Source organism: Lepidochelys kempii, chromosome 6, assembly GCF_965140265.1.
Source record: "Lepidochelys kempii isolate rLepKem1 chromosome 6, rLepKem1.hap2, whole genome shotgun sequence".
Lineage (NCBI taxonomy): Eukaryota > Metazoa > Chordata > Testudines > Cheloniidae > Lepidochelys > Lepidochelys kempii.
Genome location: NC_133261.1, coordinates 113,576,565 through 113,635,343, shown reverse-complemented (window position 1 = coordinate 113,635,343; position 58,779 = coordinate 113,576,565). Strand labels below are relative to the sequence as shown.

The 58,779-nt window shown below is 44.1% G+C and overlaps 1 protein-coding gene across 5 annotated transcripts; it reads left to right on the top strand.

Moving 5' to 3' along the window:
* The first annotated feature begins 8,493 nt into the window (after nt 1–8,493).
* Nucleotides 8,494–47,266, top strand: LOC140913399 (exocyst complex component 3-like). Of its 5 annotated transcripts, XM_073349728.1 has the most exons (12): nt 8,494–8,934; nt 11,356–11,947; nt 16,990–17,101; nt 20,863–20,937; nt 28,163–28,263; nt 30,694–30,786; nt 31,915–32,047; nt 36,889–36,999; nt 38,213–38,368; nt 41,263–41,384; nt 42,576–42,764; nt 43,620–45,674. In XM_073349728.1, exons 1-11 carry the CDS (start codon nt 8,694–8,696, stop codon nt 42,757–42,759), a joined length of 1,920 nt encoding a protein of 639 aa, XP_073205829.1. In that variant the 5' UTR covers nt 8,494–8,693; the 3' UTR covers nt 42,760–42,764; nt 43,620–45,674. The 5 variants fall into 5 exon arrangements, with proteins under 5 accessions (XP_073205829.1, XP_073205830.1, XP_073205832.1 ...); XM_073349729.1 differs by lacking the exons at nt 42,576–42,764; nt 43,620–45,674 and adding an exon at nt 46,727–47,266; XM_073349731.1 differs by lacking the exon at nt 38,213–38,368.
* Nucleotides 47,267–58,779: the final 11,513 nt, after the last annotated feature.

Below are 58,779 nucleotides of genomic sequence, written 5' to 3'. Positions count from 1 at the left end.
GCCTGCCCCATTAACACCATGATCTCCAAATTGTGGGGGAACGCTGTTTTAGAGGAAAGTGTGTTCATGTCCTCATCACCGCGCTGCCGTTGCCTCCTCGCCTGGTTTTTCAGGTGCTGGTTCTGCATACACTGCACGATAACTGCTGTGGTGAGCTGAACGGGTTCCATGCTTGCTGTGCTATGGCGTCTGCTCCTGCTTGGGCAATCCAGGAAAAAGGGCGCGAAATGACTGTTTGGCGTTGCTCTGGCGGAGGGAGGGGCGACTGACAACATGGCTTACATGGTTGGCTTACAGGGAATTAAAATCAACAAAGGGGGTGGCTTTGCGAGAAACAGAATGGCCCTCTCAAGGATAGAACTGAAAACTGGGTTTAGCAGGCCGTTGATTTCACAGAGGGAGGGAGGAGAAAATGAATACAAAACAAATCTGGTCTATTTCTTGTTTTGATCCACTTCATCTATCTTTATACATCTTGTGGCAGCAGACTGTGCAGTACGACCGCTAGCCATCGTCATCTTCTGGGTGCTCGGCAGAAGACGGTGCAGTATGACTGCTGGCCATCATCTTCTGCTGGCTGCAGACTGTCGGTAGGACTGAATCGCCATGAGACGAAACTTAAAAGGGAAATGGCCTGGCTGAGTCACTCCCATGTTTGCCTAGGCGCCCCGACCTCATCGAGGTCAGTTAAAAGAGCACCCTGGACTACGTCGACGACGGCTACCAGTCATACTGCACTGTCTGCTGCCAAAAGGCAATAAACTGCCGCTGTGTAGCAATGTAGTATCGCGTCTGCCAGCACCCAGGAGACAGACGGTGATGGTTAGCTGAGCGGGCTCCATGCTTGCCGTGGTAACTCAAGAAAAAAGACACAAAATGATTGTCTGTCCTTGCTTTCACAGAGGGAGGGAGGGAAGGGGGGCCTGACGATATGTACCCAGAACCACCTGCGACAATGTTTTAGCCCATCAGGCACTGGGATTTCTACCCAGAATTCAAATGGGCGGCAGAGACTGCGGGAACTGTGGGATAGCTACCCACAGTGCAATGCTCCGGAAATCGACGATTGCCTCGGTACTGTGGACACGCTCCGCCGACTACATGCACTTAGAGCATTTGTGTGGGGACACACACAATCAACTGTATAAAAACACTTTCTACAAAACTGACTTCTATAAATTCGACCTAATTTTGTAGTGTAGACAAGGCCTAAGAATCCAGTGTCCATCAGCCGAAGAAGGCGTCAAGTGGAAACAACCAGAGGACCCCCGGAGGGCAGATTGGAATCCACCCAACAGCTTCAAGGACGGGAGAACTGAAGAACAACACGGAGCCATCAGGAATGTGCCCTCTGCTGATTGATTCAGCAACAGCATGATGAAGCAATTCCCATAGACTGGCATAGGAATAAATTCCTATAAAAATGGACTCTAGAAACTGAGAACTTGGGGTCGGATTCTGCAAACCAACTTCTAGGAGCATCAGATGTGCATCTGACAAGGCCCTGCTCCCTCCTCATGTCCAGGCCACCTGGTCAGTGGCTTGGCATGAGGAACTCTAAGCCTGGTAACAATGATAATAAACTTGCAGAACCTCTGTGTGTATGTATGAATAAATGTGTGAATAAATATGAAATTGAATGGAATGTTATAGCTATAACTAACTGCTTACTATGATTCTTTCTGTATTCACAATAAATGTGGCATTTTGCCTTTTCCCCTTTAATAAGTTCCTGCTGGTTTTTATTTTATTGGTATAACAACGTAACTGTTATCTGATAGTTTGCACTGTAGGAAAGAGCCAGGAAACTTGAGGCACCAGGATAAAAATAGAAAATATAGACAAAAAGCAGGATAAAATATACATGGTTTCAAAATAGAAACTAGTAGGATTTCCCTGGCATAGAAATGTAGGGATACCCTGGGGTAAATTCTGGATGCCATACCCGGAGATTTAAATGCATGTATCCCATTCATTCTAAATGCTGCATGGAAAATTTACCCCTTAAGTTCTGATACCTACTGAAACCATTCCTTAATGATATATGGTTTGTAACAACTATGGCTTTAATATTTAATGGGACCAGATACTCAGTAGCTGGAAATTGGTGTAGCTCCTTGACTCCCTTGTTAACAGTAATGAGAAAAAAAGAAAACAAATTGCAATTATTTAAACAAAACAGAGCAAGTTAAGAGTGGAATTTCAGCTTAGCTCTGAGTGTATTATCATAACAACATAAGAACAGCCATACTGGGTCAGACCAATGATCCATCTAGCCCAGTATCCTGTCTTCCGACAGTGGCCAATGCCTGATGCTTCAGAGGGAATGAACAGAACAGGTAGTCATCAAGTGATCCATCTCCTGTCATTGACTTCCAGCTTCTGGGAGTTAGAGGCGAGGGACACCCAGAGCATCGGGTTGCATCCCTGACCATGTTGGTTAATACCCATTGATGGACCTATCCTCCATGAACTTATCTAACTCATTTTTGAAGCCAGTTATACTTTTGGCCTTCACAACATCTGTTGACAAGTTGCACAGGTTGACTATGCGCAGTATGAAGAAGTACTTTCTTTTGTTTGTTTAAACCTGCTGCCTATTTATTTCTTTGGGTGACCCCTGGTTCTTACATTATGTGAAGGAGTAAATAACACTTCCTTATTCACTATCCCCACACAATCATGATTTTATAGACCTCTATCATATCCCCCCTTAGTTGTCTTTTTTCCAAGCTGAAAAGTATCAGTCTTTTTAATCTTTCCTCACACAGAATAATTTTTATTGCCCTTCTCTATATCTTTTCCAATTCTAATATATATTTTTTGAGATGGGGTGACCAGAAATGCATGCAGTATTCAAGGTGCGGGCATACTGTGGATTTATATAGTGGCATTATGATATTTTCTGTTTTATTATCTATCCCTTTCCTAATGGATCCTAACATCCTGTTGGTTTTTTTGACTGCCACTGCACACTGAGCAGATGTTTCCAGAGAACTATCCACGATTACTTCAAGATCTATTTCTTGAGATCTTGGTAACAGCTAATTTAAATCCCACCATTTTGTATGCACAGTTGGGATTATGTTTTCCAATGTGCATTACTTTGTATTTATCAACATTGAATTTCATCTGCCATTTCATTGACTAGTCACCCAGTTTTGTGAGATCCCCTTGTACAGAGGTGAAAGTAAGCCGGTCCGGTCCGGTACAGCATACTGGCAAGACCCAGTATGCCGTGCCAGACTGGACTGGTTTCCCCAGGTTGGCGCTTTAAAAGGCCCCGGGCTCCCTGCAGCGGCTGGAGCCCCGGGCCTTTTAAAGTGCGGCTGGAGCCCTGTTGCCGTTACCCCGGGGCTCCGGCAGCAGGGCTCCAGCTGCGCTTTAAATGGCCCGGGGCTCCGGCTGCTGCGAGGAGCCCCAGGCCCTTTAAAGCCCCCCCCTCCGCCCCGAGCCCCGCTGCCGGAGCCCCAGGATAGTGGCAGCAGGGCTCTGCCTGTGCTTTAAAGGGCCCGGGGCTCCGGCCACTGTCGGAAGACAGGATACTGGGCTAGATGGATCATTGGGGGCTCCCCGCAGCGGCCGCAACCCCAGGCCCTTTAAAGCGCCCCCCGAGCCCCACTGCTGGAGCCCCAGGGTAGTGGTGGCAGGGCTCCAGCGGTGATTTAAAGGGCCGGGGCTCTGGCTGCTGCGGGGAGCCCCGGGCCCTTTAAAGTGCCCCCCGAGCCCTGCTACCGCAGCCTCAGGGTAGCAGCGGCTGGGCTCCAGTGCCGATTTAAAGGGCCAGGGGCTCCGGCCGCTGTGGGGAGCCCCAGGCCCCTTAAAGCACCCCTGGGGCTCCTGAGGTGGCCAGAGCCCCCGGGGCTCCCCGCAGCAGCCAGAGTCCCCGGGCCATTTAAAGTGCCCCCCGAGCCCTGCTGCCAGAGCCCTGGGGTAGCAGCGGCAGGGCTCCGGAGCTGATTTAAAGGGCCAGGGACTCCGGCCGCTGTGGGGAGCCCTGGACCCTTTAAAGCACCCCCCCCACGAACCCCTGGGGCTCCCCGCAGCAGCCGGAGCCCCTGGGCCCTTTAAAGTGCCCCCCGAGCCCCGCTGTTGGAGCCCCGGGGTAGCGGCAGCAGGGCTCCAGTGATGATTTAAAGGCCCGGAGCTCCGCTGCGGTAGCGGCGGCCAGAGCCTGGGGCCCTTTAAATCGCCCCAGGGCTCCCAACTGCCTCTGCAGCTGGTAGCTCCAGGGGTGATTTAAAGGCCCCAGGGCTCCCAGCCACAAATGGAGCCCTGGGGCCTTTAAATCTTGATTTAAAGGGCCTGGGTATTTAAAGGCCTGCCTCTTCCAGTTGAGGCCATGCCTCCCTGCTCAGGACTCCGGAGTACCAGTAAGTCCTTTATGTTACTTTCATCCCTGCCTTTGTAACTTTTCACAGTCTGCTTTGGACTTAGCTATCCTGAGTAATTTTGTGTCATTTGCAAAGTTTGCCACCTCACTGTTTACCCCTTTTTACAGATCATTTATGAATGTGTTGAACAGCACTGAACCCAGTACAGATTCCTGGAGGACACCACTATTTCTTGCTCTCCATTCTGAAAACTGACCATTTATTCCTACCTTTTGTTTCCTGTTTTACAACCCATTACTGATCAATGAAAGGTCCTTCCCTCTTACCCAAGACTGCCTACTTTTCTTGAGAGCCTTTGGTGAGGGACCTTTGCAAAGGCTTTCTGAAAGTCCAAGTAAACAATATGCACTGGATCACCCTTGTCCACATTTGTTGACCCCCTCAAAGAATTCTAATAGATTGGGAAGGCATGCTTTCCTTTACAAATGCTGTGTTGACTCTTCCCCAACAAATCAAGTTCATCTATGTATCTGATAATTCTGTTTTTTTACTATAGTTTCCACCATTTTGTCTGGTACTGAAATTAGGCTTACTGACCTTTAATTGCCAGCATTGCCTCTTGAAAAATAAGCATTACATTAGCTATCCTCCAATCATTACTCCTGGGGAATTCTGTGCCAAAAATTTAAAAATTCTGCTCCAAAACATTAAAAATTCTGCACACAATATTTTAAAATTCTGCATATTTTATTTGTCAAACTAACACAATATAATCATCCTGGTTTCAATTATGTTGGTAATTTGTTTAAACTACAATATAATGGTTGGAGAATGGAGTGGGCAGCATTAGAGGAAATCCCCAAACCTCCTTTCTCTAATAGTAGTGTAGATAAGTTTGACCCTTTATTTCTAGTTATTAGTCAACAAATATATGCAGCCACATGCTCAGTGTTACATCATAGGCAACTGAAGAGCAGATGAGAGTTGGTGAATCAAACTCACAATTTATATTGGCTACTGACCATCTCCAGAAAGCTCAGTAGCAAACAGTTCATGCAGCATATTTTATTAGGAAATGTTTTCAGTCCAAACTTTTAGATCAGTTCTAATCACTAAAGCAACATAAGCATTTATAAGCCATACTGTTCTTACAATAAGACTCCTTTACACCACTCTGGCAATGTAAAGGAACCTTAAAATGTTTACACCTGTTTTATACTCCTGGGTAATTCACAAAGACAATGGGAACAATTCACTAAAAACAATTCACTAAGCAGGCAGGCTGCTACATTCTTCTCTGCCTGAGGGGACAGAGCCTTCCCCACGCCTACCTGCTCAGAAATACCCCAAAGCCCTGCCCCTCCATGCTAAGCGTGTCGCAAAAGCATGTGAGAGGGACAGAATGACTTTCTCTCTCAGATGCATGATGGCCCAGTACCCCACTTCCCCCCGGCGGTGATTTACGTCTTTACTGGCTACTCCAGGTACCCAAACCGACCTGCCTGAGGTGCTGAGGAGGGGCATGTGACCAGTCTTGAGGCTTTCTTTTGCTTCCCCGTCAGAAGTCATTTTTCTGTGGAGAAGCAAAGAAATCTGCAGGGCACATGAATTCTGTGCATTCACAGTGATGCAGAATTCCCCCAGGAGTAAGTCATTTGGCACTGAGGCTGATTTAAGCAATAGGTTACATACCACAGTTAGTAGTTCTGCAATTTCATATTTGAGTTCCTTCAGAACTCTTGGGTGAATGCCATCTGGTCCTGGGAACTTATTACTGTTTAATTTATCAATTTATTCCCAAAATTCCTCTACTGACACTTCAATCTGGGGCAGTTCCTCAGAATTTCACCTAAAAAGAATGGCTCAGGTGTGGAAACCTTCTTCACACCCTCTGCAGTGAGACTGATGCAAAGGATTCATTTAGCTTCTCCTCAATGGCCTTGTCTTCCTTGAGTGCTCCTTTAACACCTCAACTGTCTTTCTCTTATTAGTTTAGAGAGAGACTTTTAAAACATGAATATACTTTTTTGCAATTTGATGCATTAAATTAGATTTACTGTGTATGAATTCAGTCTGGTAAACATGAGCCAGAACCTCTTCCTAGATCTGGGCCCAAGAAAATGTCCGTAGGTGTTGAGGGGACAGAATTTTCCTCTGCCCCCAGTGTGGAGTTTGACTAGCAGATATACATAGTTGCGTACGCATCACTTCTGCTCCTCATCTTACCTACGTTAGCCTCCCACTGGATCTTTTGTTAGCTGGTAAAGCACACGTTATGAAGCACAGCCCTGTGGCTCACCATATTGAGGACCCTTTTCTGGGCTTCCTGCATTTTACCACCACCCACAGTGCATTAGAACTTCACTGTTTCTGTTAAAAGAAAAGGAGGACTTGTGGCATCTTAGAGACTAACAAATTTATCTGAGCATAAGCTTTCGTGAGCGACAGCTCACTTCATCGGATGCATTCAGTGGAAAATACAGTGGGGAGATTTATAGACACAGAGAACATGAAACAATGGGTGTTACCATACACACTGTAAGGAGAGTGATCAGATAAGGTGAGCTATTACCAGCAGGAGAGCGGGGGCGGGGGGGGGGGGACTTTTCTAGTGATAATCAAGGTGGGCCATTTCCAGCAGTTGACAAGAACGTCTGAGGAACAGCGGCGGGGGTGGGGGGGGAATAAATATGGGGAAATAGTTTTACTTTGTGTAATGACCCATCCACTCTCAGTCTTTATTCAAGCCTAAGTTAATTGTATCCAGTTTGCAAATTAATTCCAATTCAGCAGTCTCTCGCTGGAGTCTGTTTTTGAAGTTTTTTTGTTGAAGAATTGCCACTTTTAGGTCTGTAATCGAGTGACCAAAGAGATTGAAGTGTTCGCTGACTGGTTTTTGAATGTTATAATTCTTGACGTCTGATTTGTGTCCATTTATTCTTTTACGTAGAGACTGTCCAGTTTGGCCAATGTACATGGCAGAGGGGCATTGCTGGCATATATCACATTGGTAGATGTGCAGGTGAACGAGCCTCTGATGGCGTGGCTAATGTGATTAGGTCCTATGATGGTGTCACTTGAATAAATATGTGGACAGAGTTGGCATCAGGCTTTGTTGCAAGGATAGGTTCCTGGGTTAGTGGTTCTGTTGTGTGGTGTGTGGTGCTGGTGAGTATTTGCTTCAAGTTGAGGGGCTGTCTGTAAGCAAGGACTGGCCTGTCTCCCAAGATCTGTGAGAGTGATGGGTCGTCCTTCAGGATAGGTTGTAGATCCTTGATGATGCATTGGAGAGGTTTTAGTTGGTTTTAGTTGGGGGCTGAAGGTGATAGCTAGTGGCGTTCTGTTATTTTCTTTGTTGGGCCTGTCCTGTAGTAGGTGACTTTGGGGTACTCTTCTGGCTCTGTCCATATGTTTCTTCACTTCAGCAGGTGGGTATTGTAGTTGTAAGAACGCTTGATAGAGATCTCTTTCCACACTTACAGCCATCCCCATGAATGACAATGGGAGTTACTGTACTTGAATATATGAAAAGAAAGGCCCTAATTATGTAGGATACCATAGAGAGGGATGAGAGAGGCTGGCTGGTTCTCTTGTTGGTAGATAACCAAGGGGCTAGTTGCCCCTATAACTTTAAACTTTTCATTTTCTTCATTTAAAAATGCTGGGTTGTGTATAACTGCTAGAGGGCAGTCCCAGGCAGCCGCTGGGTACCCCAGGAGTTCAGATCCAGTCTCATCACATAAGAACCTCATAGCTCAACAATGAAAACCAATGCCAGTCCTTTTGGGGTTTGCACACCCAAGGGCGGAATACTCGATTTTCTTGAAGATGGAGGCAAATTTGGGTCTAAAATAAGGGATGACCTTGGTGCTGAGAAATAACACAGAGTCAGTAGAAAGGCAAGTGCATCAGTGTAGAGCTGCTGTGTGTATTCATGGACACTGTCAACAACAAAATCTCTTGGACTGAGAGGACTCTGAATCTAAATTAGTTGGCAGCATCCAGGGGAATTTTAGTCATTTAGAAACTGCTGAAAATTCCACTGGCTTTCCTCCAGCACCTGTGGTTAGGTTATGTATTAAACGTTTGCTGATGTAACGCTACAGGGGATCATTTACATAATAGAGCTGGTAGGTTATAAAAACTACTGGACTAAACTGTGATATGAAGTTGGCTGAGTTGTCTGGAAGTCAGTTAAAGCAGGCAGGAGCACTGACACTGAATCTGGGGACAGACATCGTCTCACGGAGAGGAACTCTTAAGGCTGAGACTGTAAAATCACATTGAGTTACCGTGGTGCCAACGTTTTCCAGTTAGCCTTCTCAACCTGATAGCAAACACTTGGCTCTTGCTGGGAGTATGAAGAAAATGAAGCATTCCCAATTCACTGGAGGGAGAAAGCTGCAGGGACCATCTTCTGGTGAAAATGCATCAATGCTTCCCAAAGAGGCTCAAAAGGAGAGAGAGAAGCAGAAATCAAATAGGAGACAGAGAGTGAAAGATATGGCAGTCAAATTGCTGAAGAATTTGTCCTCTCTGAAGAAGGAAACTGAAGAGAAGCCTGTGGACAAAGAGTCTGGTGGGAGGCAGTATCTCTCAGGTACTCTCTGCTAGTCTGTCCTCCCCACTGGCCGCCTCCTGTTTCTTCTCACCGTGGAAACTGTTTTCATCAGCTCCTGCCATTTGGAATAGGCTTCCTATCTCTCTCCTCCTCCTGGATTCACCTCTCATTTCAAATCTTTTCTGAAACGTATATTTCTCCTTGCCGATGTTTTTAAATTTTACTCCCCTTTCTGTTGCTCATTTGTATTTCACTTTGCAACTGTATTATCCATCCCTGCAAAGCGCCTTGGTTTAGTTTGTAAGAAAGATGTGATACAAACAGAGTTTGGTTGTAAGCGTGTTCATATGGTGGTCTGTTCTTCCAGTAATGTGCAGGGGGGCATGTGTAGGTAACCTATGCCAACTTAGCTCCCTCTCCATGCTACATCTATTGGCAGGTGCTGGGCCCTTATATGTCGATACCAAAGAAATCTGTTGCCACAGGCAATTGATATTTAGTGATTGTTGTGAGAACCAGAGAGTTAAAAGCACACTTTTTAACTAGACGCAATAAAGCATTTTGTAGGAAGCTGGATTCTGGGAAATATTTTCCTATGTGAATCATCATTTTATATCCCTTAAAGGGCAATGCCCTCCTAGATCCTGACTCTAATGACAAACAGTGAAGATATAGACACAGTTACAGGACGAGCTGGGCTTTAGACCCCTTTTAAGGTGTGTTTACCATGCTCTCAAGCTCAGGTTTGTGGGACCCGTGCTTGGGGAGTCGGTGTTTCCAAACCCATGCTTGCACATCTAAAAACTGCATTGTAAACCTGGGTTTACAATTGCTGGGCCTGGGTTTCACAGCCTTGCTAACACATCCATACTGCACTATGCAGACCTTTTGTCACAGGTCTGCGGCTTAACCTGCGTCCATGCTGCAAAATTACAGGTCCTAGGTGTTTGCTGACCTGAGTCAGACTGATTTGTGCGTGGATGGAAGGGAGTCTTGGGCTCAAACCTGAGTCAAAGCCCGGGCTTAGTGTGCAGTGTAGACAAACACTTAATCCCTCTCGAGTGCGCCCCTCAGGTGACAGACCTTTCTGCCTAAACCACTCCCAAGGTTGGAACCATGTGACTTTACCACCCTTACACTAAATCTCAGGATGCAGCCCTCTGGCTAACCTGACAGACCCAGCTGGGTTTGGCATCTTCAGGTCCTTTTTCTCTGGGAGCCTGTTACAGAATGGATTTGCAGGGACACAGAAATAGCTTCTTCAAAACAAAGCATTGGCTATTCACCCAAAGGTACAAAGCATGCAGAGCAAAGGTACCAAGCAAAAATGCCTGTGTACATATTCCCCCTAGCCTACACCTTAATCTTTCCTTGCAAGCTCAACAGAGTTAATCCCATCTCTGGTCAGAAGAGTGACACTGAGTTCTGCAGCATGCTCTGTGACCCCCTCTCCCAATGTGCGTGTCTGTCCCCATCATGACAACCCACTCAAGTCCCTTCTTTCCTAGGCCAACGTCTTTAAAGTTTTAGCATCTCCTTTGATCCTGATTTAAGTCTGGGAAGAGTGGACCTTGCCATAGGAGCTGGAGCCAGGCATTGAGTATTCTCCAATCAGTGGCTTCTTGCTTGTCTCCTTAGAGACGCTTTGTATTCTATGGACTGTACCGTATCTTTGCTTCATTTGTTTAATTTCCTATTGGTTTCCCACTTACAGCCTCTTTTCACTCTATGTAATCAGGCACAAGTATACTGAGGTGCACATGATATGTATAAAAAATAATACACAACTCCCTCATTCTCCACAGATGTATCTGAAATTGTTTCCAGGGTGTGACCAATCACCAATCACACCAGCCTGTTAAGCATAGGCTCCCATGAGATCTGGGTTCCCTTCCTGGCTCTGCTATAGCTAGGCTTGGAAGAGTTAGTTTTTTATTGCTGCTTGAGAACTTATTAGAGTTTGATTTAAGGCTATTCACTTTGTATATTTTGACTTGTGATGTTGACAATTGTGTTTTAAGTGTTATAAAGCTTTAACTTTTTGAATTGCAGCTTCTACTGTCATTAAATAATTATTGTCTGACTCATCCCCTTTCCTGGAACTGTGAAAGTTTAAATCAATCAAAAATTTAAAAAAGATTAAATCCCATAATTGTGTGCAACTGTGAAAATGTAAATGGTTAAAAATGTTGAAAAGTGTTGAAAAACAAACATCAATAGTATTTGTCAAACTTATATATAAGTTCTGCCAAGCCTAACTATAGATGACTGTGGGAAAATCACTTAACTGCACCGGGCCTCAGTCTACCCACCTGTAAAATGGGAATGATACCCTACCTCACAAGGCTGTTATGAGAATACATTCTTATTATCTGTGAGTTGCTCAGTAATTACTATGATTGCCACAGAAAAGTCTATAGCTAAGTCAATAACCTTCTGGTTGTATTTTTACTGTTTCAGATCAAGCCATTTGTGAATTGATAGATCAAGCAAAATTTCTTGAAGCTTGTAATCACATTTATGATCTGGAGCAATCTGAACATAAGAGTGAAATAAAGATTGACTTACTTTACAAAAAAGTAGCAGAAAGAATGTGGTCAGTTGTGCAAGAAGCAATCAGTGGAAGCGATAGTACATTACTGGAGCCACTGAAATCAGTAGGTGAATCACTGAAGTGGGAAAAAGAGAAAGAAAAAGAATGGTTTGACAGTGTCAAAGACATGGAATCTGTTTCAACCTGGAGCCCAAAATACTGGAATAAAGATCTCGAGAAACTGCTAATGGAGTGCATGGCAACACAGATTCCCTCCTTCGTGTCTGCTAGCAACACAGATGAGTCTGCATTAAAAGATCATCTGAGTCAGTTGGAAACCACAATTTTTCCCAACCTGAGATGCAAAAGAGATGTCTTCAAAGAAGCAGGATTGCTTACTACCTTTACAAAATGTTGTAATGCCTGTTTGTCTTCTTACCTTTCCACACTTACAGGCGGTGATATGAGCTTCAGCAAATGTCTTCTCATTTATGAATTGGGCTTTAATATGTACAGAAGGTATGTTCCAAGTAATTCCTCTTTTTCTTTATACCTTTCAGTTTCCCTTTTAGTTCTGAGCATGGTCCTTCTTGAGCTTCAAGGCAGTGATACTGAAGGAACATAAAGGGAAAGGTTAGCCAATATTCAGGCCCTTGTGGGTTAGGAGGAGAAATTGATTATAGGTATTTCTTTGGTGCAATCCTGTTTATTTACAAGGAATGGACACAAAGTCCTGTTTCCCTAAGCACAGTAGGCATCAAACAACAGGAGGCATTTTCTTTGCTCACAGTTTTTCCAGTCAGCGCACTGCCCCAAAAGCTCTCTCTTTAGGCTTTCTCTCATGGTCTCACTGCTAGTGCTTCTCTTACTGTCTCCTTGGATTTCTTGCTGCTTTCTGTCTGCGTCTGACTTCTTCTGGCTCACAGACATGCTCAGCTCCATCAAACAATGCCCTGCCTCCCTGCGGTTGTATTCAGGCCCCAGGAAAAATTCCTTAGACCACATGGCTCAACTCCTACTCCAGCCTTGCCATGCTGGTCTGTTATTTTGGGTGGTAGCTTCTATTGTTTCAGCTATTACTCATGAAAGGGGCATTTAACACCTCCCTCATTTAGCCTAATCTAATGGAAGGCAGCTATCATGCCTACCAGCACTGCCCATAGGCCAAAGACACACTTCATGGGAGCCACCCAACCTCCCCCATAACGGTGTCTTTTCTATGAGTTTGATTTTGCTTGTTCTTAGTGAATGGATTTCCTTTCCAGACCGAGGCCATGTCTGCACTACAGACCTATATTGGAATAACTACGTTGTTCAAGGGTGTGGAAAAAATCCACGTGTAGACAGTGCTATGTCGGCGTAGGAACGTCTTCACTAAAGCGCTACAGCAGCACAGCTGTATGTGAAGACAAGCCCCTAGATACCTACCAATTTATAAATGGTATCATGGTAGCTGAATCCCTGACCATCTAGGGCCCGGTAGAGCACAACCTTGAACTTCACCCAGAACTGACGAGAGAGACAGTCTAAAGAATAGGCATTATGGAGCAGATTGACTTCCCTATTCTGCTCACTTTGTGCTACACAGATTGGAAATCACCTGCATCTCACCTAGGGATTCCGCTGTTGAGGAGTTCCCAGTGGTGTTAGGGATAGCACGGTGGGCTCCTGCATTACCCCTGCTGCAGCCCTGGCTCAGAGGTGTGGCTGGATTGTATTCTGCTCCATCTGTTTTTAACTGGCAGATGGTACTCTAACCTGTGTTAGGGAAGAGCTGAACAAAGAATTGGGGAGCTGTAACCAGCCCTCTGACAGTCCCCCAGCTCTGCTGCACTGAGTGGAACTCATCTGTAGCACATAATCTGTCCCTCTACCCACAGATGGCTCACCCCACTCCCAAGGTCAGCCCCAGCACTCTGGCCCCTGCACTCTTCAAGTGCTTTTCAAGGATGGCTCAAGCACAAGACAACTGATTGCAGCCATTTAGCCTTGAGCTTAACAAATGAAGGGCTCACCGTGGTGTGAGCTGCGTTAGAACAGAGCAAGCATAGTGGGGTGCACCGCTCGTCTCTGAACTCCCTGCAGGTTGTTTCTCCTGGTAATGTGGTGCCCATTACTGATCACAGTATCCTAGGGGTACTTTGTTTAGCAGGGGCAGCACTTCTTCTTGTTTAATGGGGAATAGAATCCAGCCTTCCCACAGGGAGATGTTAACAATTCTCACCAATAACGGCGCATCTGTGCCTGTCTCCAGAATACTGGCCATGGAAGCAGTTCCCTCAGCATACACCCAACCTCTTTCTGGCTATGGTACTTACATGGCTTCTATCACTGTTGTATCTGAACTCACTACTGTATCTTTAAAGTATTTATAGGGGAGCACTATTATCCTCATTTTACAGATGAGGCACAGAGAGCCTTGGGGATTTGCTAAGCTTCACACAGGATGTTTGTGGCAAAGCAGGAATTGAACCTGTGTTTTCCACAGCACAAGCTAGTGATTTGAGCACTGAACATCCTTCACTGTGTACTTAAGAACTTGTAGATGGGGCTTAGAAAGTGTTAGTGGGGATAATGATTGTTACGGAAAAGTTAGCACATGTGACTCCATTTTGGTTTGGGGCCCACCATTGTCTAAAAGCAAGCACATCATACACCAGGAGGAGTGATCCTTAGATACTGAATCCCTGTGAAAATCCTCCTCCTTGTCTCCAGCCTGCCTTGACTCCCAGTATCTGTTTTTTGTCAGTCTCTAACTCCCTATCTCTTGGCCTTTGATGTGAGGCCTCCCATCCTGATAATAAAAGTTACTGATGCATGGCTTTAGGACCATGCTGTGTGATTAACATACTGGTTTAGCACGAGGAATGCACCAAGCAGGGATAGGTAGTAGATAAAACAAGGGTTTGTTTATTGGCTAAGGTTTCTGATGCACGAGGGCAACATGCTTTGCTAAAAAGTATATAACCTTTGTATAATCTGTATTCAGGGTCCCCTCCTGGCTAGCAGGGGGGCACCACGCTCGAGCGTAATAAACTTAGTGTCTTTTGGGAACTCTGCAGTTGTGGACTTTGTTTATGTGCCTCAGCCTAGATTCGAACTGTGCGTGACCTATCAGATATAATTCGCAGCATTTGTGTGCGTGTCCTACCAGGTGTAATTCGCAGCAGTTGTGTGCGTGTCCTACCAGGTGTAATTCGTAGCATTTGTGTGCGTGTTCTATCAGGTATAATTTGCAGCACTTGTGTGCGTGTCCTACCAGGTGTAATTCATAGCACTTGTGTGCGTGTCCTACCAGGTGTAATTCGCAGCAGTTGTGTGCGTGTCCTCTCAGGTGTAATTCGTAACGTGTACGACCATACCAGTTGCATTAAAGTCTGGATACATTGATAATTTTTATTGCTATGGTGATGTGGCTTTTTCTATTCTGTGTAGCTTCTCATCTGACATTTTAAACTTTGCACCCTGAAATGTAATGATTGTTGTCCTTATCCTAACAGCATAAATTCATAGTGAAGATCAGTTCTGACCAAGCAGTGCTCCATCTCTGTGCTGTTCTGGAAGCCAGTGACCCTAAGAACTGACTGTACAACTTGGGAAATGTCTTGGTTGCCCCAATTCAGCAAAGAACGTGATGACTTCAAGCAAGTGAATAGTCCATTGACTTCAGTGTGATTACTCGCATGCTTAACGTTAGGCATGTGCTTAAGTACTTTGCTGAACTGGGGCTGTATGTTTGCAGCCAAATATTATTTACTTTCCCAGCCCTTTAAGAGCGATTATGATGGGCTGGTTCTGATTCTTTAAGGTCAGGAGAGGTTGTGTGAGAGGCCAATTACCCAATGTCTGTTCTGGTTACCTGGAAGGAGATGAGAGGCAGGTGATCCCATGGAATAGTTAGTTTCTGGGAGGATGAAGTGACAGGAAAAACCCAGGCTAGTGTTCCTTTATGGGCCCAGGACCAGGAGCCTAGCAGAGTGGGTGAGACATGGCTCTCATCTCTCTCAGCTGGTCCAGGCAGGTGTTTTGGTTGCTAGACCCCCTGGGAAGGATTAAGGGAGTAGTCAGGTAACTGGGTAGATGAATCAAAATGGAGGTTCCAAGCCTAGTCAGGGGAAGCTGCTGAGGGGAAGAACTCAGCTAGCGTAAAGCCCCAAGAAGGAGGGCTATGCAACCTCTGTACCTCAGGGGAAAGTCCACTAGCCTGACTGGGTAAACACAGGCAGGCCCCACCAAGGAGGACTGTGGATACTCTGAGCTTGAGGGGAGATTTTACAAGTTGTGGGGGCTGGGGCTAGACGCACACAGACCAAGAGGGAGGGCTGTGAAACCCTGAATCTAAAAGGAGCGTTCTTTTGGGGGAGCTGATTAATCTGAATAAAGGAGACCCTGAGTGGCGGGAATATTGTTTTTAAAGACTCTGGGTGTAAGTGGATTATTCTGAGAAGTCAGAGGGAAACTGAGGCAAGGTGTGTGCAGTGCCATCCCAGGCCATTGGGGGTGCCCTGGGATGGCACCTATCCACACAGAATATCATGTATATTCTGTAAAATATGAATGTTTGCTTTAATGATTGACTCTTGCACATGAATCAGCGTAGCTTGTGTGGAAATAGCAGGAGAGCTCTATTATTTCCCAACAGAGACTCTTGAGTACCCAGAACTAATAGAACTTTTGGGAGGGCTGATGGTGCTAAGGTCTTTGCATTTAACTATCCCGAATATCTCTTTCACGACAAATATAATAGGTGTTCTCAGCTGTAAGCATATTTATCTGAACTTGTACACTGCACCTCTCTTAACGCTAGGCTTATTACACAAATGTTACCTAAAGCACATTTTGAAGATCAACAACAGGCTGCCCAAACCCAGTGACACCAGCAGACCCTATTTCAGATGTAAAGAATTTTTGCCTCCTCTTCCCATTGTCAAACTACATTACTCTGCCCAGCCTTCTGACGCCTCAGTCATCCCATCCATCAATCACATACACGCTCCCTTCAAGAAAAGCCTGGGGAAATGTGTAATTGTGTGTCGTACGGCATGTTCTGAAGGTCACCAAATCTATGATCTGTTGGAGCAAGTGGGGAGGAGAGTTCCAAAGCCTTTCGACTTATACTGGTACTGTATAGTTATTCCCCTTCCCATATAGGAATATCACCTTTGAACCTATATAGCTGTATCCACACTGGGAGTCTGAAGGGTCTACACTAACAGTACAACTTTCTAGTGCAGACAAGGCCAAGAGAGAGCTGCAGGAAGGAGTGAGACAGAGGAGAGGGGAGGATGTAATTGGAGAATGGGGCCACAAAAAGGGCCAAAAAGAGAAGAATAAAAAAAGGATGGGGCTGGGGAGGATCAAAAAAATATTTTACCTAGTTGCAATTGTTCCTTAGATGAGAGCTGAATGCTGCTTTGTGCATGCAATTAGCCAGGTGAGCTACACGTCACAAATATGGCCATAGCCAAGCACAGGTTCTCAGTACTGGGATTGGAAGAGCCACAAAGCTACTGGAAAACTGCCGCTCTTACTGCAATTTTGTTTTCTGTGTGCAATGACAGTGAGAAGCTCCTCATGCCCTGCTGGACTCCACAGCAGATGCTCTTAGCTGATGCATATGTTCTCAAGTGGAATTTTTCAAATGTGGAGGAAAAGCTGCTCACAGTCATCCAGGTAAGAACATGGAGTTCTAGCAAACCTGGTTGTCACCCCAAATCATTCTCTTTTTAATAATACATTTCCTTGTTATTTTGGCTCATGTACAGAAAAGGTCAAATACTCCTGTCCAGCTGGCTACCCCATGGCTCTACTCCTCAATCTGTTTATTTAGTAGGAGAATGAAAACATACCACACAGAGAATGGTATTAAATTAGGTGATGGTCTCAGGGTGGTTCCTAGCAGACAGGTGCCTACATCACAAACGGCCCCCATCTCAATGTGTTGGTAGTTTCAGTAAAGAAGCCAAGAACTGAAGGTCCACAAACAGCAGTCTGCCTTCCTCGCCGATAGGCGGTGCCCTATTTGAGCACTTTGGCAAGAGGCTACTGGGAACTTTGAACTGCCTCTTTTCATGCTATTACTATACCTGCACTATGGGGGGGATTCACTCCACACACACAAAATCAGAATATTTAGGTTCTATCCAGGTGGAGTACAGGAGACCATGGAGGTGAAATCCACCCCCCAACTAACCCAGGGCTGTTTCACGGGACTACATACCCCTTTCCCTATGGATGTTAATCAGCCTATAGTTTGGACTAAGGGTCACAGACCCTTTGCACCAGTCATGCAGGATACTGGGGCCTCTGGATCTGAGTAATATGGATCTATGGTCACCCCTAGCCTGCCCCAAAGTGGCCTTCCATGCTAACCTTTGTGGGGCTGGCATAGATACAGTTTCCTTGGCAAAGCACACAGACACCTCACAGAGCCTCTAAGGGCATGTCTACACTGCAACATAAGTCTGTGCTTGAGCATGGGCTCAGGCCTAATCCCCCTTGCGTCTATTCTGTAATTGCGCTAGCCCAGGGCTCAGGCCCAGGGTCCCAGGACCCTGCAGGGCCCAAGTTCAAGTTAAGCCAGGACCCAGGGTCCAAGCCCTATTGCTTTGCAGTATAGATGCAGCCCTGCTTGACTTGGTTCCCGGGTGTCAGCTGGAAGTATCCCACAATTCCACGGGACAACTTCCTTAGTCTTCTCGGTCCCAACAATCTGCAATCCACTTTATTGAAAATGGAAGCTCTTTTCAAATGGCTTTGCAAATGGCAGCAGCTCAGGTCAGTGTTAACCCATTCTCTTCTGATCTGCAAACCCATTGTCAGAGAGCCCTCCTGGGTTTGCTGTGGAGAGCAAAGCGATCAAGCCTTTTGCGAAGTGAGCTGCTTCCTGGAAACGTGCAGGGCAGGCAGTAAAGTTTTCCTACAGTGCACCATGGCCCTAGGGCAGTAAAGTGGCCACATTTCAGAGGTGGGGGGCAGCTAGGGACTCTGGGATATGGTTACTTTGACTTGGGTCTGTGCACTGCAGTGTGGACCCCAGAGCCCTAGGGTTGAGCATGGGTTAGAAAAGTCTTAACATAGGGTTAAAATACAATGTAGATGCTCAAGCCCAGCTGGCACCAGGGCCACTAACCCCGGGCTTACGTTCAGTGTAGACATACCCTTAGTGGGGCTTGAGTGGGGAAGGGGGCCTTACAGTCAAACCATGACTCCAACTCCCAACGCTTCCAGGACAGTATTTATTTTTTAATTTAAAAACCCCTTAGAAGGATGCTTTGTAGGAATGTGGTGTGGGCTCCAAAGGAAAGAGATGAGCTTCTGATGGTATACATTGCAATGTCAGGGGTAGCCAAATGAAGAAGGTGCGTTTTAATGTAACTAGAACCCAAGCATGGCAGGGCCCACTTCCCCTAGCACTGGCTGCAGTAAGCTGGCATCAGGCCCTTGTAACATTATCTCTTTCGTTTTCCCAGCCTCTCTCAAACAACATCCACCTGCAACCCAGCTAGTGAAGGAGGGGAAAACCACTACAATTGGCTGAATCAGTTCAGGAAATACTATGGAGCATTACGCTTTCCACAGCAGCGCCCCAGGAATGATTTCTGAAGGAAAAGGCATATTTAGTCATGTACATACTCATATAGGCACCCGTTGAGGAAAGCATCTAAGCATGTGATTAAGTCTGATTGATTTTTTTATGCTTAAAGCTAAGCACATGCTTAAGTGCTTTCCTGAATCAGGACTATAGGGAAGACCTCATGCTCTTAATGTCTCTCTTCAGCATGTGTTTCAGATGAGGATGTGACTATAATCATGGTAAGCACTGTAAGACCAGCTCCAAGAATGCATCTGCATCATTGGCAGAGCTGATGCAATTATCCATCCTGAATAATTTTGATGGTGAATCTCACCCTTTTTATTCCTTTTGGGAAATAACTATATGATAATCAAGACATATGAAAAAATGTCAGCCTATGGGTTATTCATGAGTTGGTGTCTTTGAATAGATTACATTCCTGGTGTCTGACTGATCATGTAAGTCACATGGTATTATTTTTGCTCCTTGCATGGGTGTCTGAAACTTTTAAGAAGAAAAAGAATGAATGACTTGTCTAATTCTTTTAATTGACATCCTGATTTGTTTTCTGATTGGAGTATTGCCCAAATATTTGCACATACAAAAGGCTGTTTTCACAGACATTCACAAATAGAAAATAGCAAGGGATACAATCAAATCAAATGGACATTCAGACTTTGAATACATGGCTTCACCCAAACCCTGTCTTGCCCTATTCAGCCTACTTTGGTCTTCAGCCTACCAGTGCTGAGAGCTCTTATAACTAGTATGATGATGTTTTCTGCCCCTGTGGGTTAGCTGTCTTGGAGGGCAGATTTATCAAATTATCAGCATTTCTTTGGTGCAGATGTCAGGGATTCATCCTGAAGCGCTGACATACAATGGTGGGGAATTTGATCCCCACTTGGGGCCAGTTTTCAAAGCTTTTCTTCCCATAGCATTGTGGATTGTCATTTAATGGCTGATCCGTCATCTCATACAGGACACAGCAGGGTATGCACAGCTGGATGTAAACTTGGCAGGATGCCGAAGTTCAAAGTGACCCACAAAGGGGAAAAAATGGAGCATGCATCTTTCCCCCTCTATTTTTTATGCTGAAAAAAGAAGGTCTGAAAGTTGAGGAGTGGAGGGGGAGGTTTGGTTCCTGCTTGCTTTTTACATGGGAAGTTCAGATCCTCTCTAGATTGGAAGACTCTGTGGTGACTGGAGAACTAGCGACATCACAAGAGCTAAACATGAAAGTTCAGCTACTAAGAGAGAGAGAAGGATTTTTCATCAGACTGTTTATTTGGTTTTGATTAAAATGTTTGAATGACGGTGTAATAATTAATTAATACTTTGTTAAAGATTCAGCACTCTCATCCCTTCCATAAAGTTAAGTGCCCAACATAAATTCCCTTAAACTTCCCACAGGTCTGCCCACAAAAAACAGGGATGGCCAGATATTGCATTCTTGATATTTCTAAGCCAAACAAACAAAAAGACTGCCCACAATCTAAAAAAATAAAAAATGCTAAACAATGTCAGGTCTTCTCTGTTCATCATAAGAAGCAAAAAAGGGCACAAGCCCAATTTATAAAAAAATCCTTTGCTGTTCACATTGAAGCAATGAAACTTCTCTTTACAGTGTCAGGTTTGTTTTCAGATTTTGTGTTTATGGTGCATCCAATAGTCCTTGGCCAGCTTCCCATAGGGCAGCTGCATGATGTCCGCTTGGGTTAAACAGGACTGGACAGTGAGCATAACACAAAGGCAGAAGATTTTCAAATGCACAGGTGCGGGGTGAGATAGAGAAACCTAACAGATTACAAATTGGTTCATATTGTAAATATTTGTATTTTAACTTTGTTATATTCAGAAGGAAGTAAGAGAAGCGCTCAGACAAGTAATTACCGCGAGGGGAAAACCCTATACAGACACTACAATCATTCAGGTAAACCACAGCTGATGTTCTTTGTAGCATGCAAGTCATTACATGCAAGATCCTCAGCATTTGCTAATATACTCTAATTTTACAGATCTAGGCTCAAGTCTGCATTGTGTTGCTGCAATCCTACGGAATTCAGCTGTAGCTGTGTCACAGAGAGCAGAGTTTTTCCTCTTTTGTATAAAAGAAAAATAATGAACTTTCCTATGTTTCTCTGTGTCCTCAGTAATACCCTGCTCCTGCTTCCACTGAAGTCAGTGGGAGTTTTGCCATTAACTTCTTTGTGGGCAGGCTCATGCTTGAAGTGCTGCATGCATGTTTGCAAGAAACTTTAATATGTGGTGTAGAGGCAGTGGTCCAGATTTTCCTAACCTGACCAAGCACAGGATAGGCCCATTACTCAATGTAGGGCTGGGGGGGAAGAGATAATAACAGAAAACATGGAAATGTCAGAAGTGCTAAATGCCTCTTTTGTTTCCATTTTCACCAAAAAGGTTAGTAGTGATCAGACGTCTAACGTAGTGAATGCCAGTGAAAATGAGGTAGGATCTGAGGCTAAAATAGGGAAAGAACAAATGCAAAATTACATAGACAAGTTAGATGTCTTCAAATCAGCTGGGCCTGATGAAATACATCCTAGAACATTCAAGGAGCTGACTGAGGAGATACTGAGTGAGCCATTAGTGATTATCTTTGAAAACTCATGGAAGATGGGAGAGATTGCAGAAGACTGGAAAAGAGCAAAGGTAATGCCAATCTATAAAAAGGGGAATTAGGAATATCTGGAGAAATACAGTCCAGTCAGCTTAACTTCAGTACCTGGAAAGACACTGGAGCAAATAATCAAGCAATCAATTTGCAAATGCCTAGAAGATAATAAGGTGCTAAGTAACAGTCAACATGGATTTGTCAGGAAAAAATCATGTCAGACCAACCTAGGAATGTGCAGGTGATACTTTGCAAAAATAGCTACTACAGGAAATTTGCATGGGCACATATACAGGCCAAGCTGAGGATCCTTTGAAATTTGGCCCGCCAAGGTTTCCTGTGTGGCCTGCCAATTAAACTCTGTCTGAGCAGCTGGAGAGTGGGACGTGATCGTTCCCCTCTATTCGACATTGGTGAGGCCTCATCTGGAGTACTGTGTCCAGTTTTGGGCCCCACACTTCAAGAAGGATGTGGATAAATTGGAGAGAGTCCAGCGAAGGGCAACAAAAATGATTAGGGGACTGGAACACGTGAGTTATGAGGAGAGGCTGAGGGAGCTGGGATTGTTTAGCCTGCAGAAGAGAAGAATGAGGGGGGATTTGATAGCTGCTTTCAACTACCTGAAAGGGGGTTCCAAAGAGGATGACTCTAGACTGTTCTCAATGGTAGCAGATGACAGAACGAGGAGTAATGGTCTCAAGTTGCAGTGGGGGAGGTTTAGATTGGATATTAGGAAAAACTTTTTCACTAAGAGGGTGGTGAAACACTGGAATGCGTTACCTAGGGAGGTGGTAGAATCTCCTTCCTTAGAGGTTTTTAAGGTCAGGCTTGACAAAGCCCTGGCTGGGATGATTTAACTGGGAATTGGTCCTGCTTCGAGCAGGGGGTTGGACTAGATGACCTTCTGGGGTCCCTTCCAACCCTGATATTCTATGATTCTATGACTGCTGGCCGGGTGCTAAGCTCTAAAGGCAGCACTGCTGTCAGCAGCAGCGCAGAAATAAAGGTGGCAATATACCACACCATGCCACCCTCACTTCTCCACTGCTGCTGGTGGGGGCTTTGCCTTCAGAGCTGGGCGCCCGGCCAGCAGCTGCTGCTATTCGGCTGCCCAGCCAGTGCTTAATTTGTGCTGGGGCTGAGCCCTGGCATCTCTTTCATTACAAAGTAAGCACTGCAGGTAATAATGTTGATTTATAAACTCTGTTAAAAGATAGAAACACTAATACTTATGTTCCAATCAAGGTCTGTATTTATTGGCAGCTGAGGTTTTTTTCCTTTTATTTTGTCATTCTTCTGCACAAATGGCCTGCCGCTTGTCATAAAATACTCAAATCGGCCAGCAGGCAGATCTAATTGAGTATAACAGCATTGGAGTTTGGATTTGGTGGTACTGAAATGACAAGTTATTGGGCTCAGTGCAGGGGTAACTGGGTGAAATGTAGTGGCCTGAGAGCTACAGACAGTCAGATTAGATGACCCAATGGTCCCTTCTGGCCTTAAACTCTATGAATCTATGAAATCTCTCAAGGTGTTCTCATGAGATTTCCACCAGCAGGGGCTACATCCAGAACCAATCCCATAGGGGCAGTGAGACAGGGTGAAACATCCAAGAAAGGATTAAGGGCTGCCTGCCTGTCGCATGACTGAGCAAGGGATTTAAGGAGAGGCAGGGAAAAAACCTGGGCTGAGAGCTTGGTTGGGGTTATGGGGAGGGGAGGTTGGCTGAGAGCTCAGCCCTGGCTGTAGTCGAGCTCTCAACCCCAGCTGGGACCACAGCAGAGCTCTTGGCCCTTGCCGGAGCTCCAAGCCTGGAGCCTGTCCCCTGTTCTGCTCTTTTCGTCCACAGCCCCGTCCATGGCCCCACCCCATTCCGCCCCTTCCTCCACAGCCCCGCATGTTCTTTCCCCACTCGGCCTTTTCCCCCGAGGCCCTGCCCTCTGCTTGCTTGCTCCTTTCACACACACCCCGCTATGGCCCTGAGACCGGAAAAGCTCTGCAGCTGGGAGTGAGACCTCCTCCAGCTCTGTGGCCCTGGTGGGGGGAGATTTTTCCAGGGGCCCCTGGGCATGGGTCCTGTGGGTCCATGTGATAATCCGTGCCCCCCTCCCCAGAAGTGAGAGGTTTGGGGAGGCTTAGCCTCTCCTAATCTCCATTATGCGCTGCCCATGGCCCTGATGCAGGGCCTGAAACAGACTCTGGCATGGCCCTGGTTCTTTCCTGGGCCAGTAAGAAAGCCACCTGCTTACAGGAAGGTTCAGACCCAATTATTCAAATCAACCTTGTCTCCCAAATCTGATTATGAATTCAGACTTGAGGTTCCATTTCAGGCCCATCTCTACATGCGATAAATATTTAGGCACAAATCTTCAGACAGTGGCCTCAGTTTCTCTTCAGGCACAAATTATGTCTGAAATTTGATCAGATGTCTAAGCACCTGCTTTGTGGCTCCATCAGGTATTTAGGAATCGAAGCCAGTGTGGCCACAAATGACTACACAGGCCTGGTTAAGGCAAGGTGGAAAATGATGTCTTTAACATGGCACATAGGCATGTTTCTTGACTTTAGCAAAGCTTTTGACACGGTCTCCCACAGTATTCTTGTCAGCAAGTTAAGGAAGTATGGGCTGGATGAATGCACTACAAGGTGGGTAGAAAGCTGGCTAGATTGTCGGGCTCAACGGGTAGTGATCAATGGCTCCATATCTAGTTGGCAGCCGGTATCAAGTGGAGTGCCCCAGGGGTCGGTCCTGGGGCCGGTTTTGTTCAATATCTTCATAAATGATCTGGAGGATGGTGTGGATTGCACTCTCAGCAAATTTGCGGATGATACTAAACTGGGAGGAGTGGTAGATACGCTGGAGGGGAGGGATAGGATACAGAAAGACCTAGACAAATTGGAGGATTGGGCCAAAAGAAATCTGATGAGGTTCAATAAGGATAAGTGCAGGGTCCTGCACTTAGGACGGAAGAACCCAATGCACAGCTACAGACTAGGGACCGAATGGCTAGGCAGCAGTTCTGCGGAAAAGGACCTAGGGGTGACAGTGGACGAGAAGCTGGATATGAGTCAGCAGTGTGCCCTTGTTGCCAAGAAGGCCAATGGCATTTTGGGATGTATAAGTAGGGGCATAGCGAGCAGATCAAGGGACGTGATCGTTCCCCTCTATTCGACATTGGTGAGGCCTCATCTGGAGTACTGTGTCCAGTTTTGGGCCCCACACTTCAAGAAGGATGTGGATAAATTGGAGAGAGTCCAGCGAAGGGCAACAAAAATGATTAGGGGACTGGAACACATGAGTTATGAGGAGAGGCTGAGGGAGCTGGGATTGTTTAGCCTGCAGAAGAGAAGAATGAGGGGGGATTTGATAGCTGCTTTCAACTACCTGAAAGGGGGTTCCAAAGAGGATGGCTCTAGACTGTTCTCAATGGTAGCAGATGACAGAATGAGGAGTAATGGTCTCAAGTTGCAGTGGGGGAGGTTTAGATTGGATATTAGGAAAAACTTTTTCACTAAGAGGGTGGTGAAACACTGGAATGCGTTACCTAGGGAGGTGGTAGAATCTCCTTCCTTAGAGGTTTTTAAGGTCAGGCTTGACAAAGCCCTGGCTGGGATGATTTAACTGGGAATTGGTCCTGCTTTGAGCAGGGGGTTGGACTAGATGACTTTCTGGGGTCCCTTCCAACCCTGATATTCTATGATTCTATGATTAGATTAGCTATCTATATCTGGACTATAAGGTGGATAGAAAGCTGGCTAGATTGTCGGGCTCAACGGGTAGTGATCAATGGCTCCATGTCTAGTTGGCAGCCGGTATCAAGTGGAGTGCCCCAAGGGTCAGTCCTGGGGCCGGTTTTGTTCAATATCTTCATAAATGATCTGGAGGATGGTGTGGATTGCACCCTCAGCAAGTTTGCAGATGACACTAAACTGGGAGGAGAGGTAGATACGCTGGAGGGTAGGGATAGGATACAGAGGGACCTAGACAAATTGGAGGATTGGGCCAAAAGAATCTGATGAGGTTCAACAAGGACAAGTGCAGAGTCCTGCACTTAGGATGGAAGAACCCAATGCACCGCTACAGACTAGGGACCGAATGGCTCGGCAGCAGTTCTGCAGAAAAGGACCTAGGGGTTACAGTGGATGAGAAGCTGGATATGAGTCAACAGTGTGCCCTTGTTGCCAAGAAGGCCAATGGCATTTTGGGCTGTATAAGTAGGGGCATTGCCAGCAGATCGAGGGACGTGATCGTTCCCCTCTATTCGACACTGGTGAGGCCTCATCTGGAGTACTGTGTCCAGTTTTGGGCCCCACACTACAAGAAGGATGTGGAAAAATTGGAAAGAGTCCAGCGGAGGGCAACAAAAATGATTAGGGGACTGGAACACATGAGTTATGAGGAGAGGCTGAGGGAACTGGGGATGTTTAGTCTACGGAAGAGAAGAATGAGGGGGGATTTGATAGCTGCTTTCAACTACCTGAAAGGGGGTTCCAAAGAGGATGGCTCTAGACTGTTCTCAGTGGTAGCAGATGACAGAACAAGGAGTAATGGTGTCAAGTTGCAGTGGGGGAGATTTAGGTTGGATATTAGGAAAAACTTTTTCACTAGGAGGGTGGTGAAACACTGGAATGGGTTACCTAGGGAGGTGGTGGAATCTCCTTCCTTAGAAGTTTTTAAGGTCAGGCTTGACAAAGCCCTGGCTGGGATGATTTAATTGGGGATCGGTCCTGCTTTGAGCAGGGGGTTGCCTAGATGACCTCCTGAGGTCCCTTCCAGCCCTGATATTCTATGATTCTATGATCTATCTATCTGTCTATAATATCTGTACTGGCAAAGCCTCCTAATGGAGACACAGCTTATACAGGCCAGAGAGTTATTTTGCTAGTATATTTTATACCAGTTCCCCAAACGAAATAAGCCATACTGGCAAAAGCACTTTTTTTGCCAGTATGACTGCATCTATACTAAGGTTTTTACCAGCATAGGTATGTCAGCTACAAGTGTGATTTTTTTTTCATACTCCTAACTGAAGTAACAATGCCGGCAAAATTTAACTGTAGAGCAGGCCTAAGGCTGCCTTTTGAATGCTGTGTACCTCTTTTCCCAAGAGACACTGTTGTCCGACTTGATGTCCTGATCAAGCTCCTGACTGAGATGGGATGTGATTACCCAGCTACCATTCTGTACATGTCAACTCAATACAACATTCTTCACTCGCTGTCCTAAACTGATGCATAGTGTTGCTGTACCCTGATTAACAACTGCTAGATCTGGCTGCATTTCAGTGGTGTATAGAGTTGGTGCTATTTGGAGAGGGCTTTGGGATGATTTTTTGTAATGAAAAGTGCTGTATGAATGTAAGATCCTGAAAATATTACTTACTTTCTTTTTGTTCTGTGTTTGTATAGTGCCTAGCACAACAGGGACCTGATCCTTCACTGGGGCACTTAGGTATATAAATATGATGATGATGCATAATATTACTATGTAATATTATACATTATGTAAGATCATGAAAATAGAACTTCTGCAATTTCGTTTTCTGTATGCCTAAAGATGAACTGATTATCAATATTTTCACAATACATGTCTCGTGCTCAGATTAAGGGGATGTGTTTCCTTCCTCCTGTTTTGATGAACTGATACATTTATTGTGGCTAGTGCATGGAAAATCCCATTCTCTCTCTGTGTCATCGTTTGTCTCTCTGACACTACGCAGATCATGGGCTGAACACAGGATATATTATTCTGTCTGTCTCCTTTTTTCCATCTGGTCCTTTCCTACAGCAAGGCTCCATTTCAACAGAGCAGCTAGTAGTGTTAAGTTAACACCTGTTCAAGTCAATCCAAACAGAGACTGATTTTCATCCTTCTGGCAGGAAGAAACTAAGTGCTCTGCTTGGCTTACCACTTGCAAGTGTAAGGTGGTGTCAGGGGGAATTAACATGAGCAAATTGCCAGGACCCTGTTTATTATCTTAGGCCATGAAATGGAGCCCACCTATTCCTTGCCGCCAATCTGGTCGAATAAGCATCTCACCCCAGGAATACTGTCTACGTAAGTTTTTATATAGGCATCTTTTTATGGTCAAAGATGGGATTTCTCTATATAGTCATATCTATTCAAATACAAGGTCATGCTAAAGTTGCTGGCAAACCCCACAGAAATGAAGATGGCAAATATTGTATGAAGTGGGCCCTACAGCTGAGTATTACTAGTAATGCCCAAATGTGGGGCAGATTCTTCTACTCTTATTCGCACTGAGTGGCACCGTACTGCACAGGAAGTCCTACCGACTTCAGCAGAAGCATTTGTGGAGTAAGATACTATTCACTGTGAGTCTGGGTATCCAAATCTAGACCCTAGGGAGTATTTTTATTCACATGAGGATTTTTAAAACAAGGAACTAAATCATTCCCTAAGAAGATGGAGGGACTTTCAAAGGTGAAGGTGTGAGAAATCATGCGCACCCAATGACATTTGAATAACTTCAGAATGTTCTATCACTACTTAAATCGACAGGTATTAACAAGGAGGGCACAGGCAGTCCAGCATATCAGTGATACCATAAAAGATAAGGTGGAAGCTGTATGTTTGGGAGAATTTCTGCATTTTCTGCATAGGTAAGAGGCCCATCTTTTTCTGCATTGACCCATCATCAGTAAAAGAAAGAAGAAATGGTAGCAGATTTATTGGTGATTTTTTGTTTGTCTGAAACTAATTTTGTTTCCCAATTCCCCATTTATTTCCCCATTGTACAGCAAGTTCTCATCAAACTGCCAGACTCAAGTTTCACCACCTTTCTTGGAGATTTTATTCCTCTGGACTTATTTGGTTTTCTTAAGTACTTGGGTCAACATTTATTCTGGGAAACAATAGAAAACGACATTTCACACTCTGTTAGTACCCACGTGTGTTGTGTGTGTAACAGTAGTGTACCAGTGCCATGCATATTCTGGGGTCTGAGGGCCTCATCCAGTGACCCCTGAAGTCGATGGAAAGACTCTAATTGATTTTAATGGGTTTGGGATCAGGCCCAGAATAAGGCTCTCACTAAATTACCAGTAAGATTTTTTTTTTAACTCTCTTTCCTAACTGCTCAGAGAGAAGACTCTTTTCCCACTCTTAGTTACTAAAAGCAGAGGACACTACCTCCTCCTAACCCTTTCCCACTTGAATAAAGTACTGCACCCTCATCTTTCTTTCTTTCTTTCTTTCTTTCTTTCTAAATCCTTACTATGTAAGTATCAGAGACAACACAATTATCAGTACAACAGTGAGATTTTTGTTTAGAGAAACATTCTACATTAATATAATAATCAGGTCTCTCTATTTAACAGGCGCTTACCATACTGCACAGTAAGCCTCTTCTCCTATCCCTGCTTCTTGTCCTATCCTCAGAGGTTAAGAACAAAAAATTTTCTCCCTTTTGTACTTTTATGTACATGAAAACTGTCCCCTCTCAGTGTTCTCTTCTCCAGACTAAACAAACCCAATTTTTTCAATCTTCCCTCATAGGTCATGTTTTCTAAACCTTTATTCATTTTTGTTGCTCTTCTCTGGACTTTCTCCAGTTTGTCCACATCTTTCCTGAAATGTGGTGCCCAGAACTGGACACAATACTCCAGCTGAGGCCTAATTAACGCAGAGTAGAGCAGAAGGATTACTTCTCGTGTCTTGCTTACAATACTCCTGCTAATACATCCCAGAATGATGTTTGCTTTTTTTGCAACAGCGTTACACTGTTGACTCATATTTAGCTTGTGATCCACTATGACCCCCAGATCCCTTTCCGCAGTACTCCTTCCTAGGCAGTCATTTCCCATTTTGTATGTGTGCAACTGATTGTTCCTTTCTAAGTGGAGTACTTTGCATTTCATCCTAATTACTTCAGACCATTTCTCCAGTTTGTCCAGATCATTTTAAATTTTAATCCTATCTTCCAAGGCACTTGCAACCCCTCCCAGCTTGGTATTGTCTGCAAACTTTATAAATGTATTCTCTATACCATTATCTAAATCATTGGTGAAGATATTAAACAGAACCGGACCCAAACTGATCCCTGCGGGACCCCACTTGTTATGCTCTTCCAGCATGACTGTGAACCACTGATAACTACTCTCTGGGAATGATTTTCCAACCAGTTATGCACCCACCTTATAGTAGTTCCATCTAGGTTGAATTTCCTTAGTTTGTTTATGAGAAGGACATGTGAGACATTATCAGAAGCCTTACTAAAAGTCAAGATATACCACATCTACCGCTTCCCCACTATCCACAGGCTTCTTACCCTGTCATTTCTTCTGGCTCCTTCCTTCTCCTCTTTTTCCAGTATGGGTCTCTCACTGTATCCCATCCAGCAGAGAGTCCTGTACTACTACTTGTAGGCAATATATTTTCAGAAAGGAGTGTGATTTATTTTTCTTTTAAAGTTCACTGTCCCTTTAAATTAACAGAGGGAAGGAATTAAGTACAAGAGTGAGTTGCCCAGCAGTGCTATAAATCTGAGGCCTTTAGGGACTCAAGCTATCACCAGTTTTCACTGTATCAGAGGGGTAGCTGTGTTAGTCTGGATCTGTAAAAGCGGCAGAGTTCTGTGGCACCTTATAGACTAACAGACATATATGCTGTTAGTCTATAAGGTGCCACAGGACTCTTTGCCGCTTTTACAGATTCCACTGGTTACTCATACACACTGAGTCTTCTAGAAGTGCACCAGGTTTCGGGCAAGTCCCTTTTGCTTTGTCGCTTACAAGGAGCAAGTATTTTAAAAAATGAACACACAAAATCCCCAGAACCATTACAATGACAATGCCTAAGCTAAGTAACTTCCCAGTCTTATTACTGTAACACTTCCCTATCCCTTCCAGCTACTTAGGGCAGGGACTGTATCTTTTTCCTATTCTAGAAAGCACCTAGAAGAGTAAAACTGTGAACGCTAAGAATCAAAGTAATAATGGAATATTTGATCTGTTTGCTGCCAGGCTAGCCGATTCTGTAATGTTGTCAGACCTTGCTATTTAAACATGTCTTTATTACTTTGTTTTATCTAGCTATAAACATGAAGTAAGAAGCCTTCTCCAACTTGACACCTTTTCTGAGACCGACAGCAATCTGCAAATACTTGAGAACTGCTGCATTTTCAGGTGAGAAAACAGACCAGTGTGACATGTGAAGTGAAGTGAACTTTCTGCTTTATGGGCCTCATCCAGCTCCCACTGAAGTCAATGAGACTACTTGAGTGCTTAAAGTTAAGCAAGAGCTTCAGTGATTTTGCTGGATCAAGCCCTATATGAACATCCTACCTCTTTTTGTTAAAAGGAACAGGAAGCAACAAAGCATAAAAGGAGAGAGGAGGTTCTAGGCACCAAAATGCTCAATTCAGTAGTTTTTGTGACAGTGGTGAAAACAGGCTCACTGGTGGTTTTTCTGTGTAAGATTACCTAGGGATCTTTTGGAGTCAGCCAAAAATCCCTAGCCCCAAAAATAGCCACAGTGTTTACTTCAATTTTAGAGTCAGTCATGTGCAAGTAATTTTTTCTTTCATAATATATGCGCTGTGATATGTAGCTTACAGCAAAGGCAAGAGTCCCATAACATGTTCTAACACTATGAATCCTAAACTGAAGAGTTATGTTGGCTCCACTGAGTAGAAAATATGTATATTATTCTTTTAAAATGTGAAAATAAAAATTACACATTAACCTTTTCCAGACAATAAAAATGATGATTTCTGATTTGTGAACACATTAACCTAGGACTTGCATGATTATGTAGATCTGAAGAATGTTCTGATTGTGTATGTCTGTATTTTTTGCTTGTAAGCTTTGGCCTTTTTAATGTACAGTGCTATTCAATTTGCATTTGTTATGGGCCAAACGTACAAAGGATCCCTGACCCAGTCTCCATTTGTCTGCAAGCTGTCTTACATGTGCAAATCCTGTTTGTGTGCTATTTTTTGTGTCCTCTCATTTGGGAAAATGACAGAATTTGCATTTGCAAAACCCATTTATGTTTGATTTGCATTAACAAATGTGGCATTTGTTTGTGTAAAGTTGCACACATTAACGAGAGCACTCAAAAATATATGCACCAGTGATTGTGCACTGAGGCCCTCATCCAGTGGTGCAGTTAAGCATGTAACAACCTTCAACCATTTGAAAAAGTCCCGTTGACTTAAATGGGAGTTGGATCAGCCCTTAAAGGAGACCATGGACTGAAAATATGGCCCAAAGTGACTTTTGGTTTTGGTTTGTTCTTTTTTTTTTTTACAGAGCTGCTTGGCATAAGCTAATGTACATCTATCATGCTAGTGCTGACACTGATGCTAAAGTGAAGGAATTTATAGACAGTACAGAAGAACAGAGTAGAGAACTTCTTCTGCAGGCAATTACTTCTAAAGTCAAGGTATCTGAGACCAATGTTAACATTTAATGATATTTTCATGCTGTCAGGCAGATGTTCCTATCCTGATCCTGGGGATGATGTATGGCTTTGCCTGCAGGACTGAGGAATTGATATATTTTAGATCTGTACCTTGGAGCTTCTGTCTATTTAATCATTCAGGATTCTAATACTCTGCTTTTTGGAGCCATAGTCTTTTCGCTATTACTAAAGATGCACCGATGGCTGCCCGCCTGTATTCAAATCCCAAGAGCTGGAGCGAAAAATATTAATTTCTAATGGCTATGAATTTCTCAATGAACAAAGTTAAATAATGTGATGCCATTTATCTTTGGTGTATTGTTCACTTCTTCCCAAAGATGAAGACCACTGCAAATATATCAGATGGTTGTCAAAGCCCGTGTGTGTGTCTCCCCTGGGTTAATCTAGGTACAGAGAAGGTAGATCAAGAGCTTCTGTTCTCCATGTCTCATAACTCAAGAACGAGGGGACATTTAGTGACATTGAAAGGTGACAAATTCAAAACTGATAAAAGAAATACTTTTCTACATGGTGCACAATTAGACTGTGGAACTCATTGCCACAGTAAGTCATTAAAGCCAAGAACTTAGCAAGATTCAAAAAGCACCTGGATATTTATCTGGAGATCAAGCATATCCAGAGTTATCATAGCCAATGGAAACAAAATTTGGGAAGGGAATTTAAACCTCATGCTTGAGGCCTTAAGTCAGCCTCTGACTGTTAGAGATCAGGATGAGATTTAATGTGGAGGGCAGATTATCTTGCATATGTCTGCTGTAGGGTTCTTGTACCTTCCTCTGAAGCATCTGGTGCTGACTATTGTTGGAGATAGGCTGCTGGACTAGATGAACCCCAGGGTTGATCCAGTTTGGCAGTTCTGTGTGGGCCTCACTGATATAGCTATCGCTCCACTGAGAGGCTGTCTGCCTTCCACAGTTGTATGAAGTGTTGTTATAGCTGTGCTGGTCCCAGGATGCCAGACAGACAAGGTGGGTGAGGGAATACCTTTTAGTGGACCAGCTTCTGTTGGTGAGAGAGACAAAATGTCAAGCTTACACAGAGCACTTTTTCTGGACTGGGAAACTTTTTCAGGCTGGGTCTACACTACAAACGTACACATAGGTGCCGGAACTCCAATTTGTTTAGGTTACTCTGGACCATATCTCTACCCTCCAGCATATCTACCTCTCCCCCCAGCTCAGTGTCATCTGCGAACTTGCTGAGGGAGCAATCCATCCCATCATCCAGATAATTAATGAAGATGTTGAACAAAACCGGACCCAGGACCGACCCCTGGGGCACTCCACTTGATACCGGCTGCCAACTAGACATTGAGCCGTTGATCACTACCCATTGAGCCTAGCTTTCTATCTACTTTATAGCTTTTCTATCTAGTCAGCTTTCTATCTACTTTATAGTCTATTCATCCCATCCATACTTTTTTAACTTGCTGGCAAGAATATTGTGGGAAACCATATCAAAAGCTTTGCTAAAGTCGAGGTATATCACGTCCACCACTTTCCCCATATCCACAGAGCCAGTTATCTCATCATAGAAGGCAATTAGGTTGGTCAGGCATGACTTGCCCTTGGTGAATCCATGTTGACTGTTCCTGATCACTTTCCTCTCCTCCAAGTGCTTCAAAATGGATTCCTTGAGGACTTGCTTCATGATTTTTTCAGGGACTGAGATGAGGCTGACCAGTCTGTAGTTCCCTGGATTCTCCTTCTTCCCTTTTTAAAAGATGGGCACTACATTAGCCTTTTTCCAATCGTCCGGGACCTCCCCCAATTGCCACAATCTTTCAAAGATAATGGCCAATGGCTCTGCAATCACATCAGGTCAGATATAGAGTGATTACTTTGTGAAAAATGTTCACCCACAGGTGATGGGGTGTTTTTGTCTTTTATCATTGTCCTTTGTGAGTTCATCTGAGCATGTAGTGAGTATCTCATTGCAGCCACTCAGTTGCTATTGGGGCACTTAGTCCACAGGATGAGGCACAACACATGTTGTGATAGGCATGCGTAGGACTCACGGATCTTGTAAGATGTGTTGGGGAAGGGGATGTTGATAATTTTAGCAGTGGAGATATGTCTGCATGTTTTGCATCTGTTATTCTGGCAGGGTCTGGTGTCGCTTTGAGTTGGTGTGGCCTTGTCTGTGGAGAATTTACTCCTGATGATGCTCCTGGGGATGTTGGGTGTTTGAAGGCCAGAAGAAGGGGTTCAGGAAAGATTTCTTTCAGGATGGGGTCCCCTTTGAGTATGGGTTGTAGTCATTTGTTTATACCCCATATGGGTTCCTGTGTGGGGTGGTAGATAACAACTAGGGGTATGTAGTCAGAAGGGGTTTCATTTCTGTATAGGAGCAGGTTCTCCTGGGATATTTGAGTGGCCCATTCCATGATGCGATCTGCATGTCTGGTGCAGTGTCCTTGTTTGGTGAAGGTGGTTTTGAGTGTGTTAAGGTGTATATCCTAGGCTCTCTTCTCTGAGCATATTCTGTGGTATCTGAAGCTATGTCTACACTAGCACTTATGTCAGCAAAACTTTTGTCACTCAGGAATGTGAAAAAACACCCCTCTAAGAGCAACATAAGTTTTGCTGGCATAAGTGCTCTTGTGCACAACGCTATGTCAATGGGAGATGCTCTCCCACCGACAAAGCTACAGCCGCTTGTTGAGTTGGTTTTATTATGTTGATGGGAGAGCTCTCTCCCATTGGCATAATGCGGCTACACCATTGATCTTACAGTGACACAGCAGTATCGGTACAGCTGTGCTGTTGTAAGCTTATAAGTGTAGACATGGCCTGAGTAGATTACAGATTTCTTGGTGTGTTTTGGATGATGACTGGATCTATGACGGTCGGTGTGGTGGTCCATGGGTTTCTTGTATATAGTTGTCTGTAGGGTTCCATTGCTGAAGTTGATTGTGGTGTGCAGGAAGTTGATGCTGGTGTGGGTGTGTTCCAGAGACAGTTTAATGGATGGGTGGTGGTTGTTGAAGTTGTGGTAGAAATCTATGAGTGCACGTAGGTCGTCTTTCCAGAGGATGAAAATATCATTGATGTATCTCAGGTATATCATTGGTTTCATGGTGCATTTGTCCAGAAATTCTTCTTCAAGGTTGGCTATGAAATGGTTGGCATATTGGGGAGCCATCCTAGTACCCATGGCTGTTCCCATGGTTTGGACAAAGTGTTCGTTGTTTAATTGTTTAATGTAAAATTGTTATGGATGAGAATGGGTGTAATGGATGCATTTGGTGATGTGTGTTGGGGTGGATATCTGAGGGTTGTCCATTGTCTTGTAAATATTTGAGGCAGGCAGTTATGCCATCATTGTGAGGGATGTTGGTGTACAGGGAGGTGAAATTTATGGTGGGAAGAATGGTATTCTGAGGGAGGTTGTTAATGTTGCAGGGTTTGTGAAGGAAATCAGTTGTTTCTTGGAGGAAGCTGGTTCCTTCTGGAGCATGTGAGGTGCAGTAAGTGGTTCCTCAGTTTTTCTGAAGTCCATTTGCCAAGCTGTTCAGCATATTTGGAGTTGTATATAGTGGTCAGATTGTGTTAGATGATGAGACTTCTGGGATGATGTTTTGTTTCTCATATTTGCTCAGGAAGTAGATGTCGCTAGTAAGTTTCACTTCCTTTTTCTTTATGCTGTGGAGTTTCCATTTCACATGGCAAAATTAGGTATCTTCCGTTATTTCATGCAATGTTGTTGTAGCTGTGTTGGTCCCAGGATATTAGAGAGACAAGGTAATATCTTTTATTGGCCCAACTTCTGTTGATGAGAGAGACAAGCTTTGGAGCTTACTCAGATGTCTTCTTCAGCTCCCCACAGACCAGGACACACCAACTTAAAGCAGCACCAGACCCTGTGAGAACAAGAGATACAAAACCTGCAGACATATCTCCACTGCTCTAATGATCAACACACCCCACAACACACCTTTCAAGATCCATGTATCCTACACATGCCTATCACAAGATGTGGTGTACCTCAGCCAGTGAACTAAATGCCCCAGTAGCCACTATGTGGGTGAAACCAGACAGTTACTACAGTCTTGCATGAACTCACCCAGGAAAATGATGAAAGACAAAACCTCCCTGTCACCTGTGGGTGAACGCTTTTCACAAAGAGATCACTCTATATCTGGCCTATCAGTCCTCATCTTCAAAGGAAACCTGTACAATACTTTCAAAAGATGAGTCTGGGAGCTTAAATTCATAACTTTGCTAGCCACTAAAAATCATGGACTGAACAGAGACCTGGGTTTATGGTTTATTGCAAAAAATCTATAACCCATTAACAACCCCCCCCACTTCCTTCCCACCCATTCTTCCCTATGATTGGAGGGGTGTTAATGGGCCACTTCACCTTCAATGGTTCCTTGAAATATGTGTTAACTATTTATGCTAAACAATCTGTTCCACCTTGTATGTAGCTGTGACACTCTGAGTAAGTTTCCCCGACCTGCAGAAGAGCTCTGTATAGCTCCAAAGCTTGCCTCTCTCGCCAACAGAAGTTGGTCCAGTAAAAGATATTGCCTTCCCCACCCGGTCTCTTCCACAGTCTGAGGTCTTCCAGTGTTGGGGCTTCAGCACGTTAATTTAGTCCATCTTGGGTTTTAGTTGTTTCCCTGCTTTCCTCGTTTGCTCATCATTTGAAACAAGGGAATGAAAAGAAGAAGCTGCAGCACTTGAATGACTCCACCTCTAAAAGTGGATGGAGCAAACAGAAACAAAGCCCATATACCAGCTCTGTGATGTCTCTACATGGTCTGCCGTTGACGTCAGTTATTTCCTGTTCCTCAGGTGGCACTGAAGGCTCACTTCAGAAAAGGTCATAGTGATTTTGACAGATTTCTAGACTGCTTACGGTCCAGTTTTTCAAGGTTTGAGATGAAAAATACAGAGACCTATGAGGTAAGAAATAAGCAAGATATTACTAAGAAAAACCACCACAAACCATGCTAGTGGATGTTGGGATTGCTACGTATTTCAGAGTTAACCCCAACTCCCGTTTAGCCCCAAGCAGTTTAGAAGAAGTCCTGATAGTCTCAGTCTGGTTCCTAACAGACAGGTGTTAACATCACAAAAACCACTATTACAATTACAACTCTTGTTGTGATCTTAGCAGAGAAGCCAGGAAAGGAAGGGGCATGGAAACAGGCAGGGGAGGGGGTTGGACTACCTTAAAAGGTGCCTCACCCGGTCATGGCTGTAGCAATCTGTCTAGCTAAGCACTTTTAAGGCCCCCCATTACCATTGTATCTGAAACCCTTGTAATTTTTAATGCATTTGTCCTCAGAACATCCCTATGAAGTAGGGACTTGCTATTATCCTTATTTTACTGGTGGAGAATGAAGGCCAAGAGAAACCTAAATAACTTCCCTAAGGTCTCACTGGAAGTCTGTGGCACAGCAGGGATTTGAACCTGCGTCTCCCATATAGAAAGCTAGTACCCTAAACACCTGGCTATCCTTCCTTTCATTAAGGGGAAGTTTGCATTGCTGCTGCCTGTGCTATGCATGTCCTATGGTTAAAAACAAGACTTCCAATTCCACATCTGTAAATATGGCACCTTTCACCACCACTAATTTCAATTCAAAGATAGAAAAAGCATTGCAACATAGAACTTTGGAGCTACTCTGTTTGTTCGTTAGAACCTGTCACTGGACATTGTGTCACACGAATGCCATGTCAGGTAGCAGTGCTGGGGTAGAACACTAAGCCAGAACTGACTGTGTTGCTAAGTTTGTTTGGGGTAGGGTTAGAGATTTCCTACGTGCTTTGACTGCAGTCTAAAACTGACCTGATTTAAATTGTTAATGATCTGTAGTTTTGTCCAATAAACTGTCTTTTCTTAGTAATATTTGAGGGTTAGAGCTCTCTCATTCCCTTTAAGTACTTACATGGCCCTCATCGCCCATAGTCTCTAAACAGATTGTGCCCACCATAGTACATCCATGTGTCAGACTAGCACTGCAAGACTCTTTAAAAGGGTTCAGAGGGGGAAGATTGGGGCCTGCTTCTGAGTGAAACCAAAGTGGTCAGTGTCTTTCTATCCAGAATCGGCCTTTACTCATAGCCACACTCAGCACAAAGAGGCTAATCTTTGTTTCTTTGTCTGGAACAGACCCTCATCCAGACTGTCCATCACAACATTATCACTGAGTATGTTCAGGCTCTCCTAATTGCTTCTGGGAAGTCATCTTCTGCAAAGCGGAGGAAAATTGCCAACAAAATTGAAGCAGATCACAGGGCAATGCAAACACTCTTTGAAGAATGCTTCGTAAGTCTTTGATTTGGCTTTGCAGTGTTATGTTTACTCTTTCCACCACCAAGTACAAGAACCTGGGCAATGAGCGGCACATTTCTGAATGGAACAGGAGCACTTAACAAACTGATACCCAGCTTCCCATACATAAACATCAGTCATGTTTCAAGACATCATGTTGGCAGTTCAAATCTGCTATCAGTGGTGCAAAATATTGTTAGTTTGTAGCTTTGGAATGTAGGGGGAACCACAAGATTTCTACTTTTTCCCCTGTAACAGGAAATAGTGAGAGGCTCAAAACTGGGGTGAGTCAATTACATCAGCTAGGCCCATTGTACTTCAGGGGGCAATTGTCTCAGTAGAACAGGTGACGTTGTCTATGCTGCTCTACCGTACGGCTTTTGCCAGGTGGGCAATGCAGAGTCCTATAGAACTGATAGTCTCCTACACTCTCCTCAAAGGTCTGCTGTAGTATAGTTTCAGTTGGATACGGTATCCTTCTCACTTCCTGCTCTGACAGGCGGTTGGATGCTTCCGTGTTCCACTACAGAAGTTGCTGCATTTCAGTAGTGGGTAAAGGGCTTGCTGTATCTCTTTTACTTATCTCAGAGGGATCAGGATTATCATGAAGGTTTGTAAAGCACATGTAGAGAGATGGGTGAAATGCACTGCAGAGGGCCTAGTAATGTATTATAATTAAGAATACTGTAATTCTTGGCTACCTGGTACATTTTCCCAAATAAATTACTGGTGAGTACAAGATAAAGCAAAGCAGAGGCCAGGTGGATCCAGAACAGATGAATTTCCAAAGGAGGCTGGATGTTTTGTGTGAAATCAGAAGGAAGTGCATGCAAACAGCAGTCTGGGATGTGAAAAGAGGCTTTTGTAGTATTGCCAGCCCTTTTGATTTTATAGCAAATCTCTCAACATCTGGCATTTTTCCTAATCCCCCAGCTACTGGAGTCATGTGATTACATCAGGCTCTTAGCTTTCATTTAAAAAAATTAAGTTACCAGCCTTACGTTTGGAGAGAAAAGCTGGAAAACATGAACCCAAAGGGCTCAGAAACTAAATGGCACAAATAAAAAGACCCCAAATTAATTATTTTAAAGAATCTATTAATTTTAAGTCAATCACATGATTTCTTAGGCCCAACTCATTATTTTTGGCTGCTTGGGTTTGACAATCCTCCTTTCTATCCTCAGTGAGAGCTGCAGTAAACTGGTTGTCAGTAATTCGAACTCTGTATAAATAAACAAAAATTTTTAGTCTCCCTTGGAAAAAGCTCAGACTCACTGCAATTAATCCATTAGTCTCAGTATGGAAAAATGAAAACTGCTAGTACTTTTAAAGTCTATTGTATTAAGTAGGCCATTTAAAGAGCGCTTAAAACTTTCAGAGACCACCAGAAATATGTTATTTAAAAAACAAAAAAAGAATCTCTAACAGATGGCTCTTAAACTTGCCATTAATGCTGTGCTCAGCATTGTATAAGACATGGAAGAAGAGCTGATCTTATCACTAAATTAGGCAATGCATAGGCAATCCAAGAAAATCTAATTGTATGTATAAGCACACACAATCTATAACATACACAGGTTGAAGAACCAATCTACATGCAGTTGGTAAAATGCCACTCCCGTCACCCATGCTCTTTCCTCTCTCATTGCTCAGGGTATTAGCACTGAAAACCTTGCTAGAAGAAATATACTTAAAAATGCAGGCTGATGTTCAGTCAAGTTAGGTGCATAATTGTGCATGCAAGATATATGCTCAACTGCATACTTAATTTATGCATGCAGTTACTACCATGGTTGCATCTGCTTCCTGACCTAGCCTGCCATGTGTCCATGCTTTCCCCTTTCAAGTCCCTTCTCAAAACATATGTTGAAACTCCCAGCCCTCCCCTCAAAGAAGTGTTTGCTAAATAATAATTACATATATTGTAAAAGAAGAGCGAACAAGATTGTGTTAAGCATTACTGCTCAGTCACCTACACTTTGGCTATTTTAGATCAAGGATCTTGTCTTCCTGCCTCTCTGTGTAGACCTTTTTGGCACTCTGTAATAAATAACATATGATAATAGTGAGCTTGACAAACAGGGAATATTGTACAGTTTGAGTATGTTAGGGAGAAAAAACCCGGCAATAATTATAGTTTTCTTGGTATGCAGAGCTACACGCAGTCTGTATTTCTGCAATGCAGAGGAAGAGAGAGAGGAGGGTTTTCTCTAAATATTATCTTTTGAATTTATGTTCAGTGCAGAGATGTGCTAGCTCTTGGAAAATCCAGTCTTATTCTTGGTGCTAAGTAGATATCGTGGGAATGTGTGCTTGTCCTGAACTAATTTGAACAGCACATTCCCTAGCTTTGCTTTGCCATAGAATTTATGCTGATATTGTGGCATAAATAATTCAGAGTAGCAATTTACTCTTATTACCTTCCTACTCAAAATGTGAGCAAGATCTGAAGCTAACTCTGGGCAGTTCATTCCAATCCTCATCTATCAAATGTCATTAAAAAAGGAATATTTCTTTGCTTGCTTTTATAGGGTTCAGTCCTGCAGGAGTGCACAGATCCATGCAGGATCAAACCCTTTTTTCACTTTGTCTTTTTGTTCGAATTTCACCCCCTCATAGCCTCGCTCTTTTGGTGGGCTTGTTTAAAGCCGGCAATAATGCAGCTGCATGTATTGACCAGTAGGGGATGCTAATGCAGTTGCATGATTAGATTCTACTTTATTCTTACATTTGGGGAGGGGGGGAAATAGCACACAACCCCTGCAATGCTCGTAGCTCTTTCTGGTCCACAAGTAGGTGACCCAAGTCTGATCCTGAAGCCAGATCTTCACAGTGCACTCTACTTCCTCTGCCACTCCAGTTGAATGCATATGTTCTTATATCCCTAGGGCCCTAGAACTGCTTCACTGGATGATCCTATTGAAGGAATCCTAGAGTTTATTCTACTTACTGACATCGAAGCAATGAAAATACAGCTTGTGATTCTTGTCCACAAGTTTCCAGATATAAGGTAAGGCATTTCATGGATTATTCAGGCTGCTTAGCTGGTTATTTACAGCCATAAATCCTGTAACAATATTTGTTATCCAATACACTACCTGTGCACCTTCTTGGCTGTGCTTTGGGATTATTATAGTCAGAGCTGGTACCAACATCTATAGTTAAGGCTGCCTGACACCTCCATTATTAGATCCTGTTTTCAGTTGCTTATAACTATCAAACGTTGACCATTTGGGTTGACATTTCCCATTCTGTGCACTGAATGAGGCAGGGGTCCAGAGGAAAAAAGTCGCATGTGATCATGTAATTAAAGACTATATCATAATGCACATGCACAAGGGGGCCAAATTAGCATTGCACCAACAATCTTAAGTCAGGCAATTCTTAACTTTTGAATGTTTAACTTGGCAACCTTAACATTCTTCTAACGTCGTTCTTTTGTGTGTCGTTAATTATACATTATCCAACGTGCGTTCAGCACTTACATTTCACACAGGAAACTGACAGTAGGAACTAAAATTGACTTTTAGTTCCAAAAATGAAACTGTAGCTAATCTCAGTTTGTCAAACTGTTCTGGTTTTTTTCCTTCAATTCCTTCCATCATTTTTCTGATGCCCTGTTCTAGTAACTGTATTTTTCCAAGTTAACTTATATGCACAGACAGTACTTGGAAAAATACCCGTTTTGATCGTAGTCTCTTAGGGCCAAAGCTAGCGCTGGTTCAATGTCATTGACTTCAATGGCGTCACACCTGCTTACATCACATCTGACTTGGGTTCTTATTGCCCGCATCATTAAATAGGGTGATAAGTGACCATTCAATTCAGTCAAGCAACTACCACACAGAGGAAAAAACCATCTTCCAGGTGACCAAGAGGTCACCATCTCTTTGCAGAAAGGGTACAAAAAATGCTTTTAAAAATAAAATGTGGAGTCACCATAAAAACCAACCTTCCAAACAATCAAACAGTCTTGGTCTGCTCTTACTAGAGAACTGGGTCAGGAAAAGCTTTGGCTAGGTGAGATCATAATTTTAAATACAGCTATAACAGGCTGGGTGGCCATAGGTGTTAGAAACCAATTTATCAGCAGTTGAAGTTTAATAGTTTCCAAGACTCTGCTCTTTGTAATTGGGTCTTATCAAGCAAACATATTTGTCTCCTCTGTTTTACTGGTCTGATTCCTGGTACTTTTGGAAAGGAAAGAACATCTGAATATAATCTTGGACATCAAAGGAACTCTCAGTTGGACAGACAGAAATGCTGTGTTGGAGGTGGTTTATGATAATTATGTGGAAGCTGAAAGAGGACAAAAATTGTTTTTTGACGAGATAGAAATAAAGGCTGGAAAATATGGAGTCTGTGGCTGCTGCTGCTGCTATTAGGAAAGGTGAGTGTGTGTGAATACATATGCCTATAGGTGTGTGTAAATAGATTTATAGCTAGATAATGTAATAGTTGATGTGACTGTAATGCCACTTTTTTAGATTTCTAATACAAATTGGCATTAATAACTCTTATATAGCATTTTCCACCTGTAGATCTCGGTGTGTCTTTAAGTATCATTTTGCAGATAGAGCAGCTGGGGTACAGAGTGCTTAAGTGACTTGGCCAAGTTACGGCAGGTCAGTGGAAGAGCTGTGAATAGAACCCAGAACTCTTGGCTCCTAGTCTAATCACAGAGAATCACAGAGCACAGGGCCTGTTCAGACTGTCCAGTTAGCCCTGCTTAGGAGTGACAATCCCTATCCTTTTTAAACAAATACTTAATGTTTTTCCATTTGGTCCCTCCATAAATCTCCCCTAGTCCAATGCATTTCAACAGAGTGCATAGATTCATAGCTTTTAAGGCCATTAGGAACCTTTATGGTCATCTAGTCTGACTACCTCCTTAACACTGGCCAGGGAATTTCACCGTGATTCCTGCATTCAAGCCCATAACTTCTGAGTGAGCTAGCACATATCGTCTGAAAAGATATCCAGTCTTGATTTAAAGACTTCCAGTGATGGCCAATGCCTACTCATTCCAATGGTTAGTTACCCTCACTCTGAATAATTTACATCTTATTTCTAGTCTGAATTTGTCTTGCTTCAGCTTCAAACCATAGGATCATGTTAAATCTTTGGCTGCTCATTAGAGCCCTCTCCCTATGTAGGTTTATCGCCTCGCTCTGTATTGAGAGTGCATTCACACACACACATTGTTTTATTTCAGTTTCACAAACATTTCCTTTCTTTCACTCAGGTCTAATATGGAAAGTCAGAAGCCACCCTCCTCGCCTGTGTCACAAAGGTTCCATCATCAGCAGGCAACATCTGAGATCACAGCTACTTGAAAGTTGCTCGGAATGGCAAACCGTATTTGTCTGCTGAAAACAGCCTGTAGGCCATGCAAGACCATGTGCCAGAGTGTTTCAAGACAAGAAGATCACATAAACCCAAACCATGGTTCCCTGCATGAAGTCCAACTGAAAAGGGGAATGCACATGGGTTAGAATCCTCCCTCAAACCTGCAGCTAGATTCTTGCTTAGCTGGGCTATGGCTGCTAGGAAGAGAAGCACTGGAGAGAGCCACATCTTGCTTCATAGGGGATTGGGTCAGTAAGCCCCTGCCATTTCCCCAGTCCTTCTACAATGCTCCTTTCCACAGTCCTGCACAGAGAGCCACTATGTAGCATGCTCTGTGGCATGCAGAGGGCTGCGGAAGCCTTTTGGCGCATGGTTACTACCTAGCATCCTGCTCAGCCGGAAGGTGGCATTTCCATAGCATTTGGGGCCTTGCAGGCCCCCAGAGGGGAAGCAGGATGTGGCACTTAGCTTTTGTGTCCCATTCAGTTGCTTAAATGGAAAGCCATACTAATAACACAGAACTTACATCAATCCCCAGTAGCCCATTACAATGGATTGTGGACATAGTGTAATTAGTATCTTAGTTTTATAACTGGCTTCAGAGCTGAGTTTGTCTTTCCATCCATATAACTCAGTTTACCGAAAATTTCCCCTGCTGTAATACTCTCATTTCTTTAACATGGGAATTTTTGCTGTGGAAGTCTCATGTGCAGTGGACAGTTAAAATAGCTGTTTCCACTCTGGGTCGGTGTGAACTTCTTTCAGATGTGAATAGACAAGAAGTACAGTATGGGAAAATAATAGCCCTTCTTTTTGCCCACGTATAGGCTGGTCATAATCTCAGAGCTGGATTTGGTTCAAGGCCGCATTTGCCATTCTGACAAGTGTAAACAAATTAGCCGTGCAGAAAAGAACTGCGATTATCAGATACTCTTCAACTCTTATAGGCAGCCATTCTGCATCAGTGACAGCTTCCTCAAACATGGCCTTTTACCCCTGTTTTGTTGGCAGTTCAGTGTGCTCATGATTAATTAGGAATGGAACAAGAGAAGCAAGTTGGTTGGTTTTTGTGTATATGAAAAACTTGTAATCAAGCTGCCCCGTGAGATGTTTGGGGGAAAGTCCCCTAAATCAAAATGAAATTTTAAAAGGTGTCACACTACAAAACTATAAACTCTCATCTGTGCTCTTTGCTGAGTCTGAAAGCTCATTTCTTCAATAAACTAGCTTTTAAAGGCCAGATTCTGCTTTCCTTACTCCTGGTGAACGGTACCTCCCTCTACAACTAGACCCAAATAGACCTATTCCAAGTAAGGTGACACACAGGGTGAACAGGGGAATGTGTGCCTTGCCCATGGCAAATATATGGGTTTTAAAAAACAAGTCAAACAACTTTAGAATGACCATGTAATCTGCCTTAAGTGACCCTTCAAGGACCAGAAAACACTAGCTGAGTCACAGAGGTTGTTAATTAACTAAAAGTGGTACCACACCATACCAAAAAATTGCTTTCCCTTGTTTACCATCTCAGCTTGAACTCTTCATTCACTTTTCCCTGCACAGCTCTGCCCTGGCCTACACCTTGGATCTGATCTATTAACATGACCCATATTCTTTCTATGTCAATGGGCCAATGCGCCCTGCCTCTTCAGGGACAAAAACATATGGTGAATTTGTGTCGGTTTTGCCAAATTGGTGAGAAAAACAAACAAAATCCCTTAAAAAGGACTCAGAGAAAATCAAAATGTTTCCTTTCAAAAAAGATGACATTTTGATTTTTCAGTTCAAATTGACTGTTTTGAAAATGTGTAAAATAATCAGATGTGGTCAGCAGTGAAACAAACGTTTTGTTTGACTGGACACTGTAGTTTTTTCCCAACTTTTTGTTTTCCCAAAAATTTTGAACAGTTTCAGTTCAACCCAAAAATAAAAGGAGGACTTGTGGCACCTTAGAGACTAACCAATTTATTTGAGCATAAGCTTTCCTACAGCTCACTTCATCGGCTGCTCACGAAAGCTTATGCTCAAATAAATTGGTTAGTCTCTAAAGTGCCACGAGTCCTCCTTTTCTTTTTGCGAATACAGACTAACACGGCTCCTACTCTGAAACCTGTCAGTTCAACCCAAGCGGTTCGGTGTTTTTAATTTTCCAGAATGGCCAATGAACCAGAAAATCCATTATTCGCACAGCTCCACTCACAGCCTTCTGAGTTTATTTCTCTAGGCCCATCTTCGCGCCTTCCTCCACGCCCAATACAAGGGCAGCTGGCCCTTCCTTTCCCTTTTTAACCTCCTCATAAAGACCTGTTATTCTCTGAGGCCTGTAAAGACCAAATACCTTCTGCAGCCCAACATTAAATAATTGGATGAAGAAAAAAAAAGCCTTATCTTTCTTTGGGGATTGCAAATAGGTGTCAAGGGCTCACAACCACCCTGTCCTTCCCATATTGCTAATTGTCCTGGGTAGATGGGAGGGGAGCTTTGGTGGAGGTAATTGGTCCTGATCTACAGTATGTCTGTGTTCTAGGACCCAATCATGCAAATTCGTACTACTGGGATGAGTAGTAAGCACTACTTTTGGTTGTAAGGTTTTGCAGAATGCTGCCTTTACTCTGTGAGCCTCACAGAGACAGGAGATGAGGGAGGGGGAGTATTAATATTATTTTTGTCTTGTACAATACTGAGCACATCTTTGATTCCCATGGACCAAATGATTTAATCCCCAATAGACTCTTTATTGCTTTTAATGAATTGTGAGAACTTCAGAATCATAAAAGTCAATTTCAGCTATTAAAGGATTAGGAAGAGCGTTTTAACAGAAGTCAGTAATTTGGCTACTCTTCCAAGACAGCTGACTCCCTGTTCTGTTTGAAAACAGTTTCTAAAGCTTCAGATGGTCCAGGTATTAGATAAATGTGCAATTTTTAGTCCAGCTAAACATTTAATGGGCTTATAAATCACTCAGTAAAACAATTTTAAAAAATTCACTCCCACTTTGCACAGGTTGGAAGACAGCACAGTCTGCATGTTGCACCCAGCTCATCCAGCCTCAAACTTCTTGCAACACAAAGAAATATGGACATCTGTCAAAATATACAGGGCTGGGCTCTGAATTGTGCTGGGTATATCCAGCTAGTCACAGTATTCATCCTTCCGTGCTATGACTTACGCATTTATTTCCAGGGGCGGGGAATACATTATATCTACAATTTCTTGGAGATAGGATTATAGTGAGCCCATGTTTATTGATATTTAAATCAACAAGCATTACAGAGCAAATAAATAAAAACAGACAAAACTCTTCAGACATCCTGATCATAGCTGGTCTGAAAATACATTCCACAGCACTGGAAAGATTTCTTCAAATAAATATTGATAATTAGTTGCTTCTACTCTATCTGATAGTCACATTCAGAGAAGGGTTTTGTGCTTACTAAATAAATAAATGTAAATTGGAAATCGGCATGTATTGGAACATAGTGTTAGGTAAATAAATCCTGTCTGTGTATGTATATACAATGTGTTCTGTAATATATATCTGTATGTGAAAGATATTTATTTTAAATAATATTTCTTCATTGTAAATTTCTCTCTTATTTTGCAATGGAGCCATAAAATATTCAAATAAAACTTAAATGAAGAAAAATGCACTCTTAGACTTGTTTGCTGCATATTGGACTGCAGAGTTTGGAGGTGAATCTGCCCTGATCTGAGAAAGATCTCAAACCTATGGACTTTCTAGATATGATCCTGTGACATATTTAAACCCATCTGTGCTGTGCTTCCAGGAAAACAGGGGACAAGGGTGGCTTTAACTTCCCTGTTTTACCCTTGTTTCTGGATTGTGTAGGGGCCAGTGCAGGCACCAAAGGACACTCCACCAGAGAAGTAGATCACATCATGGAACGGGCCACACAAATAACCCAAGAAAACCTATTTCAATAGAGAAATAATGCCCCCTCTGACCACACACCCCTAGTTGTCACCTACCACTCCACAATGGAGCCCATACAGGGTACCATCGAAAAATTACAACCCATACTTGATGGGAACCCCATCCTGAAATAAATCTTTCCAGACCCCCTCTTCTGGCCTTCAAACAACCCCCCCAACTTCTCCAAGCTCATCATCAGAAGCAAGCTCCCCACACACCAGGGCACACAAACTCAAAGCGGCCCCAGAACCTGCCACAATAACAGATGCAAAACCTGCAGACATATCTCTGCTTCTACAATGATCAACACCCCCAACAACGCACCTTTCAAGATCCCTGGGTCCTACACATGCCTATCACAAGATGTGGTGTACCTCACCCAGTGCACTAAATGCCCCAGTAGCAACTAAGTGGCTGCAATGAGATACTCACTACGTGCTCAAATGAACTTGCACAGAAAAATGATAAAAGAAAAAAACACCCTATCGTCTGTGGGTGAAAACTGTTCACAAAGTGATCACTCTGTATGTGACCTCTCAGTCCTCATCCTCAAAGGAAACCTGCATAACACCTTCAAACGATAAGCCTGGGAGCTTACATCCATAACTTTCCTAGACACTTAAAATCATGGACTGAATAGTAGAGACACTGGATTTATGGCTTATTACAATTTACAGTCCACTAAACAACCCCTCTCAGCTGCCCTTTCTCCCCTCCCTTCCTATGACTGGAGAGGTATTAACAGGCCACTTCACTTGAATGGCCCCTTGCACTATATATTAACTGCCTATGCTAAACAATGTGTTCCCTCTTGTGCTTAGCTTGGACACTCTGTTAGTTCCCTAGATCTGAAGAAGGTCCAGTAAAAGATATTATCTCACCCATCTTGTCTTGCTGATACATTTTAAAGCAGCCAGGACTTCCTGTACCCTAGACCTAAATTAGAGCAGCTCAGAGCTGCTCTAATTTACAGCAGCCTCTTGTGGGCTGCCAGTGAGCTGCTCCATGGTCTATGGCAGCACAGAATCTCTGTAGCTCTCAGCACTCCAGAGACTCCCTCGACAATGATCCTCCTCCACTCCCCTGATACACTGGCTGCGGGGCTTATGATTCTTGCTTGGCATATAGGGGCTGCAGAGGATGAGAAATTCCTCCTCTCAATTCCCACCAGCCAATAGAAACAGAGGATGTTCAGCCCCTTCCTAGATCAGGTGCAGAGGTCCTGCTCCCATTAAAGTCACCTCATGAGACCACGGGCACCAGGACTTTAAAAGGGAGATAACATTGATTCCTAGGATTTAAACATCTCAGCTTTTCTGAGAGATCCTTTCTTCCAATTTCCTCTTGTGACTGGCACAGAATGGAGCCACTGACTGCTGGAAGACGATTCCTTGTCTGTGTTCCATGGCTGCTGTTTGGCTGCAGCCCCTCATGTTCTGCAGTGACAGACTTTTTGGAACCATCTCGGTAATTCATGGTTCTGGAACTAGAGCACAGCATTGGGACTGGAGTTTTTTGGTGAGGGTCCTGTGTGTGGGAAATTGTTACAGTAAACCAGGTTTTCCAAAGCATTTCTAGGGACTAAGAATAACTCAGCTTCCTGCACTGCTTGTAAAAAGAAAAGGAGTACTTGTGGCACCTTAGAGACTAACCAATTTATTTGAGCATAAGCTTTCGTGAGCTACAGCTCACTTCATCGGATGCACTGCTTGTGTGACAAACAAACCCTGACAGGAGTCCCTAAAGGAAGGGAATCATGGATCATGACCGCAACATCTTTTTATGGCAGCAGGGAGGGGCCCTGGGACAGGGGACAGGAAAGGGCATTGGCAGTGAACTGTGCTGATCAACTGGTTCCCAACCCAGTGAAGGTGGTGTACATTGCAGACACAGCCCAGCTGTGCATCTGCTCTTTTCTCTACTGAAAGGGCTAGAGAGCCTCAAACTCACTGTACATATCACAGGTTTCAGAGTAACAGCCGTGTTAGTCTGTATTCGCAAAAAGAAAAGGAGGACTTGTGGCACCTTAGAGACTAACCAATTTATTTGAGCATGAGCTTTCGTGAGCTACAGCTCACTTCATCGGATGCATGCCGTGGAAACTGCAGCAGACATTATATATACACAGAGAATATGAACCAATACCTCCTCCCACCCCACTGTCCTGCTGGTAATAGCTTATCTAAAGTGATCATCAGGCTGGGCCATTTCCAGCACAAATCCAGGTTTTCTCACCCTCCACCCCCCCCCACACAAATTCACTCTCCTGCTGGTGATAGCCCATCCAAAGTGACCACTCTTTACACAATGTGCATGACAATCAATAATAATAATAATGGCCCAACTTGATTATCATGCACATTGTGAAGAGAGTGGTCACTTTGGACGGGCTATTACCAGCAGGAGAGTGAATTTGTGTGTGTGGGGGGGTGGAGGGTGAGAAAACCTGGATTTGTGCTGGAAATGGCCCAGCCTGATGATCACTTTAGATAAGCTATTACCAGCAGGACAGTGGGGTGGGAGGAGGTATTGGTTCATGGTCTCTGTGTGTATATAATGTCCGCTGCAGTTTCCACGGTATGCATCCGATGAAGTGAGCTGTAGCTCACGAAAGCTTATGCTCAAATAAATTGGTTAGTCTCTCAGGTGCCACAAGTCCTCCTGTTCTTTGTACAAATCACATTTACTTAAGCTCTGTGTGGGTGAGCACAATTCCACCCCATCGCATTCATAGAGATACAAACCCGGCGGGAGTCTGAGGGGGCATCTGTTAAGACCTGCTGAGGAAACCATGTGAAACAACCCAGTGACAGGCTAACAAGACTAATCTGAACCCACTCGCCCAGCTAACAGGTTCGGCTCCTCAGGGAAGGGAAAGGGTTAAGTGGGTTTTGCTGACTAACCGTTACCAGTTGCCTACTTTCCCCACCTGGGAGGGGGGAGGGAGTGGCTTTCTACAGACAGAGCCTGCAAAGCTAGGGCTGCTGGATCTGAATTTTGTGCCTTGAGACCAGCTCTAGTTTTGTCTGTTCCCAGAATAGCTTGGCAGGTAACCTGACAGCTACTGGAGGGGCTCAGTTTAATTATTAGTGGGGTCTCTGAACAGTGATGTAGTGTCTATAAAAGGGTTAATTATGACATTGTATTTCCAGGAGACTTCTGACTCCCCAGGTTAGTCAGATGGTCTACAGCAGCCACCTTAAAGGATTTATCTTTGTCTCGCAAGAGAGTTAGTTTCATGGAGTCTCAAATCCCCTGAATTGCACTGCAAGCACTAATGCACCTTCTAGATGTAAGTTAGAAGCAGAGGCTTCGTGAGATTCTCATAGCCATATGCATATCATGGCTTTATTAAATAGCTTTGACAAGGCAGTATGATGTATGGGGAAGGAGGATAAGTGCTCAAGGCAAGTGTGTGTGAGCCTTTCAGTTTCATCAGACATATAACATCCTCTGGGGGAAGAAAACAAAGACCCACAGAGAGTTGGACGTCTTTAGGAACAATTCACTAGGCAGTGTGGCCTCGTGGATAGGAAACTGGCCTGTGTTCAGGAGAGCTGGGGTCTATTGCTGCTGGGTGACCTTAGCAAGTCACCTGTGCTCTCTGTGCCTCAGTTTCCCCATCTGTAAAATAGGGCTAATGATACTGACCTCCTTTATAAAGTGCTTTGAGATCCACTGTTGACAAGGACTGTATAAGAGCTAGGTATTGCTACTATAAAACAGAAACTGGTTTTTTATTTGTGATTTTTTTTTCCCTCCCAAAAAGGAAAATCCAGGGAGCTAATGAATCAAACATCGTGACACGTATCTGTCACCACATTGGCCAGAATAACTTGTGTGTGGAAATCTCTTTCAGATTTTGTCTGTAGCTGTGACTTTGCAGGTCAAAGGTTACAGCTGAGAACAGAAAACCCCAGCTTAGTCATCAGTCTCCTGGGGGGGACGACAAAGAATTGTAAACGTCCAGGACAGACAAGACAGTGATCATACACTCACTGATAAAGCCAACTAATCTTTATTACAACAAACATCCATAGACGTCACTAATGTTAAACACTCTGCAAAACACTTGATTAATATGAAAGAGACAAGGTGCGTGAGGTAATATCTGTTATTGGACCAGCTTCTTCTGGGGCGAGAGACAAGCTTTCATCCTACACGGAGCTCTTCAGGTCTGGGAAAGGTCCCCAGAGTGTCACAGCTTAATTAATATGGTCAAAGAAGGAGGGACTGGAAACTGTGGGGAGCTATGGCCCCAGGACATCATTATAGGGTAGATTCCAGAAGTAGCAGAGTATAAGAAAGAGCCCTTTGATTAGAAATGGTGATAAAGACAATTATTTACCAGGAGGGGAAGGGCACTCTACAGCATAGAAGACAGCTTCATGGCTGCCTTAAAGCTTAGTGTGTGTCTTACAAAAGTGCAATGGGAGCAATGAAAAGAAGTGAAAAAGATACACAATTGCTGCCATCTAGTGGTGCTGGGGAGGGCAGGACAGAGGACTTGCAGGTTGTGATCCCTTTATGACAGCTCCCAGTCTCCAAAGGGTACACACTTTGGGCTGACTAGATACTAGAATTTGCTGTAATGATAAAGAGGCAATAAGGAAACAGCAGATGATGTTATAGCCTGAAAGTTATCTTGCTAAAAACAGGGGTTCAGACTGTCTCTTGTTTCTGTGAGTGTCAGCTTTCAGCAGCAATCACTGAAGTCTGTGAGGTTTCAGAGTAGCAGCCGTGTTAGTCTGTATTCGCAAAAAGAAAAGGAGTATTTGTGGCACCTTAGAGACTAACCAATTTATTTGAGCATGTGATGTGCAGGTGAATGAGCCTGCATGGATGTGCAGGTGAACGAGCTCTGATAGTGTGGCTGATGTTATTAGGCGCTGTGATGGTGTCTTGCGGAAGTGAAGAAACAGATTGATAGAGCCAGAAGAGTTCCCAGAAGTCACCTACTACAGGACAGGCCTAACAAAGAAAATAACAGAACGCCACTAGCCGTCACCTTAAGCCCCCAACTAAAACCCCTCCAACACATTATTAAGGATCTACAACCTATCCTGAAGGATGACCCAACACTCTCACAAATCTTGGGAGACAGGCCAGTCCTTGCCTACAGACAGCCCCCCAACCTGAAGCAAATACTCACCAGCAACCACATACCACACAACAGAACCACTAACCCAGGAACCTATCCTTGCAACAAAGCCCGTTGCCAGCTGTGCCCACATATCTATTCAGGGGACACCATCACAGGGCCGAATAACATCAGCCACACTATCAGAGGCTCGTTCACCTGCACATCTACCAGTGTGATATATGCCATCATGTGCCAGCAATGCCCCTCTGCCATGTACATTGGTCAAACTGGACAGTCTCTACGTAAAAGAATAAATGGACACAAATCAGATGTCAAGAATTATAACATTCATAAACCAGTCGTAGAACACTTCAATCTCTCTGGTCACGCGATTACAGACATAAAAGTTGCGATATTACAACAGAAAAACTTCAAAACCAGACTCCAGCTAGAGACTGTTGAATTGGAATTCATTTGCAAATTAGCTACAATTAACTTAAGCTTGAATAGAGACTGGGAGTGGCTAAGTCATTATGCAAGGTAACCTATTTCCCCTTAAAAGAAAAGGAGTACTTGTGGCACCTTAGAGTCAAGTACTCCTTTTCTTTTTGTGAATACAGACTAACATGGCTGTTACTCTGAAACCTATTTCCCCTTGTTTTTTCCTCCCCCCCCTCCCCCCGACGTTCTTGTTAAACCCTGGATTTGTGCTGGAAATGGCCCACCTTGATTATCATACACATTGTAAGGAGAGTGATCACTTTAGATAAGCTATTACCAACAGGAGAGTGGGTTTGTGGGGGCGGGGGGGGAGAAAACCTGGATTTGTGCTGGAAATGGCCCACCTTGATTATCATACACATTATAAGGAGAGTGATCACTTTAGATAAGCTATTACCAGCAGGAGAGTTGGTGGGGGGGGAAGTATTTTTTCATGCTTTGTGTGTATAAAAAGATCTTCTACACTTTCCACAGTATGCATCCGCTGAAGTGAGCTGTAGCTCCCGAAAGCTTATGCTCAAATAAATTGGTTAGTCTCTAAGGTGCCACAGGTACTCCTTTTCTTTTTGTGAAGTCTGTGAGTTGAGCTTCAGGGAAGTCCTATTGTCTGTGTTATTCAGGAGGTCAGACTGGGAGATCACGGTGGCCCCTTCTGTCATTATCATCTTTGAATCTACAGTATTAACGTAACCTCGGTGCTGAGCAGAGATTGGTCAAAAGTGCCAGAAAAGTCACTCCATCAAACTGGTGACTACTAATGCACCTCTCTCTACTGTTACCTTGTCCTTCCCACTTCTATTTGTCAGTTTATTCACCTGCTTTTCGTGTCCACATTCTAGACTATGAGCTTTCTAGACTAGGAGATACTGTCGGTGTTGTGTTGTCTGCAATGGGCTGCTAACCCACGTGTGGGGTGCTCAACCACTACAGCAATGAATGAATACTACGAGCCACCATTTGTTGGAATAAATCCATGAAAGCAGTCTGGACATCCATCTTGTGTACTTTCTGCCAAGGTTCAGACAAGCACATTTGATATGCAGAGAGAGAAAGTGTCATGAATACTCATGCAAATATGTAGTCACGCCACTCATGTGTTTCTGCCACCCAGATAATGGATGAATTAGGAACAGAGTCTGTTTGCAAATAGACAAGGAGAAAATGTATTATTTGTACTGCAATAATAGGAGCCCCAGTCACTGGCCAGGCCCCATTGTGCTAGATGTTGTATGGACATAGATCAAAAGGACAAAGAGTTTACAATCCAAATAGAGGACAAGAGAACTTCTTTTCTGTGAATAGTTCACCCAGCTCTAGCTCAGGGCAGCAGCAAACAAAGGCTGGAGACTCCTAATTCCCAGGCTAGAAGGGACCAGTGGAATCATCCAGGCTGACCTCCTGTATAACACAGGCTAGAGATCTTCCCCAAAATGGTTCCTAGAGCAGATCTTGGAGAAAACCATCCAACTTTGATGTACACCTTGTCAATGATAGAGAATCTACTACAGTTCTTGGTATATTGTGTAATTTTTTAACCATTGGAACCTTATTTCCAGTCTGAATCTGTCTAGCTTCAACTTCCAGCCATTGGATCATGTTATACCCTTCTCTGCTAGATTGAAGAGACCATTATCAAACATTTGTTCAAATACTTATACAGTAGTCTGTAACCAAGTCACCCCTTAACTTTCTCTTTGTTAGGCTAAATAGCCTGAGCTCTTTGAGTCTATCACTGTAAGGCATATTTTCTAATTCTTTAATCATTCTCATGATTCTTCTCTGACTCCTCCAATTTATCAACATCCTTCTTGAATTGTGAGCACCAGAACTGGCACAGGTTTCAGAGTAACAGCCGTGTTAGTCTGTATTCGCAAAAAGAAAAGGAGTACTTGTGGCACCTTAGAGACTAACCAATCTCAGGTGCCACAAGTAGAACTGGCACAGTATTCCTGCAGTGGTCGCACAAGTGCCAAATACAACCTTTCTACTCCTACTTGAGATTCCCCTGTTTATGCATCCCAGGATCATATTAGTCCCTTTGGCCACAATGTCACACTAGGGGGGAGCCGCTGCCCAGAGAATCCCCTTCCTCCCCCCCATTAAAGCTTTGTGATTTTTTGAAATCCCTTTTCCTGGCTTGGTGAGCATGCCTAGCATGTTCAGTGCAATGGCCCAGGCGACCATATGCTGCAGACCTGCTCCTGCCTGGCGTAGACAGGAGATGTTGATCTCCTGGGCCTGTGTGGAGAGGAGGCTCTATAGTCAAAGCTCCAATCCAGCTGTAGAAACGTGGACATCTACAAGCAGATTGCTAGGGGGATGCAGAAGAAGGGCTATGACAGGGACCAGCAGCTATGCCATGAGAAAGCCAAGGAGCTGCAGCAGGCAAACCAGAAGGCCAGAGAGGCCATCAATGAATCCGGAGCCGAGCTTCAGACCTGCTGCTTTTACAGAACCCTCGGCAGAGACTGCACCATTGGACACCTCTGAGGAGCCCAAGTCACATGGCCCTGCCATGAACAGTGAGGAGGAGAAGGTGGACAAGGAAGCGGAGGAGGAGTATGGGGGACAGATGACCAGGGGATCCAACTGCACAGTGAGCCAGGACCTGTTTTGGACTCCAGTACAGGTCCAGCCATTTGCGCATGGGCAAGCCCGCTGCACGGGAAGGAATCTCAGGTAAGGGTGAAGTTTAATTTTCAGTATCAGGGATGGCCCCCGACAGTAGCAAGAGACATCTTTGGATTTATTAATTTACTTGGGTTAGAAGACGTAGTGGTACAACCAGGGGAGGTAGAGTTGCTATCTGCTGTTCACTCCCCTCTTGAATAGACGGGGCATAAGGAGCAGATTGTTTTTGTGCAGCAGGATATCCTGTGAATCCTCTGGGGAGATCTTAATGAAATTTTCAGGGAGGTGCTCTGCCAAAGGTTTCTAGGGAGAGCTACCTTATTTCTTCTGCTGCAGTAGGACATTTTCCCACACCCTCAGTGATAACTTCAGCAGGAAACATTGCATTACACAGGCTACCAGCATATGGACCCAGGAAGCTTTGGGACACCAGCAGCAGCTCTGCCTCTGGTTATTCTCAGCCAAAATCACCATTGCCTGTGGAAATGGTGCCAGTGTTCAGTGACATTGCCCTACACGACTAGAATCATACACCTGAGCAATTCCCTCCTCATTTCCCTAACCCAGAGAACCATACTCACCATGGCAGTTGCTGTGTCTGGCCCTGAGAACAAGTAAGCCCAAGCAGAAGTGGGACTGCAGTGCCTAAAACTTTGGGGGCGCAAGGGGAATGAGTTCAGCATCTTAAGTTTTGCTTTCTGTAACAAAGTTCCCTCTCATTTTTTCCATTCAGGTACAGAATGAATTTTGTTATGTGCAGCACCGATATTGAGGTGATGTGCAGATGTGTGCCACCAATAGAAACAAAAAACCGAGGGGTAATTAATGCAGATCCCGCCTCTCTCCCCGCTGCAGCCCTGCCCCCAGTATGGCCGTTCTTCCCTCAGCCATCACAGAGTCCCTCTGAAGTCAGTCGGACTCTAGCGCAGCCCATCCCTACCTCAGTGGCTTTTAGGATCAGAGCCTTAGATTGCACATGTGCTTTGGGGCAAGGACTGACTATTATTTTATGTTTGTACAACACCCAGCACAATGGGGCTTGGATCATGACTGGGGCCTCTGGGTACTACTGTAATATAAAGAATTAATAATAACTTCCATGCCTCCAGCATCCGAAGTGGAGAGTCCCTTCTGTGGGTACCACATTTGAGTCCTATATTCGGTCTATTACAAGAGACACTACAGAACCCACACACACGGGAACATTTATCCAGCCTTCAACACAAAAATAATATTTGGACATTCAGGAAAGTTTTTTAAGGTTGCCCCACTCAAAGGATGTCTCAAGAATGACCCACATCCTCCAACCATATCTTTGCTCTTCTTCTTACCTTCAGTGGCAAATCTTCTTGGGAGAAAAGGGGAAAGGGTAGGTCTTGGGGACAACCAGACCACCTAGTGTTCAGTTGATCCTTTGACTATGACTGAGTAGCCAGTTCCCTTTGCTGACGTTCGGAATTAATTTCTGAGAGTTGCATTCAAATCCTTCCCACCGTGACGGTTAGAACCATTAAGCTATCCTTGCAGAACAGTGCTGCATCTCGCTGCATCTTGCAACGGCGTCACTACAGCGCGCGGGGGAACTACTGAGTAGAATACTGTCGGATTTTTTTAAAATAAGGGTGGGAGAGAAATTGAGAGAGAGGGATCTCATGCAGCTGAGATTTTCCCATTGCTGCAGTGAGCCTTTTACATTAAAAAGTGTCAGATCAACAAGAGCCATCCGGGGTGTTGCTGCATCGGGGCAGGCCAGTCATCCACAATTGATGAGTACTGACTGGACTGCAGGGGCAACAAACTGCCTGGCTAAGCCCAAGAGAACCAGGTCCCTCAGCTGGGGCGTGAGACACCACTGGCCTGGGGCTGGGGGAGAAGCCTCTCTCCCCGCCACAGCCCTGAACGACCCAAGCTCCCACATCACTGCCCCCACCTCATCTGACTTCCCCCATCCACCCACTATTCCCCACCTCACCCTACACATCCTCCAGGCCCACCTGTGGCTATGCCCCCGTGTGCTGTGTGCACACCTGCACAGCTGTACGAATCAGGTGTGTGGCCCTTGATGGCCTCTTGTACAAGTGCACACCTTAGGGGGAACACAGGTAGGGAATACACTACGGTGGTACCTCTCTGTGTTTTACCCGCAGCTGCTGACATTGCAGCATTCAAGGTTTCCCCCTCCACACTCACAGAACACCTGAGCCAGATAAGGAGGAGAAAGAAGAGGACTGGGGATGACACGTTCCAGGATGTCCTGCAAGCCAGTGCTGCATTGGACCGCGCACACAGGGCCTGGAGGATGACCACTGCAGAAAGTCTGGAAAAGGAGAGAGTGGAGAGGAGAAAGGCCCAGGTAAAGAAGAGGGGCATGCCCCAGGACATAACGGGGTTTCTCTGACAGCAACCAGAGATGCTGAAGACTCTGGTGGACCTGCAGGTTCAACAATCCCAAGCTTGCTTCCCTCCAAAGCACATTCAGAACTCTACATTGAGACCTATCTGTACCCCTCTTTAACATTCAATGTGACATCAGGAGTCACCGCACTCCCCCTCCTACTCTAGCTGGGAGACATAAAGACAATCACAGCTTCACATACGCTGACCTGTGAAAATCACGGCTGGTATATGTGTAGCTGAAATGGACAGGAATGTTTTTTCTCCTTCATAAGGTCTATTCTCTTAATTTATTACGTTTTAAATATATTTGTTTTTGAATGGCCTGGGTTGTTAGTTGTTTTTTGTTTTGTTGTTCTATTATCTGGAACATAATTCATCTGTAATAGCTCACAACATATGCTGACTGGTGCTCAGCAGTTCTGAAAGCGACCCCTTACCTGTTACTGCCCAGTGTCACATAACTCATAAGATCCTTCACAAACAAAATTAGTATGTGCATTAACAATGTTC

What these genes read in the sequence shown, in the direction of transcription:
- LOC140913399 (XM_073349728.1), top strand. Translation starts at nt 8,694, where the DNA reads ATGAAGAAAATGAAGCATTCCCAATTCACTGGAGGGAGAAAGCTGCAG. An exon ending in AGCTGCTCACAGTCATCCAG is followed by an intron (nt 17,102 to 20,862) that starts GTAAGAACATGG and finishes TGTTATATTCAG; the next exon opens with AAGGAAGTAAGAGAAGCGCT. An exon ending in CAATTACTTCTAAAGTCAAG is followed by an intron (nt 32,048 to 36,888) that starts GTATCTGAGACC and finishes CCTGTTCCTCAG; the next exon opens with GTGGCACTGAAGGCTCACTT.